Source organism: Bubalus bubalis, chromosome 14 (assembly GCF_019923935.1).
Source record: "Bubalus bubalis isolate 160015118507 breed Murrah chromosome 14, NDDB_SH_1, whole genome shotgun sequence".
NCBI classification, from domain to species: Eukaryota; Metazoa; Chordata; class Mammalia; order Artiodactyla; family Bovidae; genus Bubalus; species Bubalus bubalis.
Window position 1 is genome coordinate 83,068,953 of NC_059170.1, and position 72,089 is coordinate 83,141,041.

A 72,089-nucleotide genomic window follows, 5' to 3' on the forward strand; every position below is an offset into this window, starting at 1 on the left:
TTTCTTTCTTTCTTTTAAAAAAACTTTTAATTTGGGGGACATGCCACATGGCATGAGAGATCTTAGTTCCCTAATCAGGGATGAACCTGTGTCCCCTACAGTAGAAGCTCAGAGTCTTAGCCACTGGACCACCAGCATATTCAGGAGGCATCTGGTGTGAGCCCACCACCATGACAAAAGAGAGCTGGTTCCTTTCCAGGTTACCTTCAAATAAATTTGGAGCTTGCTTTTGGCTAAGAACTAAGTGTCTGTTCACGATCATGGATGTGTACAAAACAGCAGGCTCAGGGCTCTCAAATCCAGTGTCACTGACTGAATTTGCATTGATCCATAAAAGAAATATAGTAAATAGTTTGAAGAAATTTTAGTCTGAATCTTATGGTAATTTTGATTTTGAAAACATGTGCCTGCCTAGTGAAAAAGTAAAACTTTGGTTAAAAGGTAAAGGTTAAACTCTGGCAAAAATTTAAAATGTCATGTGAATAACCATAAAAGCAACTAAGTATTGGCAAAAATTTAAACATCATTTCTCTAATATAATTCCTTTGCTTAAAGTTTTTTTTTTAATAAGAAAAGAGAAAAGCTACCTGTAACGTGGGTGTCCCTGCTGAATTTAAGACATAGAATGAACATATAAGAGTCAACATCAGGTCAGCAATTCATAGTCATAAACAGGATTCTAAGAAACTCTTCTGTACTAAGACTTTTAGCTGATTTAGAAAATAAACTATTGGGTTAGCCAAAAAGTTTGAATTTTTCTGTACCATCTTGTGGAAAAATCTGAACAAACTTTTTGACCAACTCAATAAATCCAGGAAATTAAAATTTTGTCAAAGTTAATTTTATATGCTTAATCACAGCATACCCTTTGACAAATTAAATTTGGAGTGTGAATCTGGAGCTTAAAAGATGGTTATATGACTTCTTGATTTTACCACTGAGAGAAATAAGCCTGCAAACATGTCATTTTAATTTATGTAGGATTTGGTTTAAATAGAAGGACTAAATTAAAACAATCACCTAAATTCCTTATGGTTGCCTCATAAGTCATATAGTTTATTATTACTTACAATAATGTTAAGGATTCTAAATGTAAAAATGCTTGTCTAATTAAGTTGGACCATAATTTGGATCACTAGCAGCTTTATAAATTTTGTCCTTTTAAATTTTGGAAAAGATAAAAATTATGTGAGTCTATGGAGTTATGCTAACTAAACTGAATAAAGTCATATTTCTTCATCAGATACTTATTATCAGCAGCTGTATTATTCTTTAGTGGTAATTTAATTATGTCATATAAAGTTGCTAACTGACTTTAGAATCTTGGACTAATCCAATACTGAGATAACAGTAGTCATTTTGTATCTGAAAGTCTCATAGAGGTTAAAATTCAGAGAGAGGGAGAAAATAAATTCTTAATTGCCATACGATCTTCAGATGATTTTTTCACAGTACAAAACAGTTTTATTTGCAGGAATGCATAATGATTGCTTGCCATGAGCATTTTGAACTTATGGCATGTCTCATTTTCTTGTTAAATTTGCATTTCCTGGAGAAACGGGTGTATAAAACCTTAGTTAAGTATAAGTTCAAATGAATTTTTAACACATATATATATATATTATATATATATTGCCATATATTTCTTCTTCACAGGACTCAAAATAAGATGGAAAGTCATTCCAAGTCTTAAAGTCCTTGTTCTAAAATAGTGCATCTTTTCATTAGCTTTAGCATTTCTAAGAATCACCTGGAAAAGACCACAAATTACGTTAGTGAGGATGTGGAGAAAGGGGAATCCGTGTACACTGTTGGTGGGAATGTAAATTGGTGCAGCTGTTACCGAAAGTTGGGTCTGGCTGCTTGCTCCTCAACAACCAGTAAAAAGGAAAAGTTGGGACTTTCCCTTGTGGCTCAATGGTTAAGACTCCCAATGCAGGGGGCCTGGGTCGGATCTCTGGTCAGGAAACTTGATCCCACTAAGAGTCTGCATGCTGTAATTAAAGATCCCACATACCACCACTGAAAGATTCCGCATGGCACAAGAATGGCAACCCATAGAGAGGTAAGAGCTTTTAGGTGAAGGGAGGAGTCTATATGGAGAAACAGAATAATCAGCTCTGACAGTCTTCTTGAAATTGGTCCAGTGGTAGTCTTCTGGGAATTGTGGCAGTTTACATCATGGCCACAGTATGGTCATCATGTGGTTAACTTCTTTCACCTGGTAGGGCTTTCAGTATCTATAAAGCAGCTCAGAGGATGCAGCTCAGAATAATTATCAATAGCCCATGAAGAGGAGCTAAATGTCTTTGACTTTTCTTAATGACTGAATCCATTATTTACTCTTGTTGGACTGTTTCCCTCTTTGGGACCCCATGGACTGTAGCCCACCAGGCTCCTCTGTCTATGGGATTCTCCAGGCAAGAATATTGCAGGGGAGGTTGCCGTTTCTTTTCTCCACAGGATCATCCTAAGGCAATGCTCCCCACAAGGTGTTTTAGAAAAAACTACTAGGCTTTTAATTCTTCCAGAGTGGTCCAACAGTGCAGTTAAAAACTGCTTTTGTTTGTTATTCCTACAATATGAAAAGCAACTGTCAGGACAAAGAGAAAAACCTCAAGGCTGCCATTAGATTGTTTCTACCCAGGAGTAATAAGTCATGCTCATATCTTATATCCCAATGGACACTTCACCTTTGTGGTATTCTTCCCCAAAGGGCATAATCAGTCCAATCTAGTCAAGAGAAAGCTTCAGAAGATCCTTAATTGAGGAACATTTTATAAAATACCTGACCAGTACTCTTCAAAATTTGGAAGAAATGGGGATGAGGAAAAATAAGGAAATAGATAAAACTACCATAGATGGGAGAACATCAAAGAAACATGTCAATTAATGCAATGTGGAATCCTGGACTGGATTTAAAAAACAAACAAACAAAATCATTCAGTAGTGGGAAAATTGTCAAAATTCAAATATAGTCTTCTTAGTTAATCTAGCTAAAGGTCTGTCCATTTTGTTAAGCTTTTAGAAGAATCAACTTTTGGTTGCATTAATCTCCTCTATTCCATTTTCTATTTCATTTATCTCTGCTTTGTGCATTATGTGTCCTCAGTCACTTCAGTCATATCTGACTGTTTTCAACCCCATGGACTGTAGCTCACCAGGTTCCTCTGTCCATGAGATTTTCCCAGCAAGAATACTGGAGTGGGTTGTCATGCCCTCCTGTGGGGATCTTTTAGACCCATGGATCAAGCCCACATCTCCTGTGTCTCCTGCATTTCAGGCAGATTCTTTACTGCTGAGCCACTGGGGAGGCCCTTATCTCTGCTTTAACCTTTATTATTTTTTCTTCCTACTAGTTTTGGGTTTAGTTTGCTCTTCTTTTCTAATTCCTTAAGGTGTAAATTTAGGTTATTGACTTGATATGTTTCTTCCTTTTTAAAGTTAGCATTCACAGTGCTAATTTCCCTCTTAGCACTGTTTTCATGACATCTCACAAGTTTTCATCTTTTCGTTGTATATTTTCATTATTATGCAAATGAAAACAGTGTTTTTCACTTGCATTCGTCTCTAAGTATTTTCTTATTTCTGTTTTAATTTCTCATTTGACCTGTTGTTTGGTTAAAATGGTTAAAAATGTGTTGTTTAATTCCCACAATTTTGTGAGCATTCTAGTTTTCCTTTAGTTGTTGATTTTAACTTCATTCTGCTGTAATCAGAGAAAATACTTCGTGTCCTTATCATCTTTAAAAAATCTATTCGAGAATTAATTTGTGGTCTAACATATGGTCTGTATTAGAGAGGGTCCTACATGTAGGTGAGAAGAATGTTTATTCTGTTGTTGGGTAGAACACTTTCCTTGTTAAAACTATTTGTTTTTTTTGTGTGTGTTGTTCAAATACTTTTATTTATCTTCTGTCTGGTTCTATCCATTTTGGACATACTGAAATCTCCAACTATAATTATAGGACTGTTTCTTCCTTCTTTTCCTTCAGTTTTTGCTTCATATATTTGGAGGTTTGTTATTATGTCCATAAATATGTGTAATTATGTTATATTCTTGTTGTATTGAAACTTTTATGTAAATATAATTTTTGTACAGGAAGGAAGTGAAGAAATGGAAGCATTGGAAGATGGTGGAGGAATAAGAGGGGGAGACCACTTTCTCCCCCACAAATTCATTGAAAGATTATTTGAATGCTGAGCAAATTCCACAAAATAACTTCTGAATGCTGGCAGAGGATACCAGGCACCCAGAAAGGTAGCCCATTGTCTTTGAAAGGAGGTAGGGCAAAATATAAAAGATAAAAAGAGAGACATAAGAGTTAGGGACACAGACCCATCCTGGGGAGGGAGTTGTAAAAGAGGAGAAGTTTCCAAACACCAGGAAACCCTCTCACCAGCAGGTCTGTGGGGAGTTTTGGAATTTCAGAGGGCGACATAACCAGGAGGAAAAAATAAATAAAACACATAGATTATGCACATAACTGCAATTCTCAGTGCTTGCATACACCACCAGCAAGTGGGGGTGGAACAGGGAAGCGTAGGCTGCATTGCTTAGGGTAAGGACCGGGCCTGAAAGCCCTGAGGACATTCTGAGGGAGCTAATGGGAGATAGCAGCCCAAACTGTGGGATAGCCAGAGAAAGAGGAAAAAAGAGAAGGGGAGAGAGAGAGAACATTCCCACAAAAAGCTCTAACCTAAGGGGCTGCTTAACTCAGATAACCATTATATCTACTACTGTGGGCAGGAATCCCTTAGAAGAAATGGAGTAGCCATCATAGTCAACAAGAGTCTGGAATGCACTATTTGGATGCAATTACAAAAATGACAGAATGATCTCTGTTCGTTTCCAAGGCAAACCATTCAATATCATGGTAATTCAAGTCTACGCCCCAACCACGTCAAGGCTGTATATTGTCACCCTGCTTATTTATCTTATATGCAGAGTACATCACGAGAAATGCTGGGCTGGAAGAAGCACAAGATGGAATCAAGATTGCCAGGAGAAGTATCAATAACCTCAGATATGCAGATGACACCACCCTTATGGCAGAAAGTGAAGAAGAACTAAAGAGTCTCTTGATGAAAGTGAAAGTGGAGAGTGAAAAAGTTGGCTTAAGGCTCAACATTCAGATAACTAAGATCATGGCATCTGGTCCAATCACTTCATGGCAGATAGATGGGAAAACAGTGGAAACAGTGGTTGACTTTATTTCTATGGGCTCCAAAATCACTGCAGATGGTGATTGCAGCCATGAAATTAAAAGATGCTTACTCCTTGGAAGGAAAGTTATGACCAACCTAGACAGCATATTAAAAAGCAGAGACATTACCTTGCCAGCAAAAGTCCATATAGTCAAGGCTATGATTTTCCAGTGGTCATGTATGGATGTGAGAGTAGGACTATAAAGAAAGCTGAGCACTGAAGAATTGATGCTTTTGAAGTGTGGTGTTTGAGAAGACTCTTGAGAGTCCCAGGGACTACAAGGAGACCCAACCAGTCCCTCCTAAAGATCAGTCCTGGGTGTTTATTGGAAGGACTGATGTTCAAGCTGAAGCTCCAATACTTTGGCCACCTGATGCAAAGAGCTGACTCATTTGAAAAGACCCTGATGCTTGGAAAGAATGAGGGCTGGAGGAGAAGGGGATGACAGAGGATGAAATGGTTGGATGGCATCATCGACTCGATGGACATGGGTTTTAATGGACTCCTAGAGTTGATGATGGACAGGGAGGCCTGGCGTGCCGCAGTTCATGGAGTTGCAAAGAGTCAGACACGACTGAGCGACTGAAGTGAATTGAACTGAAATGAAGGCACTGCTGGGCCCACTCACAGAACAAAGGAATGACCGAATACTAGAGGAGAGCTAGCTGGCAGTGGACTGGCCTATCCCCCACCAGAGGCAGAGAGGCAGGCGGGAGACAGCCAGGGTTGGAAGGTGGGTGGGGGGGAAGAGAGGGGGAGGGCAAACTCACCCCCAGAGACAGCATCCTCTACCAAACTGCAAGCAGGCTCCTGGTTGCTAAACAAGTCTTCCTGGGATCCTGGACAGTTGACATCTGCCAGGAGGGTCGCATCCAGAGATCAGCTCCCCAGAGGAGACACACAGCACACCTGAGACGGCACTCCTGTGGCTCACCCAGGAAACCGAGCGGCTGGGATGGTGGCGCCCATCTAGGGAGTGTGTGCTTGCCAACCACCTGGTCACCTGAGATGCTCGGACCTGGGAAGGGCACAAAACATAGGCCCAACCGAGTCTGTGCCTTTGTGGAGTACCCAAGAACCTGAACCTGAGCAGCTTAGACCTGGGAAGTGCATGCAACCCAGGGCCCACTTTAGACAGATCCCCTGCAGAACAACCTGGAGCCTGAGCAGAGTAGACCCAGAAAGCACACACGCCGTGAGCAGGGACAAACCTAGTGTGGCCCAGGCGCTGTGAGCACTCCCCACATACACCAGTGATATTTGTTTGCAGTGTTCCTCCCTCCCCACAGCACAATTGAACAAGTGAGCTTAAATAAACGACCACCTTCGCCCCACTTGTGTCAGGGCGGAAATTAGACACTGAAGAGACTTGCAAACAGAGGAAGTAAAAATAAAGAAAGAAGAGGGAACCACTTTGGAAGTGACCAGTACAACAGATTAAAACCTTGTAGTTAGCATTTACTACATTGGAAGGGGCCTATAGACCTTGAGAAGAAGTATAAGCTGGAACAAGGAACTATCTGAAACTGAACTGACACCACACGGCCCTCAAAAGCTCCAGAGAAATTCCTAGATATATTTAACTATTATCATTTTTCAAATTTAATTGTTTTTAATTTTTAAGTTCTTTATTACTCCTTTAATTTTCATTTTTAAAACCTACTATTACCTTGCAAAAAAATACCCTATTTTTAAAGCAAATTCATATATATATATAATAATTTTTGCAATTTTCTTTTGTTTTTTCAATATTGTATTTTTGAGAGTCTAATCTCTATTCTAGATTTTTAATCTTTGCTTCTTGGTATTTGTTATCAATTTTGTACCTTTAAGAATCCAATCTTTAGTACACATTTTTACTCAGGAGTGTGATTACTGGCTTGATTGCTCTTTCCCTTTTTGACTCTCCTTTTTCTCCTCCAGGTCACCTCTATCTCCTCCCTCCCCCTTCTCTTATCTACTTAACTCTGTGAATCTCTTTGGGAGTTCCAGGCTGTGGAGAAAACTTCCAGAACTTATTACTGGCTAGATTGATCTCTCCCCTCTTGACTCCCACTCCTTTCCTCCTAGTCACCTCTATCTCCTTCCTCCCTCTTCTCTTCTCTATATAACTCTGTGAACCTCTCTGAGTGTTCCAGACTGTGGAGAGCAAATAGGAAATTGATTACTGGCTAGATTGCACTCTCCCTTTTTTATTTCCCCTCTTCTCCTCCTGTTCACCTCTGTCTCCCTCCTCCCTCTTCACTTCTACATGTAACTCTGTGAACCTCTCTGGGTGTTCCTCACTTTGGAGAATCTTTTCACCATTCAGTTCAATTCAGTCGCTCAGTCATGTCTGACTCTTTGCAACCCCATGAATTGCAGCATGCCAGGCCTCCCTGTCCATCACCAACTCCCAGAGTTTACTCAAACTCATGTCCATCGATTCAATGATGCCATCCAGCCATCTCATCCTCTGTTGTCCCCTTCTCCTCCTGTGACCAATCCCTCCCAGCATCAGGGTCTTTTCCAATGAGTCAGCTCTTCGCATGAGGGGGCCAAGTATTGGAGTTTCAGCTTTAGCATCATTCCTTCCAATGAACACCCAGGGCTGATCTCCTTTAGAATTGACTTGTTGGATCTCCTTGCAGTCCAAGGGATTCTCAAGAGTCTTCTCCAACACCACAGTTCAAAAGCATCAATTTTTTGGTGCTCAGCTTTCTTCACAGTCCAACTCTCACATTCATACATGACCACTGGAAAAACCATAGCCTTGATTAGACGGACCTTTGTTGGCAAAGTAATGTCTCTGCTGTTGTATCATTGGTGTTGTCCAGACAGAGAAATCTTGAGGCTACTGTAAGAATAAGACTGAAAGCCAGAGGCAGGAGGCTTAAATCCAAAACTTTAGAGCACCAGAAAACTCCTGACTCCAGGGACCACTAATCAACCAGATCTCATCCAAAAGCCTCCATACCTACACTGAAACCAAGCTCCATCCAAGAGCCAACAAGTTTCAGAGCAAGACATACCAAGTTAATTCTCCAACAACACAGGAACATAACCCTGAGCATTAAAATATTGGCAGCCAAAAGTCACACCAAACCCATAGACACCTCAAAACTCACTACTGGACACTTCATTGCACTCCAGAGAGAAGACATTCAGCTCCACCCACCAAAACATCAACACAAGATTCCCTAACCAGGAACCCTTGACAAGCCACTTGTCCAACTCCACTCACAGGGAGGAACCTCCACAATAAAGAGGAACCACAAACTTCCAGCATACAGTAAGGCCACCCCAAACACAGCAACCTAAACAAGATGAAAAGGCAGAGAAATATTCAACAGGTAAAGGAACATGATAAAAGCCCACCAAACCAAACAAAAGAGGAAGAGGTAGGGAGTTTACCTGAAAAGGAATTCAGAATAATGATAGTAAACATGATCCAAAATCTTGAAAACAAAATGGAGTTACAGATAAATAGTCTAGAGACAAAGATTGAGAAGATGCAAGAAAAGTTTAACAAGGACCTAGAAGAAATAAAAAAGAGTCAATCAAAAATAAATAATGCAATAACTGAGATCAAAAGCACCCTGGAGGGAACCAACAGTAGAATAACTGAGACAGAAGATAGGATAAGTGAGGTGGAAGATAGAATGTTGGAAATAAATGAAGCAGAGAGGAAAAAAGAATTAAAAGAAATGAGGATGTCAGAGACCTCTGGGACAATGTTAAACGCCCCAACATTCGAATCATAGGAGTCCCAGAAGAAGAAAACCAAAAGAAAGGCCATGAGAAAACATTTGAGGAGATAATAGTTGAAAACTTCCCTAAAATGGGAAAGGAAATAGCCACCCAAGTCCAAGAAACCCAGAGAGTCCCAAACAGGATAAACCTAAGGCAAAACACACCAAGACACATATTAAATCAAATTAACAAAGATCAAACACAAAGAGCAAATATTACAAGCAGCAAGGGAAAAACAACAAATAACACACAAGGGGATTCCCATAAGGATTACGGCTAATCTTACAATAGAAACTCTTCAACCCAGAAAGGAATGGCAGGACATACTTAAAGTGATGAAAGAGAAAAACCTACAACCTAGATTACTGTACCCAGCAAGGATCTCATTCAAATATGAAGGAGAAATCAAAAGCTTTACAGACAAACAAAAACTGAGGGAATCCAGCACCAACAAACCAGCTCTTCAACAAATGCTAGACGATCTCCTCTAGACAGGAAACACAGAAAAGGTTTATAAACTCGAACCTAAAACAACAAAGCAAATGGCAATGGGATCATACTTATCAATAATTACCATAAATGTAAATGGGTTGAATGCCCCAACCAAAAGACAAAGACTGGATGAATGGATACAAAAACAAGACCCCTATATATGCTGTCTACAAGAGACCCACCTCAAAACAAGGGACATATACAGACTGAAAGTGAAGGGATGGAAAAAGATATTTCATGCAAATGGAAACCAAAAGAAAGCAGGAGTATCAATACTTATATCAGATAAAAATAGACTTTGAAATAAAGGCCGTGAAAAGAGACAAAGAAGGACAGTGCATAATGAGCAAAGGATCAATCCAAGAAGAAGATATAACAATTATAAATATATATGTATAGAATCCCAGGGACGGGAGAGCCTGGTGGGCTGCTGTCTATGGGGTTGCATGGAGTCGGACACAACTGAAGTGACTTAGCAGCAGCAGTAGCAGTATACTATTGGAGAAGGCCATGGCACCCCACTGCAGTACTCTTGCCTGGAAAATCCCATGGATGGAAGGGCCTGGTGAGCTGCAGTCCATGGGGTCGCTAGGAGTCGGACACGACTGAGCGACTTCACTTTATTTTTTCACTTTCATGCATTGGAGAAGGAAATGGCAACCCACTCCAGCGTTCTTGCCTGGAGAATCCCAGGGACTGGGAAGCCTGGTGGGCTGCCGTCTATGGGGTCGCACAGAGTTGGACATGACTGAAGCGATTTAGCAGCAGCAGCAACATAGGAGCACCACAATATGTAAGGCAAATGCTAACAAGTATGAAAGGGGAAATTAACTGTAACACGATAATAGTGGGAGAATTTAATACCCCACTCACACCTATGGATAGATCAACTAAACAGAAAATAAGCAAGGAATATAAACTTTAAATGATACAATGGACCAGTTAAACCTAATTGATATCTATAGGACATTTCACCCTAAAACAATGAATTTCACCTTTTTCTAAAGTGCTCATGGAAACTTCTTCAGGATAGATTACATTCTGGGCCAAAATCTAACCTTGGTAAATTAAAAAAAACAAAACAAAACAAAACAAAAAAAAACAAACAAATCATCTCAAGGATCTTTTCTGATCACAATATGGTAAGATTAGATGTCAACTACAGGAAAAAGATCACTGCAGATGGTGACTGAGTGACTGAACTGAACTGAACAGGAAAACACACACACACACACACACACAACAAACTATTAAAAATACAAAACATATGGAGGTTAAAAAACATGCTTCTGAATAGCCAATAAATCACAGAAGAAATAAAAAAAGAAATCAAAATATACATAGAAACAAATGAAAATAAAAATACAACAACACAAAACCTATGGGATTCAGTAACAGCAGTGCTAAGGGGAAGACTCATAGCAATACAAGCCTACCTCAAGAAACAGAAGAGAAATCAAATAAATAACCTAACTCTACACCTAAAGCAACTAGAAAAAAGAAGAAATTAAGCACCCCAGAATTAGTAGAAGGAAAGAAATCATAAAAATCAGGGCAGAAATAAATGCAAAAGAAACAAAGGAGACCATAGCAAAAATCAACAAAGCTAAAAGCTGGTTCTTTGAGAAGACAAATAAAATAGACAAACCATTAGCCAGACTCATCAAGAAACAAAGGGAGAAGAATCAGATCAACAAAACTGGAAATGAAAATGGAGAAATCACAACAGACAACACAGAAATACAAAGGATCATAAGAGACCACTATCAGCAACTATATGCTAATAAAATGGACAACTTGGAAGAAATGGACAAATTCTTAGAAAAGTATAAGTTTCCAAAATTGAACCAGGATGAAATAGAAAATCTTAACAGACCCATTACAAGCACAGAGATAGAAACTGTAAGCAGAAATCTTCCAAACAAATAAAAGCCCAGGACCAGATGGCTTCACAGCTGAATTCTACCAAAATTTAGAGAGGCCATGGCACCCCACTGCAGTACTCTTGCCTGGAAAATCCCATGGATGGAGGAGCCTGGTAGGCTACAGTCTATGGGGTCACTAAGAGTCGGACACGACTGAGTGATTTCACTTTCACTTTTCACTTGCATGCATTGGAGAAAGAAATGGCAGCCCACTCCAGTATTCTTGCCTGGAGAATCCCAGGGATGGGGGAGCCTGTTGGGCTGCCGTCTAGGGGGTTGCACAGAGTCGGACACGACTGACATGACTTAGCAGCAGCAACAGCAACACCTATCCTACTCAAACTCTTCCAGAAAATTGCAGAGGAAGGTAAACTTCCAAACTCTTTCTATGACTCCACCATCACCCTAATACCAAAACCAGACAGAGATGCCACAAAAAAAGAAAACTACAGGCCAATATCACTGATGAACATAGATGCAAAAATCCTTAACAAAATTCTAGCAAACAGAATCCAACAACATATGAAAAAGATCATACATCATGACCAAGTGGGCTTTATCCCAGAGATGCAAGGATTCTTCAATATTTGCAAATCGATCAATATGATACACCATATTAACAAATTGAAGGATAAAAACCATATGATTTTCTCAATAGACACAGAGAAAGCCCTTGACAAAATTTAACACCAATTTATGATAAAAAGGAGAAGGCAATGGCATCCCACTCCAGTACTCTTGCCTGGAAAATCCCATGGACAGAGGAGCCTGGAAGACTACAGTCCATGGGGTCGCTGAAGGTCGGACACGACTGAGCGACTTCACTTTCACTTTTCACTTTCATGCATTGGAGAAGGAAATAGAAACCCACTCCAGTATTCTTGCCTGGAGAATCCCAGGGATGGGGGAGCCTGGTGGGCTGCTGTCTATGGGGTCACACAGAGTCGGACATGATTGAAGTGACTTAGCAGTATGATAAAAACCCTCCAAAAAGCAGGAATAGAAGGAACATACCTCAACATAATAAAACTTATATATGACAAACCCACAACCAACATTTTTCTCAATGGTGAAAAATTGAAAGCATTTCCCCTAAAGTCAGGAAGAAGACAAGGGGGCCCACTCTCACCACTACTATTCAACATAGTTTTCGAAGTTTTAGCCACAGCAATCAGAGCAGAAAAAGAAATAAAAGGAACCCAGATTGGAAGAGAAGAAGTAAAACTCTCACTGTTTTCAGATGACATGATCCTCTACATAGAAAACCCTAAAGACTCCACCAGAAAATTACAAGAACTAATCAATGAATACATTAAAGTTGCAGGATATAAAATTAACACAGAGAAACCCCTTGCATTCCTATACATTAATAATGAGAAAACAGAAAGAGAAATTAAGGAAACAATTCCATTCACCATTGCAATGAAAAGAATAAAATACTTAGGAATAAATCTACATAAAGAAACAAAAGATCAATATATAGAAAACTTTAAAACGCTGATGAAAGAAACCAAAGATGATGCAAATAGATGGAGAAATATACCATGTTCATGGATCAGAAGAATCAATATAGTGAAAATGAGTATACTCCCCATGCAATCTATAGATTCAATGCAATCCCTATCAAGCTACCAATGGTATTTTTCAGAGAACTAGAACAAATAATTTCACAATTTGTATGGAAATACAAAAAACCTCGAATAGTCAAAGCAATCTAGAGAAAGAAGAATGAAACTGGAGGAATCAACCGGCCTGACTTCAGGCTATACTACAAAGCAACATTCATCAAGACAGTATGGTACTGGCACAAAGACAGAAACATAGATTAACAGAACAAAATAGAATGCCCAGAGATAAATTCATGCATCTATGGACACCTTATCTTTGACAAAGGAGGCAAGAATATACAATGGATTAAAGACAATCTCTTTAACAACTGGTGCTGGGAAAACTGGTCAACCACTTGTGAAAGAGTGAAGCTAGAACACTTTCTAACATCATACACAAAAATAAACTGAAAATGGACTGGAGATCTAAATGTAAGACCAGAAACTATACAACTCCTTGAGGAAAACATAGGCAAAACAATCTCGGATGTAAATCAAAGCAGGATCCTCTATGACCCACCTCCCACAGAGTAATGGAAATAAAAGCAAACAAATGGGACCCAATTAAAATTAAAAGCTTCTGCACAACAAAGGAAACTATAAGTAAGATGAAAAGACAGCTTTCAGAATGGGAGAAAATAATAAACAAAGCAACTGACAAAGAATTAATCTCAAAAATATACAAGCAACTCCTGTAGCTCAATTCCAGAAAAATAAACGACCCAATCAAAAAATGGGCCAAAGAACTAAACAGACATTTCTCCAAGGAAGACATACAGATGGCTAACAAACACATGAAAAGATGCTCAACATCACTCATTATTGGAGAAATGCAAATCAAAACCACAATGAGGTACCATCTCACGTCAGAGAGAAATGTTGCTATCAAAAAGTCTACAAACAATAAATGCTGAAGAGGGTGCAGAGAAAAAGGTACCCTCTTACACTGTTGGTGGGAATGCAAACTAGTACAGCCACTATGGAGAACAGTGTGGAGATTCCTTAAAAAACTGGAAATAGAACTGCCATACGACCCAGCAATCCCACTGCCAGGCATATACACCTAGGAATCCAGAATTGAAAGAGACACGTGTACCCCAATGTTCATCGCAGTACTGTTTACAATAGCCAGGACATGGAAGCAACCTAGATGTCCATTGGCAAATGAATGGACAAGAAAGCTGTGGTACATATACATAATGGAATATTACCCAGCTATTAAAGAGGATGCATTTGAATCAGTTCTAATGAGGTGGATGAAACTGGAGCCTATTATACAGAGTGAAGTAAGTCAGAAAGAAAAACACCAATATAGTATATTAAGGAATATATATGAAATTTAGAAAGATGGTAACAATGACCCTATATGCGAGACAGCAAAAGAGACACAGATGTAAAAAATAGACTTTTGGACTTTGTGGGAGAAGGTGAGGGTGGGATGATTTGAGAGAATAGCATTGAAACATGTATATTACCATATGTGAAATAGATCGCCAGTGCAGGTTTGATGCATGAGACAGGGTGCCCAGGGCTGGTGCACTGGGAAGACCCAGAGGCATGGGATAGGAAGGGAGGTGGGACAGGGGTTCATGATGGGGAACACATGTACACCCATGGCTGATTCATGTGAATGTATGTCAAAAACCACCACAATATTGTAAAGTAATTAGCCTCCAATTAAAATAAATATTTTTTTAATAAAAAGAAATGGAAGCATTGATCCAATCTATTACAAAAGCCAAATAAGGAAGTGGATAAAAGCTTATGTAACAGAAAAAGGGCATTTTTATCTATGGATATTATCTCCTGTGCTAAGCTTAAGCTAATCTCTCAACCCAGTTGGACAATGGAAGCAGCTTATGTATTAAAATAAGAATAAATATTCTCCAATAATAAAATCCTCACATGGGGGTTTCTTCACTTAAAAACTCGGTGCCTTGACTGAGATACTCACCAGCACTTGGCTTTGGGGAAAGAGAACCTGTTACATTAGAGGAATATTTTATTAAAGTCTCTACATTGTGAGTTTAGCAAGATCTTCAACTCTTTGAGTGCATGAAATCTTTGTTTTTTTTTTTCCTTCTGAAAGAATGAGTTGGTTGAGAGATGGAGAGTGGAGATTTTAGGAAAATTCTGGAACCCCAAAATTATTTTTTGAAAAAAAAATTTATTTTTAAATCATTTCAAACTTACAGAAAAGTTGCAGGACGAGTACACAGGACTCCTATATATCCAACCAGATTCCTCAAGTTTTAGTATTTTGCCACATCCATCTTATCATCCTTATTGTAATTCTTTCTCTCTGTATATATGTAGACATATTTGTTTTTTCCTGAGCCATTTAAAAGTTAGGTTGCACACAATGCTCCATTAATACATCAGTACTACACTTTAATGCTTTACTGTGGATTTGCTCCACCGTACAACCAACCAACAAATCAGGAAATTAACATTGGAGCAATTTGACTATGTAATTTATATGCCCCACTCACATCACTATTATTCTGATATCTTCTATAGGTCCAAGAACCAATCCAGAATCATGCATTTAGTTGTTACATCTCTTTATTCTCTTTCAATATGCAACAACTCTTTGGTCTTTCCTTGCTTTTTATCATCTTGACATTTTTTTTAAGAGTGCAGACGCACACTCTAGAGCCCATTCTCTGCAACAAGAGAAGCCACCGCAATGAGAAACCTGAGCACAGCAATGGAGAGTAGACCCTGCTCACCACAACTAGAGAAAGCCCATGAGCATCAATGAAGACCCAACACAGCCAAAATAAATAATTTAAAAAATAAAGAAAATTGAAATAATGGAATAAGACAAAAAAATTACAAAGGAAAGCATAGGACTTATTTTTACCAAAGATTTTGAGTGGAAACGTTTATATTTTTGCAGGCAGAAATTTCTGGAAAAAAAAAAAAAAGTACCCATACTGACTTCAGTTCAGTTCAGTCACTAAATTGTGTCCGACTCTCTGCGACCCCATGAATCACAGCACACCAGGCCTCCCTGTCCATCACCAACTTCCGGAGTTCACTCAGATTCACATCCATCGAGTCAGTGATGCCATACAGCCATCTCATGCTCTGTCGTCCCCTTCTCCTCCTGTCCCCAATCCTTCCCAACATCACAGTCCTTTCCAATGAGTCAACTCTTCGCATGGGGTGGCCAAAGTACTGGAGTTTCAGCCTTACATTCTTCCTTCCAAAGAAATCCCATGGCTGATCTTCAGAATGGACTGGTTGGATCTCCTTGCAGTCCAAGGGACTCTCAAGAGTCTTCTCCAAAACCACAGGTCAAAAGCATCAATTCTTCAGTGCTCAGCCTTCTTCACAGTCCAACTCTCACATCCATATATGACCACTGGAAAAACCATAGCCTTGACTAGACAGACCTTTGTTGGCAAAGTAATGTCTCTGCTTTTCAATATGCTATCTAGGTTTGTCATAACTTTCCTTCCAAGGAGTAAGTGGCTTTTAATTTCATGGCTGCAGTCACCATCTGCAGTGATTTTGGAGCCCAAAAAATAAAGTCTGACACTGTTTCCACTGTTTCCCCACCTATTTCCCATGAAGTGGTGGGACCAGATGCCATGATCTTAGTTTTCTGAATGTTGAGCTTCAAGCCAACTTTTTAACTCTCCACTTTCACTTTCATCAAGAGGCTTTTGAGTTCCTCGTCACTTTCTGCCATAAGGGTGGTGTCATCTGTATATCTGAGGTTATTGATATTTCTCCCAGCAATCTTAATGCCAGCTTGTGTTTCTTCCAGCCCAGTGTTTCTCATGAGGTACTCTGCATATAAGTTAAATAAGCAGGGTGACAATATACAGTCTTGATGTACTCCTTTCCCTATTTGGAACTAGTCTGTTGTTCCATGTCCAGTTCTAACTGTTGCTTCCTGACCTGCATACAGGTTTCTCAAGAGGCAGGTCAGGTGATCTGGTATTCCCATCTCTTTCAGAATTTTCCAGTTTATTGTGATCCACACAGTCAAAGGCTTTGGCATAGTCAATAAAGCAGCAATAGATGTTTTCTATTTGTTAGAAATATGGTATATATATCACTATATGTATATGGTATATATATCACTATAATCTACATATATATATATATATATATATATATATATATATATATATATAACTGGCAGGAATCCACCAAATATTACCAGTGGTTTTCTTTTAATGGAAGATTACATAGGATTTTTATTTTCTTCTTCATAGTCTAGATTCCAGTCATTCTACAAAGAATATGATTTTCATAATAAAAATGCAATGACTTTTTAAAGTATATCAGTGTTCTATTAAGATGTCAAGGTGACTGGAAAATAAAAAAAAAAAATAATGTAGACATCAGAAGGCGGCAGAAAGTGTGCCCCCTGCTAGTCTTTAGTGGGATGTTATATAACTACTATAAGTGAAGTCCCTCAGTCGAGTCCAACTCTTTGCGACCCCATGGACTGTAGCCCACCAGGCTCCTCGGTCCATGGAATTCTCCAGACAAGAATACTGGACTGGGTTGCCATTTCCTTCTCCAGGGGATCGTCCCGACTCAGGGTCAAACCCAGGTCTCCTGCATTGTAGGCAGAGGCTCTACCATCTGAGCTACCAGGGAAGCTAGGCTGCTAATTAGAGAAAGGGAATGTCTCAAAATAGAGACTGGCACCAGGCCTTTCACCCACAACATGCATTTTGAGATAACATTGACACAAGGTGAGTCTTCCTGGGCCATAAAATGATTGACATGACTCTTGAAAGGCAGGTTTCCAAGTAAACATACAGTTTCATTAACATAGATTAGGAGAACAATGTGTGAGTAAAACAAACTGTTTTGTTGAGCTCTTATCGGTTCTGAGTCTTAAGCAGAACCCACTTGAAGAAAGACAGTTCAGTTCAGTCGCTCAGTCGTGTCAACTCTTTATGACCCCATGAATCCCAGCACGCCAGGCCTCCATGTCCATCACCAACTCCTGGAGTTCACTCAAAATTATGTCCATTGAGTCGGTGATGCCATCCAGCCATCTCATCCTCTGTCGTCCCCTTTTCCTCCTGCCCCTAATCCCTCCCAGCATCAGAGTCTTTTCCAATAAGTCAACTCTTCACATGAGGTGGCCAAAGTACTGAAGTTTCAGCTTTAACATCATTCCTTCCAAAGAACACCCAGGGCTGATCTCTTTTATTTATTTATTTCTGTTTTTTTTTTTTTTTTTTTTTCCTCGTCTCCTTCAGAACGGACTGGTTGGATCTCCTTGCAGTCCAAGGGACTCTCAAGAGTCTTCTCCAACACCACAGGTCAAAAGCACCAATTCTTTGGCACTGAGCTTTCTTCACAGTTCAACGCTCACATCCATACATGGCCACTGGAAAAACCATAGCCTTGACTAGACGGACCTTTGTTGGCAAAGTAATATCTCTGCTTTTGAATATGCTATCTAGGTTGGTCATAACTTTCCTTCCAAGAAGTAAGCGTTTTTTAATTTCATGGCTGCAGTCACCATATGCAGTGATTTTGGCGCCTCCCAAAATATGTCTGACACTGTTTCCCCTGTTTCCTCATCTATTTGCCATGATGTGATGGGACCAGATGCCATGATTTCATTTTCTGAATGTTGAGATTTAAGCCAACCTTTTCACTCTCCTCTTTCACTTTCATCAAGAGGCTTTTGAGTTCCTCTTCACTTTTTACCATAAGGGTGGTGTCATCTGAATATCTGAGGTTATTGATATTTCTCCCTGCAATCTTGATGCCAGCTTGTGCTTCTTCCAGCCCAGCGTTTCTCACGATGTACTCTGCATATAAGTAAAATAAGGAGGGTGACAATATACAGCCTTGATGTACTTCTTTTCCTATTTGAAACCAGTCTGTTGTTCCATGTCCAGTTCTAACTGTTGCTTCCTGACCTGCATACAGGTTTCTCAAGAGGCAGATCAGGTGGTCTGGTATTCCCATCTCTTTCAGAATTTTCCACAGTTTATTGTGATCCACACAGTCAAAGGTTTTGGCCTAGTCAATAAAGCAGAAATAGATGTTTTTCTGGAAATCTCTTGCTTTTTCCATGACCTAGCGGATGTTGGCAATTTGATCTCTGGTTCCTCTGCCTTTTCTAAAACCAGCTTGAACATCTGGAAGTTCACAGTTATGTATTGCTGAAGCCTGGCTTGGAGAATTTTGAGCATTACCTTACTAGCGTGTGACATAAGTTCAATTGTGCGGTAGTTTGAGCATTCTTTGACATTGCCTTTCTTTCGGATGGGAATGAAAACTGACTTTTTCCAGCCCTGTGGCCACTGCTGAGTTTTCCAAATTTGCTGACATATTGAGTGCAGCACTTTCACAGCATCATCTTTCAGGATTTGATGTAGCTTAACTGGAATCATATCACCTCCACTAGCTTTGTTCATAGTGATGCTTTCTAAGGCCCACTTGACTTCACATTCCAGTATGTCTGGCTCTAGGTGGTCGTGAAGCTCTCTTTTGCACAGTTCTTCTGTGTATTCTTGCCACCTCTTCTTAATATCTTCTGCTTCTGTTAGGTCCATACCATTTCTGTCCTTTATCGAGCCAATCTTTTCATGAAATGTTCCCTTTGTATCTCTAATTTTCTTTAAGAGATCTCTAGTCTTTCCCATTCTGTTGTTTTCCTCTATTTCTTTGAATTGATCGCTGAGTAAGGCAGAGTCTAGGGTAAATACATAGTTCATGAACATAGTTTAAGAAAAACATTTCCATAAGAAAAACACATTGGCTAACTCAAGTTTTGAGAAACGTTAAGTTCAGGTGGAACCATGTGTCCTCTTGGCAACACAAAATTTTAATAGAAACCTCCTTTTAATTTTGTATAGAGAAGGGAAAAAAATTTGACACTTGTAGTTTGTTTCCTCCTGCCGCTTAAAGAGAGAGATAAAAAATGTGTGACGCTTGCAGCCTATTTCCTCCATTTGGAAACCCCTAGGCTTCCTACCTGTTACTCTCTCAAAAGCAAACCACAAAAACCATATGAACTTTTAAGAAACTTGGGGTCTATGAAAGGCTGCTTTAGGCTATGCTCTTAATGTCACTGCCTTTACCAATAGGTTAGAGCAAAGACTCAGCCTCCACACTACTGACACTTAGTCCAGCGCATTCTTAGCTGTGGCTGGTAGGGGAAGGGGGCAGAGGGCTGAGGGCTGTCCTCTGCATTAAAAGTTCAGCATCCTTGGCCTCCACCCACTAGATGCTAGTTCAGTTCAGTTCAGTCGCTCAGTCGTGTCTGACTCTTTGCAACTCAATGAATTGCAGCAAACTAGGCCTCCCTGTCCATCACCAACCCCCGGAGTTCACTCAAACTCACATCTATCGAGTCAGTGATGCCATCAACCCATCTCATCCTCTGTCGTCCCCTTCTCATCCTGCCCCCAATCCCTCCCAGCATCAGAGTCTTTTTCAATAAGTCAGCTCTTCACATGAGGTGGCCAAAGTATTGGAGTTTCAGCTTTAGCATCGTTCCTTCCAAAGAAATCCTAGGGCTGATTTCTTCAGGCTGGTTGGAACTCCTTGCAGTCCAAGGGACTCTCAAGAGTCTTCTCCAACACCACAGGTCAAAAGCATCAATTCTTTGGTGCTCAGCCTTTTTCACAGTCCAACTCTCACATCCATACATGACCACTGGAAAAACCATAGCCTTTACTAGATGGACCTTTGTTGGCAAAGTAATGTCTCTGCTTTTGAATATGCTATCTAGGTTGGTCATAACTTTCCTTCCAAGGAGTAAGCGTCTTTTAATTTCATGGCTGCAGTTACCATCTGCAGTGATTTTGGAGCCCAAAAAATAAAGTCTGACACTGTTTCCACTGTTTTCCCATCTATTTCCCATGAAGTGATGGGACTGCATGCCATGATCTTCATTTTCTGAACATTGAGCTTTAAGCCAACTTTTTAACTCTCCACTTTCACTTCCATCAAGAGGCTTTTTGGTTCCTCTTCACTTTCTGCCATAAGGGTGGTGTCATCTGCATATCTGAAGTTATTGATATTTCTCCCTGCAATCTGGATGCCAGCTTGTGTTTCTTCCAGCCCAGCATATTTCATGATGTACTCTGCATATAAGTTAAATAAGCAGGGTGACAATATACAGCCTTGACGAACTCCTTCTCCTATTTGAAACCAGTCTGTTGTTCCATGTCCAGTTCTAACTGTTGCTTCCTGACCTGCATACAGGTTTCTCAAGAGGCAGATCAGGTGGTCTGGTATTCCCATCTCTTTAAGAATTTTCCAGTTTATTGTGATCCACACAGTCAAAGGCTTTGTCATAGTCAATAAAGCAGAAATAGATGTTTTTCTGGAACACTCTTGCTTTTTCAATGATCCAGCAGATGTTGGCAATTTGATCTCTGGTTCCTCTGCCTTTTCTAAAACCAGCTTGAACATCTGGAAGTTCACAGTTCACCTATTGCTGAAGCCAGGCTTGGAGAATTTTGAGCATTACCTTACTAGCGTGTGAGATGAGTGCAATTGTGTGGTAGTTTTAGCATTCTTTGGCATTGCCTTTCTTTGGGATTGGAATGAAAACTGACCTTTTCCAGTCCTGTTGCCACTGCTGAGTTTTCCAAATTTGCTGGTATATTGAGTGCAGCACTTTCACAGCATCATCTTTCAGGATTTGAAATAGCTCACATGGAATTCCATCACCTCCATTAGCTTTGTTCATAGTGATGCTTTCTAAGGACCACTTGACTTCACATTCCAGAATGTCTGGCTCTAGGTCAGTGACCACACCATCATGATTATCTGGGTCGTGAAGATCTTTTTTTGTACAGTTCTTCTGTGTATTCTTGCCACCTCTTAATATCTTCTACTTCTGTTAGGTCCATAACATTTCTGTCCTTTATCGAGCCCATCTTTGCATGAAATGTTCCCTTGGTATCTCTAATTTTCTTGAAGAGATCTCTAGTCTTTCCCATTCTGTTGTTTTCCTCTATTTCTTTGCATTGATCACTGAGGAAGGCTTTCCTATCTCTTCTTGCTATTCTTTGGAACTCTGCATTCAGATGCTTATATCTTTCCTTTTCTCCTTTGCTTTTCACTTCTCTTCTTTTCACAGCTATTTGTAAGGCCTCCCCAGATAGCCATTTTGCTTTTTTGCATTTTTTTTTCCATGGGGATAGTCTTGATCCTTGTCTCCTGTACAATGTCATGAATCTCAGTCCATAGTTCATCGGGCACATTATCTATCAGATCTAGTCCCTTAAATCTATTTCTCACTTCCACTTTATAATCATAAGGGATTTGATTTAGGTCATACCTGAATGATCTAGTGGTTTTCCCTACTTTCTTCAATTTCAGTCTGAATTTGTAATAAGGAGCTCATGATCTGAGCCACAGTCAGCTCCTGGTCTTGTTTTTGCTGACTGTATAGAGCTTCTCCATCTTTGGCTGCAAAGAATATAATCAATCTGATTTTGGTGTTGACCATCTGGTGATGTCCATGTGTAGAGTCTTCTCTTCTGTTGTTGAAAAAGGGTGTTTGCTAGGAGCACTGCATTTTCTTGGCAAAACTCTATTAGTCTTTGCCCTGCTTCATTCCGTATTCCAAGGCCAAATTTGCCTATTACTCCAGGTGTTTCTTGACTTCCTACTTTTGCTTTCCAGTCCCCTATAATGAAAAAGACCTCTTTTTTTGGGTGTTAGTTCTAAAAGGTCTTGTAGGTCTTCATAGAATCATTCAACTTCAGCTTCTTTAGCGTTACTGGTTGGGGCATAGACTTGGATTACTGTGATATTGAATGATTTGCCTTGGAAACGAACAGAGATCATTCTGTCATTTTTGAGATTGCATCCAAGTACTGCATTTCAGACTCTTTTGTTGACCATGAAGGCTACTCCATTTCTTCTGAGGGATTCCTGCCCACAGTAGTAGATATAATGGTCATCTAAGTTAAATTCACCCATTTCAGTCCATTTTAGTTCGCTGATTCCTAGAATGTCAACATTTATACTTGCCATCTCTTGTTTGACCACTTTCAATTTACCTTGATTCATGGACCTGACATTCCAGGTATCTATGCAATATTGCTTTTTACAGCATTGGACCTTTCTTCTATCACCAGTCATATCCACAGCTGGGTCTTCTTTTTGCTTTGGCTCCATCCCTTCATTCTTTCTGGAGTTATTTCTCCACTCATCTCCAGTAGCGTATTGGGCTCCTACTGACCTGGGGTGTTCCTCTTTCAGTATCCTATCATTTTGCCTTTTCATACTGTTCATGGGGTTCTCAAGGCGAGAATACTGAAGTAGTTTGCCATTCCCTTCTCCAGTGGACCACATTCTGTCAGATCTCTCCTCCATGACCTTCCCATCTTGGGTGTTATCTTAGTATAGTGTATTTTGTTTTTAAATATTTGAAGCCATGAGATAGTTCAGAGGAAACATTACTTTAAAGTGTAAACATTTAATGTAGGTAGGAGCCCAGCCACTGTGTTCGAAAGGAAGAGTCTCTATGCTGTCTCCTTCAAACCCCAGTTTGCTAATAAAGTGCCATAGCTACCTCATTCTCTAGATGAGAAAACTGAGGCCCAGAATACTGAACAATGTAGCAACATAATCTAGGAGTGAGAGGGACAACCTGGAATAAAACCCAGCTTTCCTGATTTCCAAGAACAGGTCCTTTCTACTTCATTTGTGCTATTAAAATATTTGAAATTCTTAGACTGGAGATGAGAGTGATTGAAGCTAAGTTACATTGTAACAAAGAAAGTTGTAGAATTTTGTTTAGTAAGAGGGATAATCGTAAGAGTGGGTCTTAGATGTTTACAGGAGTCTTAGAGACTGTGTAGTTTGCACACCCATTTAAAGCAATCATCTCTAACAGAGGTCCACCAAGACAGGCTTTTCTTAAATATCCCTTGCCAAGAGACCTTGGCTAATGAAGCACTTGTGTTACCATTTCATCATCCAACTGTGGTAACAATTGCATTTAGTCAATGGAGGCCACTATTCACTTCTTCAGTGGTATAAGGCAAAGACTAAGAATTTGTATTTTAAAATGAGATGGCATGGATTTGTAATTTCCACTCTTTTTAACTGAGATGCTCAATGGGCCTAAATCTGTTTCCTCATCCTCAAGATGAGATGTGCGACAGTACCCTGTCCCAAGTGATATGAAAATAAATGTAATAATGCAAATAGCAGACAAAACATGTTGCTGTCACACAGTGAGTGCAAAATAGATTAGTTTCTTTGTTAATATTTTTCTTATACTTTAGAATCTTTGGCTTTATCTGGATGCACCCCTTTACAAAGAAAAAAAAAATGGAAGAAAGGATTTATGTTGACTCAGGCTCGTCTGCTGGGATGAGGCTGACCAAGTTGAATCTGGGTCTTCCTGAAGCAAAGAAAGAGATTTAAGCTTTTGTATTCTTTAATCAGCATTTTTGGAAACTAGAATCTTCAGAGGTTAGTTAAAGGTTATAAATCATGGTTTCGGGATTATATTTATAATAAAAACATATTCTTCATTGTAGTCTCATCATTGAATTAATCATTGAATTTTATTGTAGAATTATTGAATAAGATAAGCACAGGAAGCATAAATTTGCCTCTCTGCATTGTCATAGTATAGAAATTATTGAATTTTCAATATCTCTTTCATATTGAGTACTCAGCATTATACTAAAATGAGCAATATAGATTGTTGTTGGTATTGATTTTGATTCAGGAAAACCTGGACTTGTACTTTGCTTCAGTGTTTATTATCTTTGGGAACTTGCTGTCATTTTTTTCACCCATTTTTGCCTTAGTATCTTATCTCTAAAATGAAGAAAATGCTTTGTGGGATAGTCTAGTGCCTGATACACAAGAGAGATTTATTGAGTAGTCACAGTGCAATAATAATCCAATTTGATAGGAAGAAATGCAGATGAAAAGAGTATAGTTCTTAATAAGTGGAGAGGGCTTGGGTTGTGACCTACCTGCTTTACTGACTCTTCAACTAGAATATTCTAGCGACCAACAAGAATATGAAGCAAAAGAGCTGAAATAAAATGTTCTGAAGTTACTAGGTATGTCCAGTGACACATTAAGGTCAGCTTCCTAGCTTGAGGTTCCTAAAAGGCAGCAGCTGAGAGGACTTGTGTGTAGGTAGTTCATTCTGGAAAAGAAAATGAAGGCAGTGAATGGGGGAGAGTGAAACAGGGGAGGAGCAAAACTGAATCTTAGTTGTGCTAGTCTGGTTACCATTTATCCACTGGCTCCTATTGATTGGTGATCTAGGATTTCCAAACTGTATGTTAATTCTCCATATCATCAAATGGTTGACGTCCTAGGGTGATGAAGCAGGGTCTTCTAAGTGTCTTAAGCAGCAAGTGTCAGAAAGGCAAGAGATACACTGGTGAAAGGTGTTGTATGGGGAATGATAAAGATCAAGGTGTTATCAGGATACGATTGTTTGCAGCAAGTTGCTGCACTGATGGCTGAAGGAAAAGGTAAGTCAAGAGGGTGTGAGAGAGAGTCCAAAAAATAAAAATCCCAAATTAGTAATAATTATTAATTTAGAACAATATTCTTTTGTAGATTTTCCAGCTCAGAGAGATAAGTTTACATCAGCCCATACTAAATGGGGAATCCCAACAATGTGACAGAATTCATTCTTTTAGGCATTGCAAAGAATCCAGAGCTGCAGAAAATACTCTCTGCTGTGTTTCTAGTCATGTCTGTGTCCACCATTTTGGGAAACCTCCTCATTGTGGTAACTGTGGTCACAAGTCAAGAGTCTGAGATCACCCGTGCATTTTTTCCTTATGTCCTCCCTCACGGATGTTACCTACTCTTCCATCATTGCCCCCAAGTTGATTGTGGACTCCCTCTCTGAGAGCACTGCCATCTCCCTCAAAGGCTGCATGGCCCAGCTCTTCATGGACCACTTCTTTGGTAGAGTGGGGATCATTCTTCTCACTGTGATGGCCTATGACCGCTACGTGGTCATCTGTAAGCCCCTTCACTACATGACCATCATGAGGCCTTGGATGTGCTGCTGAGAGGGTCATGGTTAGCGGCATTTACCCATGCAACAGTACAGCTTCTATTCATGTATCAAATTCCCTTCTGTGGCCTTAACATTATTAATCATTTTATATGTGATTTGTTTTCGTTGCTGAAACTGGCCTGCATGGACACCCACACCCTGGGCCTCTTAGTCATCCTCAACAGTGGGGTGATATGTGTGGCCATCTTCCTCATCATCATCACTTCCTATGTGGTCATTCTCTGCTCCCTGAAGTCCTGCAGCTCCGAAGGGCAGCGTCTCCATCTGTGGCTCCCACCTCATGGTGGTCTTCATGTTCTTTGTGCCTTGTATTTTCTTTTAGGCGAGGCCTGTGGCCACCTACCCCATAGACAAGGTGATGGCTGTGCCCTTTACCATCATTGCTCCCATGTTAAATCCCCTGATTTACACTTTGAGAAACATGGAGGTGAAAAATGCCACGAAGAAACTGTGGGTGAAACAAGGAACCTTGTGTGGTCATTAGCTTACATGCTAAGAGCAATTCTTTCTTACAAGGACAATGCGCTTTTACCCTCCCATTCATTCCGATCTGCTGAGGATACAGTAGTCACTGGCATCATTTAATCATGAAAATCAGGCTAAGACTCTGTAACCCTGTTACTCCCCACCTCTCCAGTGCAGTTTGTGCTCCATTCCTTTTCTCACAAGGCTCTGCCCACTTTCTCTTTCTCTCTCTACATTTTTCTCCTGCCTTTTGAATAATTCAAGCCTTTTATAGCTTGTGGCTTTTGCTTTTCTTACTCTGCCCACTCCTGAAATTCTCTTTCCCAGAGTTCTTCTTCTTTGGCTCTATTTTTTTTCTTCTTCTTTCAAATGAACTGTCATCTCCTTAAACATTTTCCCTGATGATTTTCTTCTAGGTAACTCTTAAACTCTTCATCTGATTATATCTTTAGTATCAATGTCAGAAACTAAACTTTACCAATTATTTCTTGGCTTTTATTTTCTCTTTTCCCTCCAACAAATTTGTAATCCCTGTAAGGTCAGATATTGTGTTTATTGCTTCATACTGTGCTTAACAAATATTGTTGAATGAATATAAGTCTAAAAGTAACTTGCTTTTTCTTAATACAAATTAATGCCAAAAAGTAGGGGTGTGTGTGTGTGTGTGTGTATAAGAGTTGGAATTATCTGATTTCATGTTTCCAAGTGTCTTTTCTGGAAACGTTTGGAGGCAAGTACAATCTCAAATTAGTACTTTACTTAGTAGTTTACTATTTAGAAAGGACTACAGCACTGCCAAAATTCTCTGCTGCTGTTATTTCTCCTTTAAAAAGGCAGAATAAGAATCACTCACACTGGGAGTCAACATACTTTAGAATCTAGTTTCTGTAGTTATGCCCATTATGAGAAAAAGGTAACTCTATAGAGACCTAAATTTTTCTTTAACTGTGGGAAATTTTTTTCTTGATGTTACACCATAGAGTTGAATTTGAAAATCCAAACGGCATTTCTTTTCCTCCAGATTTTGCTTTGTCTGTCACTAGAGAGGTACTGATCCCTTTTAAACTGCCTCCCTCACCTACCATAAGGGAAATCTAATGTCTTAGACTAAATTAGCATTCTGTTATAGTTTACTTAATTTAAAAAATACATAGTATAAATGATAGAAATAATTACAATATCAGTCATAGTATTTGAAGTAAGGACAATATTTAAGCCAGTATTTATTTGTATACACAAAAACATGTGTATACAGTACATATTTCATGTTAATTATCCTCAGCTATTTTTGAAAACTATGAGGTCCATTTATTTACTGAAGAATATTTGCTTACTTTGTTAGAAGTGTCAGATACTCTTTAAGATCAGGGTACACAGCCATGAATAAGGTGATGCTTCTCTTTTACCTTGGGGTTTACATTCTAGTGCAGGAGACAATACATTGATATGAAAATAAAGTCATGAAGTGTTAACTGATTGTCAGAAACTATAGTGGAATGGTTCCTATGTGACCAGACAACTTTGGTTAGGTGGACAAGGAAGATTTTCTGAGAAGTTACTTCTAAACTGAGACCCAAATGATGAGATAGAATCATCCTTAACACATCAGTGAGAAGAGCATTTCAAGGGACTACTGAAAAGCTTGTGAAAAACTTATAAGTTAGAAGCCAGCTTGAATAGAAGAAGGTCAAGATAATAAAAAATGATTATCTGGCCGGTTCTGGCCAAGAAAAATGCAAAAAAGCAAAATGGCTGTCTAAGGAGGCCTTACAAATAGCTGGGAAAAGAAAAGAAGTGAAACACAAAGGAGAAAAGGAAAGATATGCCCATTTGAATGCAGAGCTCCAAAGAATAGGAAGGAGAGATAAGAAAGCCTTCTTCAGTGATCAATGCAAAGAAATATAGGAAAATAATAGAGTGGGAAAGACTAGAGATTTATTCAAGAAAATTAGAGATACCAAGGGAATATTTCATGCAAAGATGGGCTCAATAAAGGACAGAAATGGTATGGACCTAACAGAAACAGAAGATATTAAGAAGAGGTGGCAAGAATAAAATGAAGTACTGTACCAAAAATATCTGCATGACCCAGATGATCACAATGGTGTGATCACTCACCTAGAGCCAGACATGCTGGAATGTGAAGTCAAGTGGGCCTTAGGAAGCCATCACTACAAACAAAGCTAGTGGAGGTGATGGAATTCCAGTTGAGCTATTTCAAATCTTGAAAGATGATGCTGTGAAAGTGCCGCACTCAATATGCCAGCAAATTTGGAAGACTCAGCTGTACCCACGGGACTGGAAAAGGACAGTTTTCATTCCAACCCTGAAGAAAGGCAATGCCAAAGAATGGTTAAACTACCACACAATTGCACTCATCTCACATGCTACCCAAGGAATGCTCAAAATTCTCCAAACCAGGCTTCAACAATACATGAATTGTGAACTTACAGATGTTCAAGCTGGTTTTAGAAAAGGAAAAGGAACCAGAGATCAAACTGCCAACATCCACTGGATCTTCAAAAAAGCGAAAGATTTCCAGAAAAAAAAAAAAAAAAGCACAAACATCTATTTCTGCTTTATTGACTATGCTGAAGCCTTTGACTGTGTAGATCACAATAAACTGTGGAAAATTCAGAAAGAGATGGGAATATCAGACCAACTGACCTGCCTCTTGAGGAACCTGTATGTAGGTCAGGAAGCAACAGTTAGAACTGGACATGGAACAACAGACTGGTTCCAAATAGGAAAAGGAGTACATCAAGGCTGTATATTGTCACCCTGCTTATTTAACTTATATGCAGAGACGCTGGGCTGGAGGAACACAAGCTGGAATCAAGATTGCTGGGAGAAATATCAATAACCTCAGATAAGCAGATGACACCACCCTTATGGCACAAAGTGAAGAAGAACTAAAGAGCCTCTTGATGAAAGTGAAAGAGGAGAGTGAAAATGTTGGCTTAAAGCTCAACATTCAGATAACTAAGATCATGGCATCCAGTCCCATCACTTCATGGCAAATAGATGGGGAAACAGTGGCTGACTGTATTTTTTGGGGGCTCCAAAATCACTGCAGATGGTGACTGCAGTCATGAAATTAAAAGATGCTTACTCCTTGGAAGAAAAGTTATGGCCAATTTAGACAGCATATTAAAATGTAGAGACATTACTTTGCCAACAAAGATCCTCTAGTCAAAGCTATGGGTTTTCCAGTAGTCATGTATGGATGTCAGAGTTGGAATATAAGGAAAGCTGAGCACAAAAGAATTGATGCTTTTGAACTGTGGTGTTGGGGAAGACTCTTGAGAGTCTCTTGGACTGCAAGGAGATCCAACCAGTCCATACTAAAGGAGATCAGTCCTGGGTGTTCATTGGAAGGACTGATGTTAAAGCTAAAACTCCAATACTTTGGCCACCTCACTCAAAGAGCTGACTCAGTTGAAAAGACCCTGATGCTGGGAAAGATTCAGGGCAGGAGGAGAAGAGGAAAACTGAGGATAAGATGGTTTGATGGCATCACCAACTCAATGAACTTGAGTTTGGGTGAACTCCAGGAGTTGATGATGGACAGGGAGGCCTGGCCTGCTGCTGTTCATGGGGTTGCAAAGAGTTGGGCACAACTCAGTGACTGAACTGAACTGAAGATAATCAGTAGAGAGGAGGGAATATGATGCAAGGCAAGAAGTAAAAATTTAACAGATTTCTTCTTCTTTTTTTTTTTTTTTTTAGTTAAAAGGAAGTTTTTATTAACAGGAAGTTTTTTCTTAATTCATATAAGATCCACCTTTAATATTAAAAAATATGCTACACAGTCTTAGAGCCTTAATTCTAACCCATGAAAACCAGTATTCCAGTCCTCTCAAATGCTTAACAGGTAAAAGCCATTAACTACCAGCTACTTTACTAAAAGTAACTACACTGGAAAATGAAAATTTATAGATTAGAATAAAAAAGTCAGGATAACATTTTGTTTAGAAATCTTTTTATCATTAGGCTATTCTGACACTTTCCAGAACAAGTATAATTTTCAGAAATTATACAAGGTAATTATTAAATATCAATATTCAGCAATGTTTTGTTTAGTTGAAATGCTATTCTAATTGTAAAAAATGTTATAAAAATAAAAAAACCTTATTGGCTTTAATGTGCTTTTACAAATGGCCTAAGAAGCCTCAAGCTAAACAGTATTTTAAGTAGAAAAACACTAATTTTTAAATTGGTATATGATTTTTGTGGTTTATGTACCTATATTAACTGGTTTCTTTTGTAGGAAAACTGACTAGAAGTTTATAGCATTAAGTACTGGGAAATAAATGCAAGAGCTCATCATCTTTTAATAACAGTACTCTGTATGCAACAATTCCAAGGATCATAGATATTCTTACTTAGTGGTTGATAATTAATTGCCTGCTACAAAATACACATATTGGACTGTTCATCCAAAGCAAGGATTTCCTATAAATAAAAGCTGCAAAACAGTTCACAGGGTGCTTTAGGCCAATGCCTTTTTTTTTCACCCTATTATTTTTTTCTTCTCCACCACCCCCATCCCCCGCAGTGACACAGTGTTATTAAAAACATTAAGTCCCTGGGATTTATGCTTCAGATCAAGACATCATTTGAGTAATTTCAAATGATGTACAGCTCTTCATGTAACAAAGATGTTTTGTGGTCATAATTACTTCACAAAGTAATTATATTCAAATAACCTGACATATCATGCTTTAGCAATTACAGAACCGTGATTTTGACACATGGCAATTTATAAGTTAGGCAAATGTGAAATGCTAAAAGATGTGAGCAGCTGTTCTTCTGTTTTAAGTTTAGAGTGCTGCAAAACTCTGGTAATGACTTTATTTCTTCAGTTAACATAACCAGCCCACGATACAGCATACTAAATCATAAAGTACAAATCCAAGGAAGGTAATATCTTTACTAAGTTACAAAACTTTGGCAAATCAGTACAGTACTCTTTATAACACAATAAAATGTACTTTTGTTGGAGTCATTTATTACTTTTGTGATAATTTTTACTCCAAAAAATGCTGAGTATGAAATTAAAGCATTGTGATTTTTAATGGTGGTTTATAGCAAATTATTTCATACAATTTGTCTTTTTAAAATGATAGTTTCTCCTTTAACAGTGAGTTCCCTCATGGAAGCTCTCCAAGTTTACCGCAGCAGGGCAGTCTTGCGTATGCAGAAAGGGCTCTGCTTGGTTCTGGGGTTGGTCCAAAGCCAGGTAGAGTTCCAGTGCATGAAAAGCTTTAAAATTCTACCTTAAGGAGGTTTCATCAGCCAATACCAATTTCCAAGCATACTTTTCAAAAAGCTTAAAATTTTGCATAAATACTGGAATCCTCAAAATCAGTCATTTCAGACAATACTAATTTCAGCTGATCCCTTTTATTTAGAAACCCTGCACCTCTGTTTGATCAAGTCACATAGCTTTTCTTCAGCTTATTTAAAAAAAAAAAATTCTACCTAAAATAGAGTTGTATTTTTTAAATAACAAATAAATATACTGCCAGCTTGTAGAGACCTGGGGAACTGGGTGCCATCTATCAACCTCCATTATCATTTCTCCACAAATGCTGCTGCTGCCATGGGTGTCCGTATGCTTCCTCTTGCTGAAGCTGTCAGTTCCTCAAGTTCAGCATTTAATTTATGTATTACCCACTCCATTGCTTCTCGGCCTTTATTAGCATTTGATGATATCGTACTTGCCATCAGCCCTTCAAGGTAACTGCCGAGACTGACTCCTTTCACAGTAATTATGGCTTCTTGAGTCAAAATAGTTTTTTCTGGGTCTTGAGGATGTGGTTTGTATATAAGTCTCTCATCTACCGAAACCATATTTGTAAATGAAATATTTGTAGATTTAAGTTCCATTGTTTTCTCTACAGGATCCACTACAGAATGTTCTTGCACATATGTTTTGGTTCTTGCCGCACCAATAATAGACTTCACAATGGAAGGCAGTCCCCACTCTGTGCTGAGAAGTCTATGGCTGTGCAACTTTCCAGAGGGATCTATGTGTCTGTCCAGTACATCAACTCCAACCACACTTGGATTCATAGGATTTGGGTATTTCTGCATTGCAGCTGTTGTAACGGTTTCCCATGGATGGTCAAAGACGTGCTCCGAAGTCCAGATCTTCATGGTGTCGGCGGCCAGCACGGTGTCCGGGCGGCGCTAGGGCACAAATGAGGCAAAGAGGCCACTCTTGCCCCCGCCCCGCCTAACAGATTTCTTCTAATCAAGAATTCTGTTATTTTTTGACTTTTAAATTCAAAATGAATTATCAGCATCAGAATAATTTTGATTAGAATAATAATTAAAAATCAAATCCTTCATGTGTTTATGAATAACTCAGCAATTTGACATCAAACATCTTTGAAAATGGGTTTCCCAGATTGTGGTAGTTGTAAAGAACACGCCTGCCAATGCAGAAGACATAAGAGACGCTAGTTCAATCCTTGAGTCAGGAAGATCCCCTGGTGGAAGGCATGGCAACCTACTCCAGTATTCTTGCCTGGAGAATCCCATGAATAGAGGAGCCTGGTGGGCTCTAGGGGTCATAAATAGTACAACATGAGTGAAGCAACTTGGTATGCATGCATGCATCTTTGCACAGAGTGTCCATTTGATTTTTGCTATGTCATAACAGAGCATAATGTTTACTGGCTCCCTACAATACCTTAAAATTGAACATCTGGATTCACCTAATAATTATTTTTCTTGCCTCATGTCAAAGAAAAAGCTGATGACAATTTGTAAATGTTGATCTCTGTAAGAACTTTCTGATGATCATTTTTACTATTTTAATTATGAGAATTGGAAGGTTCATAATGAGATCCCTAAAGCTAAATAATGTTTTTGATAATTCTCCAGCATCAATGTAGGTCCAGAATTTAAATTTTATATTACATAGTTAAGGCCATTCTGACCATTCTTGCTGAAGTTATTACCTGCAATTATATTCCACAAATCTCTTCTCTCTTCTGTAGGTCTCCCTAATTTCTTCACATGAAATAGCTTTATTCATTAAACATATCACTTCTCAGCTCACGATCACCTTTTTTGTTTGGTTCTTTAATGCTCTTATTTTGAAACAAATCTTGGTCTTGCTGCAGTTTTAAAAGAAACTCACTGTGGATAATTGATTGTAAATAATCTAACCTGTGTATCAGAATAGAAAATTTCACTACTATTTATGATACAAAGACATTACAAAGTAGGAATAAGGTAGCATTTTAATTTGAAGGAGAGTACCCTGTTTATTCAACTTATATGCAGAGTACATCATGAGAAATGCTGGACTGGAAGAAACACAAGCTGGAATCAAGATTGCCAGGAGAAATATCAATAACCTCAGATATGCAGATGACACCAACCTTATGGCAGAAAGTGGAGAAGAACTCAAAAGCCTCTTGATTAAAATAGAAGTGGAGAGTGAAAAAGTTGGCTTAAAGCTCAACATTCAGAAAACGAAGATCATGGCATTCGGTCCCATCACTTCATGGGAAATAGATGGGGAAACAGTGGAAACAGTGTCAGACTTTATTTTTCTGGGCTCCAAAATCACTACAAATGGTGACTGCAGCCATGAAATTAAAAGACGCTTACTCCTTGGAAGGAAAGTTATGACCAACCTAGATAGCATATGCAAAAGCAGAGGCATTACTTTGCCAACAAAGGTTCGTCTAGTCAAGGCTATGGTTTTTCCTGTGGTCATGTATGGATGTGATAGTTGGACTGTGAAGAAGGCTGAGCGCCGAAGAATTGATGCTTTTGAATTGTAGTGTTGGAGAAGACTCTTGAGAGTCCTTTGGACTGCAAGGAGATCCAACCAGTCCATTCTGAAGGAGATCAGCCCTGGGATTTCTTTGGAAGGAATGATGCTAAAGCTGAAACTCCAGTACTTTGGCCACCTCATGCAAAGAGTTGATTCATTGGAAAAGACGATGATGCTGGGAGGGATTGTGGGCCGGAGGAGAAGGGGACAACAGAGGATGAGATGGCTGTATGGCATCACTGACTCGATGGACATGAGTCTGGGTGAGCTCCGCCAGTTGGTGATGGACAGGGAAGCCTGGCGTGCTGTGATTCATGGGGTTGCAAAGAGTCAGACACGACTGAGCGACTGATCTGATCTGATTGGTATAAAAAAAACAGTTGCAAACATTCAACTTATTTGGAGACATTAAATAAGCTTACTTCCTATTTCACTCTGAAAATGTAAGCAATCTGAGGGGAACTTCCTTAGACTATTACAACTATATCTACCAATTTTCAGAACCCATTCAGATATTTGCTACCTCTCAACTACTCTTAAAAATGAATTCATTTGATATTTGGCAAATCTAATACAGTTATGTAAAGTTTAAAAATAAAATAAAATTAAAAAAAAAAAAAAAAAAAAAAAAAATGAATTCATTAGCTATGCTCCTATGCAAAGCAATCAGGGCCTAGAGGAGCTACCCACATTGAAGATCAGGAAGGGCGGTGGTGAAGAGATACCCCTCGTCCAAGGTAAGGAGCAATGGCTGCGCTTTGCTGGAGCAGCCGTGAAGAGATACCCCACGTCCAAGGTAAGAGAAACCCAAGTAAGATGGTAGATGTTGAAAGAGGGCATCAGAAGGCAAACACACTGAAACCATACTCACAGAAAACTAGTCAATCTAATCACACTAGGACCACAGCCTTGTCTAACTCAATGAAACTAAGCCATGCCCGTGGGGCAACCCAAGATGGGCGGGTAACAGTGGAGAGATTTGACAGAATGTGGTCCACTGGAGAAGGGAATGGAAAACCACTTCAGTATTCTTGCCTTGAGAACCCATGAACAGTATGAAAAGGCAAAACGATATGATACTGAAAAAGAAACTCCCCAGGTCAGTAGGAGCCCAATATGCTACTGGAGATGAGTAGAGAAATAACTCCAGAAAAAATGAAGGGATGGAGCCAAAGCAAAAAGAATACCCAGGTGTGGATGTGACTGGTAATAGAAGCAAGGTCTGATGTTGTAAAGAGCAATATTGCATAGGAAACTGGAATGTCAGGTCCATGAATCGAGGCAAATTGGAAGTGGTCAAACAAGAGATGGCAAGAGTGAATGTCGACATTCTAGGAATCAGCGAACTGAAATGGACTGGAATGGGTGAATTTAACTCAGATGACCACTATATCTACTACTGCGGGCAGGAATCCCTCAGAAGAAATGCAGTGGTCATCATGGTCAACAAAAGAGTCTGAAATGCAGTACTTGGATGCAATCTCAAAAACAACAGAATGATCTCTGTTCATTTCCAAGGCAAACCATTCAATATCACAGTAATCCAAGTCTATGCCCCAACCAGTAACGCTGAAGAAGCTGAAGTTGAATGGTTCTATGAAGACCTACAAGGCCTTTTAGAACTAACACCCCCCAAAGATGTCCCTTTCATTATAGGGGACTGGAAAGCAAAATTAGGAAGCCAAGAAACACCTGGAGTAGCAGGCAAATTTGGCCTTGGAATACGGAATGAGGCAGGACAAAGACTAATAGAGTTTTGCCAAGAAAATGCTCTGGTCATAACAAATACCCTCTTCCAACAACACAAGAAAAGACTCTATATATGGACATCACCAGATGGTCAAAACTGAAATCAGATTGATTATATTCTTTGCAGCCAAAGATGGAGAAGCTCTATACAGTTGGCAAAAACAAGACCAGGAGCTGGCTGTGGCTCAGACCATGAACTCCTTATTGCCAAATTCAGACTTAAATTGAAGAAAGTAGGGAAAACGACTAGACCATTCAGGTATGACCTAAATCAAATCCCTTATGATTATAGAGTGGAAGTGAGAAATAGATTTAAGGGACTAGATCTGATAGATAGAGAGCCTGATGAACTATGGAATGAGGTTCGTGACATTGTACAGGAGAGAGGGATCAAGACCATTCCCATAGAAAAGAAATGCAAAAAAGCAAAATGGCTATCTGGGGAGGCCTTACAAATAGCTGCAAAAAGAAGAGAAGTGAAAAGCAAAGGAGAAAAGTAAAGATATAAGCATCTGAATGCAGAGTTCCAAAGAAGAGCAAGGAGAGATAAGAAAGACTTCTTCAGCAATCAATGCAAAGAAATAGAGGAAAACAACAGAATGGGAAAGACTAGGGATCTCTTCAAGAAAATCAGTGAAACCAAAGGAACATTTTATGCAAAGACGGGCTCGATAAAGGACAGAAATGGTATGGACCTAACAGAAGCAGAAGATATAAAGAAGAGATGTCAAGAATACACAGAAAAACTGTACAAAAAAGATCTTCACGACCAAGATAATCATGATTGTGTGATCACTGCCCTAGAGCCAGACATCCTGGAATGTGAAGTCAAGTGGGCCTTAGAAACCATCACTACCAACAAAGCTAGTGGAGGTGATGGAATTCCAGTTGAGCTATTCCAAATCCTGAAACATGATGCTGTGAAAGCGTGGCACTCAATATGCCAGCAAATTTGGAAAACTCGGCAGTGGCCACAGGACTGGAAAAGGTCAATGTTCATTCCAATCCCAAAGTAAGGCAATGCCAAAGAATGCTCAAACTACCGCACAATGCACCCATCTCACACGCTAGTAAAGTAATGCTCAAAATTCTCCAAGCCAGGCTTCAGCAATATGTGAACCATGAACTTCCTGATGTTCAAGCTAGTTTTAGAAAAGGCAGAGGAACCAGAGATCAAATTGCCAACATCTGCTGGATCATCAAAAAAGCAAGAGAGTTCCAGAAAAACATCTATTTCTGCTTTATTGACTATGCCAAGGCCTTTGACTGTGTGGATCACAATAAACTGTGGAAAACTCTGAAAGAGATGAGAATACCAGACCACCTGATCTGCCTCTTGAGAAATTTGTATGCAGGTCAGGAAGCAACAGTTAGAACTGGACATGGAACAACAGACTGGCTCCAAATAGGAAAAGGAATTCGTCAAGGCTGTATACTGTCACCCTGTTTATTTAACTTATATGCAGAGTACATCATGAAAAACGCTGGGCTGGAAGAAGCACAAGCTGGAATCAAGATTTCCGGGAGAAATATCAATAACCTCAGATATGCAGATGACACCACCCTTATGGCAGAAAGTGAAGAGGAACTCAAAAGCCTCTTGATGAAAGTGAAAGTGGAAAGTGAAAAAGCTGGCTTAAAGCTCAACATTCAGAAAACGAAGATGATGGCATCTGGTCCCACCACTTCATGGGAAATAGATGGGGAAACAGTGGAAACCGTGTCAGACTTTATTTTTCTGGGCTCCAAAATCACTACAGATGGTGACTGCAGTCATGAAATTAAAAGACACTTACCCCTTGGAAGGAAAGTTATGACTAACCTAGATAGCATATTCAAAAGCAGACATTACTTTGCCAACAAAGGTTCTTCTAGTCAAGGCTATGGTTTTTCCTGTGGTCATGTATGGATGTGAGAGTTGGACTGTGAAGAAGGCTGAGCGCCGAAGAATTGATGCTTTTGAACTCTTGTGTTGGAAAAGACTCTTGAGAGTCCTTTGGACTGCAAGGAGATCCAACCAGACCATTCTGAAGGAGATCAGCCTCAGGATTTCTTTGGAAGGAATGATGCTAAAGCTGAAACTCCAGTACTTTGGCCACCTAATGCGAAGAGTTGACTCATTGGTAAAGACCCTGATGCTGGGAGGGATTGGGGGCAGGAGGAGAAGGGGACGACAGAGGATGAGATGGCTGTATGGCATCACTGACTCGATGGACATGAGTCTGGGTGAACTCCGGGAGTTGGTGATGGACAGAGAGTCCTGGCGTGCTGCGATTCATGGGGTCGCAAAGAGTCGGACACGACTGAGCGACTGATCTGATCTGAGACCTTATTTCCTTGTTTGCATGAGGTCTAAAAATAGCTTCTATATGTATTTTATCTACATTTCACTTTTTATTTGATAATTGTATATCAGCAAAGAAGCAGATCTGTTACACCCTTCATCTTTCAAGTAAAATCTTCCATTGATTCCTTTTCCTTCATCAGTTATTCCTTCATTTCATTCTCTCCTCTTTCTTACAAATCACAAGAGATTCTCTAACACTTGTATCCCATTTCTCTTCTTCTGTTCTGTTTAAACCCTTTCAGCCACACTTCAGTTAAATTTCTCTTTTCTGGGTCACCAGTGACCTCTATGTTATTCAACATAAGTGTCATTACTCACTTCTCATCTTACAGAATCCACCAGCAGTGTTTCATCCCATCTTTCTTGGCACACTGTCTTTGAGCGAAGATTCTTTGCGTTTGAGACCTGGAAATCCAAATTCTTCCATGGTATTTCCATTTGAATGACCAATAGCTTTCTTACACTGGTCCCAATGACAAAGCATATTTTCATGGAAATTGATATAAAAATTCTAAAATTATATGAATGTGTGCCTGTCTTTAAATAAGTTTGGTGACAGAAGAAAAGAAGAATAGGAAACTAGATTTGCAAATTGTAAGAACATGTCACAAAGCTTTAGTTTGTATACTTTTTGCTATATTCCCATGAATAGAGAATCCTAAAAAACAGGATAAATGGTCCAGACTTGAGTCCTCTATATTTGTAGATTTAATATAAATGCTATAATGTAATTAGTTAATGATCAGGATAGAATTTTAATCCCTCAGGAAGCAGGGACTACTGGATAAATTCTGAAAGAGCCATGTGGTCACTTAACTCCCCTCCACATCATCCTCTCTTTTCACACAATCTTTGTGCTTTTTGCTTCTTGTGTCCTTCTCCCTTTTCTGATTTGTAAGGTCTTTCTGAATTTACCCTCTTTCTATAACATGCTGTTACATTATCTGCCCCACCCCATCATCACAATATTATTTCTTATCCCACTCACTTCCTCTAGCTGAAGCAAATAATAAAGGATTCAATAAATCAGGACTTGTAATAAAGTAGAAGATGCTATGTGCATTTTGAAGTAGGAACCAGGGTTCCAGGATTAATTGCTGGAGTCCTGTTGTTGAGTCATAATTTTAAAATATCCCCTCTAGGAGAGTGGTCTATGTCAGATGGCTATTCCATGTCAGGAAAAACATCTAAAATTTCATTGAAAATATAATAACACTTGTCCCTTAATACCATGTGCAAATGAAGTGTAGGCAATAATTAATATTTACCTTTCTGATGAATCACTTCAATACTGCTTCTTTCTGGGGTGTGTGACTAAGCATTAAAAATAGGTAGAATACAAGAGTGTATAGAGGGGCACACTCATTGATATAGACTTTCTGCAGGGACCTCATGAGCAATTTTCCCTCCAGCTTCAATTGCAATGCTACATTCCATCAAAGTAAACAAACTGTCAATATTTCTCTAAAAAAAAAAAATTGAAAAGAGAAAAATTTTTTAAGGTCTGGAAATTGTACTTTTAATTTTAAAATTATGGCATATCAAGATCAAATACTGAGAGAAGAAAAGCAGGTTCTGGATTAATGTATAGATTTTTGCATGAAAACATTCACACCTAAAAGTTGTTACTGTTTAGGAAGCATGACTGTTGCTCTAGTCCCCACACGGTACATGCCTTTATGGATTGATGCTGTGTCTTATCCCAGAACTCATCTTTTGCATTTAGTAAATAAACAGACATTTCACCGCAGTCTGCAAAGGGACTATGTTCTGTCCTAATTTATACAGTTTCTCTTTCTGAATATGAAGGGAATTGAAAGCACCTACAAATAGAAGCCCAGAAGAAGCCAAACAAACAAACAAACAAACCCTAACTGATTGGGGTCATAAAATTTTTACAAACACTTGAGTAAGTCAAACCATAAATAACTGTCTTGGAAAATTGTAATGATGGGAAATTTCCATACCCTGAAGGAAACCGAGATTCAATCCTAAGGTTCATGACCTCTCAGGGAAACCTCTTTAAATTCCACTTAAAGGTCAAGGAGGAAACGTTTGCTCCTTTATGTTTTCATTGAGACCATGGTGAAGACAATGTTTGAGAATCAGTAGGGAAAATCCTTTACCAATCTCCCACAATTGTAACATCTCTCTTAGATGTAGAAGTAAGACTTAGAAATTTTATATTTCACGTTTTGACCAGCTGTTGAATGGGTGTTTCTCCATAGAGAGAAGGATATTACCATGACCAGAATTTTCAAGAGACTGACACATAGTGAGATTTATAATTCACATTTTTGCATAGTCACAGGTGATTTTAAATTGTGTTGTAGTATGTAAAATTATGGGCATTTTGATGCAGGCTACCAAGTTTAAGGCAGGCTGTGGTCTATCACTTGGTTATGTACATTTGGGCGAGTTCTATAAACCTTTTTGCCCTTAGAATGTTTATTTTTAATGGAAATTATATGTTCCAATGGCCATAGGATTTGGAAACAAGTAAAATAATACATGTGAAATTAATTAGATAGGACTTGAAATAATTTAAGTGTTGAATATATAGCAGCTGTTTGAATACAAATATTTTTGGAGGGTTATGTGTTCCTATTCAAGTCTAATGAGATTATAGCTATCATCAGTTTTTTATCTTCAAGTTAAATCCAAATAACTATAAAATGCAACATCTGAGTATTTTTGTTAGAGCTAGTCGATAGCATTTTATTTACTGTTTCTTGATATGTTATCATTTATCATTGTTGTTTCTTAATTTGTTATCATTTAATTATTGTTTCTTTATATGTTATATTTATCATTAATTTACCCCTCAACCTAGTGTTTCAGATTAAAAAAAGTGGACTACATAATGCCTATGTAGAACGAAGGTGATTTACTTAGAGAACTATTGATATGTAATACAGTAATTCAGTCCAGTCCAGTTAAGTTCAGTCGCTCAGTTATGTCCGACTCTTTGTGACCCCATGAACCGCAGCACACCAGGCCTCCCTGTCCATCACCAACTCCCGGAGTTCACCTAAACTCATGTCCATGGAGTCAGTGATGCCATCCAGCCATCTCATCCTCTGTCGTCCCCTTCTCCTCCTGCCCCCTATTCCCTCCCAGCATCAGGGTCTTTTCCAATGGGTCAACTCTTCGAATGAGGTGGCCAAAGCCTCAGCATCAGTCCTTCCAATGAACACCCAGGACTGGTCTCCTTTAAAATGGACTGGTTGGATCTCCTTGCAGTCCAAGGAACTCGCAAAAATCTTCTCCAGCACCACAGTTCAAAAGCATCAATTCTTCCGCTCTCAGCTTTCTTCACAGTCTAACTCTCACATCCATATATGACCACTGGACAAACCTAGTTAATTTCCCACAAAAAGCACTAAAGAATGGTCCAGGAAAGGACATGAAGGGTAACAGTGTCTTACTCAACTGACAGAGTAGAATCTTCTGATTTTAAATTTGCTCATTTAATTTTCTCTATGTACACTTGATGTCATAAATAGCATTAAATTTCTGCTGCATAGTTGTTCAAGAATATTGTATTTAAATGGCTGAAGTCTCTAACTGCCTTAGTGCTAGTTGTTGTGGATTTTTCTCTCTCTTTATATGAACTAAATCACTAAGACAACAGAAGGAAAAAGGGCTCAGGTGTCCATCAGGAAGGACACAGGTAGGAACATCGAAAGGCTATTTTTCTAAATTCCCAAGATAGTAAGAGTATATAAGTTGAGACTTTTAGGGGAATCAGCAGAGCAATTTTGAGGGGAGAGTAAAAGATCTGAAATCTGAAGAGAACACATTTCTCAGGCCATAAAGGAAAATAATATACTTAAATAGATGAAAAATTAAACTATTATTGTTAGAGTAAATAACAATGCTGGATAAAAATGCAGTGAATTCAAGGAATTTAACTTGGAAGGTAATTAGAATGGGTTTTTAATCTATTAATTTAATATTAAAATATAATTAGAAAACTGCATATAGTGACATCCTTATTACTAATTTCTCATATAATTTTGAATATTATATTTATTTTATAATGCTATTATATAAACTATTATATAATAGTTACATCAGCTTTAAATTAGGTACAGAAATTTCTATATTATTTTCAGAATGATCAATGCTAGAATAATGTTGCTGCCAAAATGAATGGGAAGGAAACAGTGAGTAATGGTAAGAGCTAGGAGGCAAAATTTCCAGAGTCCCAGGTCCAAAAGATGGTTCAGAGCCCTCAGTTCATGGTGTGAAGGGCCCTCAGCAATCTTCTGTGAATCTCCAGCATCTGAAGAATATGGTTGTCAAGGAAGGGAAGTCCGTGAGATATTTTCTCATAAATATGAACAGAACAAGCTGTTTCCAAAAAGAACGTATGAAAGGAAAACTGATAGGGAGGGCTAGGCCTATGATTTGGCTATCTGTGGATTCTTTACAGCAAGAAAATACTTACAGTGCAAGATTCCATGTTATGTTAGCATGTTGGTTCCACCAGTACAAATTAATTACATTGGATAAGTAATAAAATTATCTTCAAACATCATATTTTCCTGAACAAATATTTAGGTGATAAATAGCACAATGTTGTGGGTTTCAAAATTGATTTTTAATGTTTTCTTATTATTATTTCAAAATGCATGTTGAAAATAAAAATTTCTACTATCTTCATACATTATTAATGAATAGGGATGCTACAATTTTTCATGCTGTAAAAATTCACCAAGTATGTCCTTATGTTATTAATTAGTTTTTTATTCATAGCACATCTTGTTATTAATTTATAGTAGATTGAGTTGCATAAAAGTCTTATTAACATTTTAGATATTTATAATTTTTTAATAAATGAAATATCATCTTCCATAAAACTTACATCACTTTATTTCACTCTTAGAATAATTTTTAGGGTTGGGGTTACTTGTATAAAAAAAATAGTCATTTTTATTACTCTAAAAATTTTTGCTAAAACATTTCCCAATTAGATAATATGAATGAAGCTGTTTCATTGCAATTTAGAAGACATTGTTTTTTAAAAACCAGACTTAGAAATCTATTTTATTCTTATAATAGATTCTTCAGTGCACTTTGTATGTGAAAACACTATTTTAAAAAATAAAGCTTATATAAATATTCCACATCTTCCTGTTGAATTATACATTACAAAGCAGTTCATAGTAACTGTCTTATTTGACTCTAATAGGTCAACAGCTTGAACAAGCTGTTGTTTGTACTCTAATTTATCAGAGAGGATTCAAAAGCTTTGTGGTTTCTTCAGTGACACATGACTATAAATCTGTAGCTTCTAGATATTTTATATTGGAAACTGAACAATTATTATATTATATTAATTAACTTTTCATTTTGGAATAATTTTAGATTAATAGAAAAATTGCCAAGATAATGCAGAGTTTCTGTCTACTCCTCAATTATTTTCCCCAGTAGCTATCCCACGTTGAAGGTCTGGAAGGGCAGCGATGAGAAGATACCCCTCGTCCAAGGTAAGGAGCAGTGGCTGCGTTTTGCTGGAGCAGCTGTGAAGAGATACCCCATGCCCAAGGTAAGAGAAACCCAAGTAAGACAGTAGGTGTTGCAAGAAAGCATCAGAGGGCAGACACACTGAAACCATACTCACAGAAAACTAGTCAATCTAATCACACTAGGACCACAGCCTTGTCTAACTCAATGAAACTAAGCCATGCCCATGGGGCAACCCAAGATGGGCGGGTCACGGTGGAGAGATCTGACAGAATGTGGTCCACTGGAGAAGGGAATGGAAAACCACTTCAGTATTCTTGCCTTGAGAACGCCATGAACAGTATGAAAAGGCAAAATGATAGGATACTGAAAGAGGAACTCCCCAGGTCAGTAGGTGCCCAATATGCGACCAGAGATCAGTGGAGAAATAACTCCAGAAAGAATGAAGGGATGGAGGCAAAGCAAAAAGAATACCCAGCTGTGGATGTGACTGGTGATAGAAGCAAGGTCCGATGCTGTAAAGAGCAATATTGCATAGGGACCTGGAATGTCAGGTCCATGAATCAAGGCAAATTGGAAGTGGTCAAACAAGAGATGACAAGAGTGAATGGCGACATTCTAGGAGTCAGTGAACTAAAATGGACTGGAATGGGTGAATTTAACTCAGATGACCACTATATCTACTACTGGAGGCAGGAATCCCTCAAAAGAAATGGAGTAGCCATCATGGTCAACAAAAGAGTCTGAAATGCAGTACTTGGATGCAATCTCAAAAACAACAGAATGATCTCTGTTCATTTCCAAGGCAAACCATTCAATATCACAGTAATCCAAGTCTATGCCCCAACCAGTAACGCTGAAGAAGCTGAAGTTGAATGGTTCTATGAAGACCTACAAGGCCTTTTAGAACTAACTCCCCCCAAAGATGTCCCTTTCATTATAGGGGACTGGAAAGCAAAATTAGGAAGTCAAGAAACACCTGGAGTAGCAGGCAAATTTGGCCTTGGAATACGGAATGAAGCAGGGCAAAGACTAATAGAGTTTTGCCAAGAAAATGCACTGGTCCTAGCAAACACCCTCTTCCAACAACACAAGAGAAGACTCTACACATGGACATCACCAGATGGTCAACACCAAAATCAGATTGATTATATTCTTTGCAGCCAAAGATGGAGAAGCTCTATACAGTCAACAAAAACAAGACCAGGACCTGATTGTGGCTCAGATCATGATCTCCTTATTGCCAAATTCAGACTGAAATTGAAGAAAGTAGGGAAAACGACTAGACCATTCAGGTATGACCTAAATCAAATCCCTTATGATTATACAGTGGAAGTGAGAAATAGATTTAAGGGACTAGATCTGATAGATAGAGTGCCTGATGAACTATGGACTGAGGTTCATGACATTGTATAGGAGACAGGATCAAGACCATCCCCTTGGAACAGAAATGCAAAAAGCAAAATGGCAGTCTGTGAAGGCCTTACAAATAGCTGTGAAAAGAAGAGAAGCAAAAAGCAAAGGAGAAAAATAAAGATAAAAGCATCTGAATGCAGAGTTCCAAAGAATAGCAAGAAGAGATAAGAAAGCCTTCCTCAGCGATCAATGCAAAGAAATAGAGGCAAACAACAGAATGGGAAAGACTAGAGATCACTTCAAGAAAATTAGAGATACCAAGGGAACATTTCATGCAAAGATGGGCTCGATAAAGGACAGAAATGGTATGGACCTAACAGAAGCAGACGATATCAAGAAGAGGTGGCAAGAATACACAGATCAGATCATATCAGTTCAGTTGCTCAGTCGTATTTGACTCTTTGCGACCCCACAAATCGCAGCACGCCAGGCCTCCCTGTCCATCACCAACTCCCAGAGTTCACTCAGATTCACGTCCATCAAGTCAGTGATGCTATCCAGCCATCTCATCCTCTGTCGTCCCTTTCTCCTGTTGCCCCCAATCCCTCCCAGCATCAGAGTCTTTTCCAGTGAGTCAACTCTTCCCATGAGGTGGCCAAAGTACTGGAGTTTCAGCTTTAGCATCCTTCCTTCCAAAGAAATCCCATGGCTGATCTCCTTCAGAATGGACTGGTTGGATCTCCTTGCAGGCCAAGGGACTCTCAAAAGTCTTCTCCAACACCACAATTCAAAAGCATCAATTCTTCGGCGCTCAGCCTTCTTCACAGTCCAACTCTCACATCCATACATGACCACAGGAAAAACCATAGCCTTGACTAGATGAACATTTGTTGGCAAAGTAATGTCTCTGCTTTTGAATATGCTATCTAGGTTGGTCATAACCTTCCTTCCAAGGAGTAAGCGTCTTTTAATTTCATGGTTGCAGTCACCATCTGTAGTGATTTTGGAGCCCACAAAAATAAAGTCTGACACAGTTTCCACTGTTTCCCAATCTATTTCCCATGAAGTGATGGGACCGGATGCCATGATCTTCGTTTTCTGAATGTTGAGACTTAAGCCAACTTTTTCACTCTCCACTTTCACTTTCATCAAGAGGCTTTTTAGTTCCTCTTCACTTTCTGCCATAAGGGTGGTGCCATCTGCATATCTGAGGTGATTGATATTTCTCCTGGCAATCTTGATTCCAGCTTGTGTTTCTTCCAGTCCAGCATTTCTCATGATGTACTCTGCATATAAGTTAAATAAACAGGGTGACAATATACAGCCTTGATGTACTCCCTTTCTTATTTGGAACCAGTCTGTTGTTCCATGTCCAGTTCTAACTGTGGCTTCCTGACCTGCATACAAATTTCTCAAGAAGCAGATCGGGTGGTCTGGTATTCCTATCTCTTTCAGAATTTTCCACAGTTTATTGTGATCCACACAGTCAAAGGCTTTGGCATAGTCAAAAAAGCAGAAATAGATTTTTTTCTGGAACTCTCTTGCTTTTTCGATGATCCAGCAGATGTTGGCAATTTGATCTCTGGTTCCTCTGCCTTTTCTAAAACCAGCTTGAACATCAGGAAGTTCACGGTTCACATATTGCTGAAGCCTGGCTTGGAGAATTTTGAGCCTTACTTTACTAGAAGAACTGTACAAAAAAGATCTTCATGACGGAGATAATCATGATGGTGTGAGCACTCATCTAGAGCTAGACATCCTGGAATGTGAAGTCAAGTGGGCCTTAGAAAGCATCACTATGAACAAAGCTAGTGGAGGTGATGGAATTCCAGTTGAGCTACTTCAAATCCTGAAAGATGATGCTTTGAAAGTGCTGCACTCAGATCAGATCAGATCAGATCAGTCACTCAGTCGTGTCTGACTATTTGCGATCCCGTGAATCACAGCATGCCAGGCCTCCCTGTCCATCATCATCTATGGAGTTCACTCAGACTCACGTCCATTGAGTCAGTGATGCATTCTGGCCATCTCATCCTCTGTCGTCCCCTTCTCCTCTTGCCCCCAATCCCTCCCAGCATGAGTCTTTTCCAAATAGTCAACTCTTCGCATGAGGTGGCCAAAGTACTTGAGTTATATGCCAGCAAATTTGGAAAACTCAGCAGTGGCAACAGCACTGGAAAAGGTCAGTTTTCATTCCAATCCAAAGGAAAGGTAATGGCAAACAATTGCACCCATCTCATATGCTAGTAAAGTAATGCTCAAAATTCTCCAAGCCAGGCTTCAGCAATGCGTGAACTGTGAACTTCCTGATGTTCAAGATAGTTTTAGAAAAGGCAGAGTAACCAGAGATCAAACTGCCAACATCTGCTGGATCATCGAAAAAGCAAGAGAGTCCAGAAAAAAACATCTATTTCTGCTTTATTGACTATGACAAAACCTTTGACTGTGTGGATCACAATAAACTGTGGAAAATTCTGAAAGAGATGGGAATACCAGACCACCTGATCTGCCTCTTGAGAAACCTGTATGCACGTCAGGAAGCCACAGTTAGAACTGGACATGGAACAACAGACTGGTTCCAAATAGGAAAAGGAGTATGTCAAGGCTGTATATTGTCACCCTGCTTATTTAACTTCTATGCAGAGTACATCATGAGAAACGCTGGGCTGGAAGAAGCACAAGCTGGAATCAAGATTGCTTGGAGAAATATCAATAACCTCAGATATGCAGATGACACCACCCTTATGACAGAAAGTTAAGAGGAACTCAAAAGCCCCTTGATGAAAGTGAAAGTGGAGCATGAAAAATTTGGTTTAAAGTTCAACATCCAGAAAACGAAGATCATGGCATCCGGTCCCATCACTTCATGGGAAATAGATGGGGAAATAGTGGAAACAGTGTCAGATTTTACTTTTTTGGGCTCCAAAATCACTGCAGATGGTGATTGCAGCCATGAAATTAAAAGATGCTTACTCCTTGGAAGGAAAGTTATGACCAACCTAGATAGCATATTCAAAAGCAGAAACATAACTTTGGGAACAAAGTCCCATCTAATCAAGGCTATGGTTTTTCCAGTGGTCATGTATGGATGTGAGAGTTGGACAGTGAAGAAAGCTGAACGCTGAAGAATTGATGCTTTTGAACTGTGGTGTTGGAGAAGGCTCTTGAGAGTCCCTTGGCCTGCAAGGAGATCCAACCAGTCCATTCTAAGGGAGATTAGTCCTGGGTGTTCTTAGGAAGGAAGGATGTTAAAGCTGAAACTCCAGTACTTTGGCCACCTCATGCGAAGAGTTGACTCACTGGAAAAGACTCTGATGCTGGGAGGGATTGGGGGCAGGAGGAGAAGGGGACAATAGCGGGTGAGATGGCTGGATGGCATCACCGACTCGATGCACATGAGTTGAGTGAACTCTGGGAGTTGGTGATGAACAGGAAGGCCTGACGTGCTGCAATTCATGGGGTCACAAAGAGTTGGACACAGCTAAGTGAATGAACTGGAGTACTCTGGAAAGAATTTGTTTTAAAGTAAGTAAATACGTTTTGTATATACATCTGTATATTTGCTAGTTTTATTCATATTTTCAATCATTTTCGTTAGCAGTCAGTGTCCTTTATAAAAGTCAACTCATTTTTAATTATTTCAGAAAGCCCAATTATTCTTTTATGTCCCTATTTAATAAGCATAGATAGTATGTATATGTGCACACGCACACACACACACACACACATTTGCTACTTGACTGATACATTTCTCATATGTACAATGAAGGACACAGTCATATTTCCCTGGTTGTTTAGCAGTAAAGGGTCCATCTGCCAATGCAGATTCAATCCCTGCATTGGGAAGATCCCCTGAAGAAGGAAATGACAACCCAGTCCAGGGTTCTTGTCTGAGAAATCCTATGAGCAGAGGAGCCTGACAGGCTACAGTCCATGGGGTCACAAAGAGTCAGACATGACTGAGCGACTTAACAACAAAAAAGGACAGTCATTCTTCAAAGCTGTGTCTTGCTATAAGAAATGAAGTCAAAAGTTGGAGTAATATTTGGATGATGAATGGAAAAGCTTTCTGTGCATAAGCTGTTTGGCTTTTTAAGTGAGAGAAGAGTCACTAAAATCAGTAAGGGCATTTTATCATAAGCAGCAATTTCACATTTTCCAATTTGACCCTCATTATAATTATATGAAATAGGTAGGAACGTTATATGTGAATCTCCATACATTACAGTAAGTCATATACATTTGAAACAGACACACACTCATGAGTACTGCTTGATCTGATTGGGCCACTTTGAATAAATACTTAGCAATGAATAAAGCCTCAGGGTCTGGCTATAGTCAGCATTCTGTTTCTATTCCTTACCTATGTGGTTACTGTCAGTTTGTATCTAAATAATCCAGCCATTACCTTCTGATTCTACATCATTGGCTCTGTGTCCTTCATCAAGAAGCATCAGTCTAACATGAACACAGGAATCAGGTTATAACCTCTACAGTGAATGGCAACTCTAGAGAAGCCCCTCCTGCTCTGAAGCTCTTGCTAGAAAAATTTTTGCTTCTTTCCCTGTAGAGTCAGTCACTTCCATGCTGGAGTCAGAGGTTCTGGGTTAAAACTCCAGAGCCAGCATCTGTTATTTCTTTAATTTTATTTCTTTAAGCATGGACTTCCTACGAGTAAAACTGGGTAATAAGATCTAACGTGGACTGTTTCCTAGCCACTTAACTCTGAACAACTGCTTCCTTGCATTATTTAACTTAGTCATCATAACAGTACATATTAGTAGGTATTACTTATTTTTGTCAGCTTCTCATTTTTAAATAATGAGTGAAAAGAAAGCCGACTTAACACATGGATATTTATTATGTATTAGTCTACAGCAAGGTGTGTTCCCAATGATCTTTCTTTCTTTCTTTTTTTTAAAGAATGAATTAGTTGATTTTAAAGTCTCAGTTTTTTTCTAGATTTTAAAGAAATAAATAGGAGTATAGCCAAGATCCAAGAACTTCTTCAGGTTTGTCTTATTTCTCCTTCTATCTGTAGATAAGGAAGTCACCTGATCATGGATGGCATGCAACTCCCCCTTCTCCCACCCATGCACATGGCAGGCATACCCAATAAACTGCTCTTTTCCTTTCCTCAGAACATGGATTGGGCTTCAGAATTCTTTTCACAATTCACTCCAGGAAACCACTACTATTAACTTATGACCAGAGTTGGCAGTTGAGATATAACTATTTCTTACCCCCACCCCAGGTGGATCCCTACCCTTCTCTTACATTGAAGCTGCATCTTAAAACATTTAACAATTTATCTAAACTTCAATTCTTCCTGGTATCCCCCTACCACCTTCAACAAATTTCTAGCTTTGTGTTCTTAATGAAAAAGCAAGCCCAAGAACATAAGTCAATTTTTCACATGGATGCACCAATTTGTTGATGACTATGATGACTCTCAAATCTGGTCTGAGGCACATTTGTCTTTCTCCTAACTGTAGATTCTATATGCTCACTGTGGTACCTTTCACCTTTTCCTTGGAAATTATGCAAAACCAAAGCTTTGTAACTGAGTTTGTCTTCCTGGGGCTTTCACAGAATCCAACCATGCAGAAAATAATATTTGTTGTATTTTTGTTCATTTACATTGAACTGTTGGGGGCAACTTGTTAATTGTGGTGACCATCAGTAGCAGCCCAGCACTCTGGGGCTCCACCATGTACTTCTTCCTGGCTTTTCTGTCCTTCCTGGATGCATGCTTCACCTTCGTCATTGTCCCAAAGATAATTGTGGACTCTCTCCTTTGGAGGAAAACTATTTCCTTCGAAGGCTGCATGACCCAGCTCTTTGCTGAACACTTCTTTGCTGGGGTGGAGGTGATTGTCCTCAGTGCCATGGCCTATGACCACTATGTGGCCATCTGCAAGCCCTTGCACTATTCTATCATGAACCATAGACTCTGTGCCTTTCTGATAGTGGTAGCCTGGACAGGGGGCTTTGTTCATTACATGATACAGATTATCTTCACTTTCCAGCTGCCCTTCTGTGGCCCCAATCTCATCGATCACTTCATGTGTTACTTGTACCCATTGCTGGAGCTTGCCTGCACTGACACTCACATCTTTGGCCTTTAGATAGTCACCAACAGTGGGTTTATCTGCATCCTAATCTTCTACTTGTTGCTTGTCTCCTATGGGGTTATCCTGCTGTCTCTGAGAACCTGTAGCTCTGAAGGGCAGCAGAAAGCCCTCTCCACAGGAGGATCTCACATTGCTATTGTGGTTTTGTTCTTTATCCCATGCATATTTATGTATGTACGACCTCCATATTCTTTCTCCTTTGACAAAATGGTAGCCATATTTTATACCATCCTAACTCCCTTGTTCAATCCTTTGATTTACACTTTCAGGAACAAAGAAGTGAACAGTGCCATGAGGAAAGTGTGGAATAGGATAATGATGGTTTCTAATGAAAAATAAAATATTTAAAGTTGAATAAAAAATTCAAAATTTCATATCAGACAAAAATTTTAAATGGATGAGGATTATTTGACAGGGGTTGACTGTGTGGATCGCAATAAACTGTGGAAAATTATGAAAGAGATGGGAATGCCAGACCACCTGACCTGCCTCTTGAAAAACCTGTATGGAGGTCAGGAAGCAACAGTATTTGGGAGAATGGCATTGAAATATGTAAAATATCATATATGAAACGAGTCGCCAGTCCTGATTCAATGCACGATACTGGATGCTTGGGGCTGGTGCACTGGGACGACCCAGAGGGATGGTATGGGGAGGGAGGAGGGAGGAGGGTTCAGGATGGGGAACACATATATACCTGTGGCAGATTCATTTTGATATATGGCAAAACCAATACAATATTGTACAGTTAAATAAAATAAAATTAAAAAAAAAAAAAAAGAACTGGACATGGAACAACAGACTGGTTCCAAATAGGAAAAGGAGTGTGCCAAGGCTGTATACTGTCATCCTGCTTATTTAACTTATATGCAGAGTACATCATGAGAAACGCTGGACTGGAAGAAACACAAGCTGGAATCAAGATTGCCAGGAGAAATATCAATAACCTCAGATATGCATATGACACCATCCTTATGGCAGAAAGTGAAGAGGAACTAAAAAGCCTCTTGATGAAAGTGAAAGTGGAGAGTGAAAAAGTTGGCTTAAAGCTCAACATTCGGAAAACTAAAATCATGGCATCTGGCCCCATCACTTCATTGCAAATAGATGGGGAAACAGTGGAAACAGTGTCAGACTTTATTTTTCCGGGTTCCAAAATCACTACAGATGGCGATTGCAGCCATGAAATTAAAAAATGCTTACTCCTTGGAAGGAAAGTTATGGCCAAGCTAGACAGCATATTAAAAAGCAGAGACATCACTTTGTCAGCAAAGGTCCATCTAGTCAAGGCTATGGTTTTTCCAGTGATGTATGGATATGAGAGTTGGACTAGCTGAGTGCAGAATTGATGCCTTTGAACTGTGGTGTTGGAGAAGATCTTGAAAGTCCCTTGGACTGCAAGGAGATCCAACCAGTCCATCCTAAAGGCAATCAGTCCTGGGTGTTCATTAGAGGGACTGATATTGAAGCTTAAACTCCAATACTTTGGCCACCTGATGCGAAGAGCTGACTCATTTGAAAAGACTTTGATGCTGGGAAAGATTGAGGGCAGGAGGAGAAGGGGACAACAGAGGATGAGATGGTTGGATGGCATCACCGACTCGATGGACATGGGTTTGGGTGGACTCCGGGAGTTGGTGATGGACAGGGAGGCCTGGCGTGCTGCGGTTCATGGGGTTGCAAAGAGTCAGACACGACTGAGCAATTGAACTGAACTGAACAGTAAGTAATGTAATATAAAAAATAGCATAAATTGTAGGAAATAATTTAGTTTTAATTTCATTCTTAGGCCACTTAATGAACTCTGATTTGGCAATTCAATATCCTCAAATGAAAATTAAGAAGACTTGAATTTTATGCTTACTTACAATATAAAAGTAAAAAAAGAATGAAAAAAATTACTAAAAGGATCACTTCTTGCTATTCATTTGATATTTTGGGAAATATTTCTGGAGGAAATACAAAATTGTCTTAGAGATTAGGTTTTACTAATTTCTTTAGTAAACTTTTTGCCCAACCTAATGTATCTGCTGTACAACTGAAATTAACAAAACATTGTAAATCAACTCTATTTAAAAAATAAATTAATAAACACTAGAAAGAAAAACATTAACATATTAATGTTTCAGATTTGCCAAAGAACTGTAATTATTGCTGACATTAGCCCTTTGATATAGATGATAACTGTAATTCACACATTGAAAGTGAAAGTGCTGTCGCTCAGTCATATCCAACTCTTTTGTGACCCCATGGACTGTTGCCTACCAGGCTCCTCTGTCCATGGGCTTTTCCAGGCAAGGGTACTGGGGTCGCTTGCCATTTCCTTCTCCAGGGGATCTTCCCGACCCAGGGATTGAACCCTGCTCTCCCACATTGCAGGCAATGCTTTACCATGTGAGCCACTAGGGAAATCAGTTCACAAGTTGATATAATACAAACAAGAGTAGTTAACTACACATATTTCATCTACAGGCTTTCAACTGCCTTCAAAGACTTCCAAGCCTCTAGAAGAGATGGACTTAAGCAAAGTTTATGCAGAAGCGAACAAAATTACCTCAAATCAAGTCATATGAGTTGAAGTTTAACCAATTGTCCCCAAGGCTTGATTTTGCCCTTGGACTTTGAGCTAGGTAGCTCATTGCATATCACTTGGGACTGGTTTGGAAGAAATAGTTTCCTTGGAGCTCCTGAGGCTTAAAGTCTACCTTAAGCATTTGCAAACTCTTGTGTGAATTTCTATAAATATCCAGTACAGTAAAAATAAAACACTTAGCCTCATGATTTTTCACACACACACACACACACACACACACACACACACACACACACAGATACAGTGGGAAGGAAGCTGGCTGCAGAGGCATTTATGTCTCAGAGTGTAGGAATAATTAAGTTTCCAAGAACCGAATTAAGAAATTCACTCCATTTTCAGAGCATTCTCTCTTCTCCAATACAGACCTTGCTGTTCTATCTGACCCAGTGTTTCCAGGAAGGAGCTGTGTGAATTATGGCTACATGAAGAGTTTCCTTTCTCCATAAACTCTTTACATCCCATCATCACTTGTGATAGAAGGCAATGATAAATCTCAATGAAGTATAGTTTGTGTGTTTTATTCAAGCTTCACATAATTCACCTTCTAAGTAAATGAAAGTTGAAGATATGAAAAATACACTCTATTGGAAGTCATGTGTTTGGTTGTAAGAAAAGAAGTAAGTTTCTCAATCTGTCTTAAATATTTTCTTCTGTGCTGTTCTTAGTCTCTCAGTCATATCTGACTCTTTGTGACTCCATGGACTATAGCCTGCCAGGCTCCTCTGTCAATGAGATTCTCCAGGTGACAATACTGGAGGGTGTTGCACTCTTCCAAGGGATCTTCCCAACCCAGAGATTGAGCCCAGGTCTCCTGTATTGCAGGCAGATTCTTTACCATCTGAGCCCTAAACACTCATCTCTTGGAATCTATACTCAGTGTGTCTTCTAATAAATGGCAGAGCTCCTGGGGAGTGTTTGTACCAATGAAGAATTATGGTGGTTCAGGCTTCCTAGGCCTTCCCTGGACTCAGCACACGGCTGAACTACCTCTCAAAGGCACCTCTGCTCACAGAGGATGAAAACCATGGAATGAAGGTCAGCTTGGCAGAAATTTCTCTCTTGGTGAGCTCCTGGTCCAAAGTCTATGGTCAGTGCTGATGCTTCTGAGACAGAGTATGAAATTGGGCTCCACTTTCTACACACCTGGGTTTTCTGGATCCTTGACAATCCTTGTGATGACACACAACAACAATCTCTCTTTAATTGGGGTAAGTGATGGTGTGGTTGTTCAGGAAGAAAGAAGCTGAACTGTGGGATGAAATCTCAGATAAAATGACTTTCTCTAAGATGTTTTCTCTCCTTCCCACTCTATGTCTTTCTATATCCCATCTCCGACTCTTCTTCCCTGTACCTGCTCACTCCTCCCTCCTGTTCTGACTGCATTAGTCTGCTTCCTTCCTCCTCTTCACGACTATCCAGTTAGATCTTTATTTTTATTTATTTTTTTGCTTTAATATTAGCCTCAGCATGCAGTTTAATGCACTTGGTTTTGGAGTCTGGACAGAAATTTAAGATATCAATTGCTATCCTTCTCTCATGACTCATGATTTTTCTTTTCTAAGATGAAATCATTGTGATGATTAGAATTTGATATTTTATATGAGATGTAGGGTGAATGCTGACAGAGAGGTTATGTAGTAACATCCCTTTCTAGTTCTAGCCTAAGTGTCTTAATTAAAACACGCTGTACCACAGATCATGCTTTGTAACTAGAAATGGGTGAATCACATGGCCAATCCAGTTACCTTGCAAAAACACATGTATGTCAAATGAAATAGCACAAGCAAAAACTTGTTTGAATGATAAGATTATGGAAAAAGAATAATATTTAATCCTAAATTGCCTTATTCAATCATATATATATATATATATATACACACACACACACACACACACACACACATATATATATATGGAACATAGGAGATAGAGGCAGATGGTTATTTAATTTAGGAAGAATGGAAAAAATTTGGCACCAAATGTTTTTGAATTGGTTAACAGTTCAGTAGGTAAAAGTAAAATGTAAGGATTAAGGAAGGGAAAAGACCTTCTACTACCATGATGCCCTCCCAAATCAAAGAGGCAGGGTGGTCCAGAAAAGTTTGGAGATAATGGCTGAATTCAATAATGGAATTCTCAGGTAGAATTGATTTAAACTACTGCATACATCCTTCAATGATGCTTACCTGTTTTTATGTCCCCAAACCTTCTCTTTGCTTACTTAAAATAAAATAGAATTAGTTGAACTGGAGTCATGGTTGTCTGTTACCTACCCAAATTTGTCTCTTAAAACGTTTGGATTTAATGAGAGTGCAGTTTTTAATGATGGGAGCATCTATTTTTCCTAAAGCAATGTTCCCTTTCCAAAAATATTTAATCACTCTTCTATCCTAACTCCTCCTCTTCTTACAGCAAAGGGCTCCCTCTCTTTTGTTTTATCCCCTACTGGAAACCTAATGTATTAAAATTAAATAATCACTGATTTCTTTTCTTTTTTTAATAATCAGCAGAGAAAATTTCAACTTCCAATCCGAGTTTGTAATTACTGTGATATTTCTAATTTCTCATAGTGAACTAATATTATTTTAGCTCAACTGCAAGGAAAACCTAATTGTATTTAGATGTGTAACTTTATTAGAGTTAAATAGTTTGATTTACTGATACTGATATATTTATCTCACTTAGAGAAACCCTTTATAAACTTTTTGAATATTTAGTTTTCAGAAAACTTTGTTGGAAATTGCAGTTTAACTCAATTAAAGCCATAATTTCACTTATTTCCCATGTTTAAACCTTTAACGACCAATCAACTTATTTTCTAGGATCTTTCTGATATGGAGTTAAAATTCATTTGGTATTATTGCAGAGTTGTGTGTAGTTTTTCAATGATTAAGAATCTTACATAGAGAAATGGTATCCCTCCAATGTCGATGTGAGGAGGTTGAAGACGTCTTTTCATGCTCTAGAAGTTGACTCCAGATATGAGTAGGTTCTCAGTACACATTTGATGACTGAGTTGATGGTGTTATTGATCACTAAATAACTGATGATTAATCAGAAAGAGGAAGTGTACGTTAAAATTCACATTAAAATGTGTTTCATTTGACATTAAATTTTAAAGGCATGCTTGACTAAAACAGAAACAGGAGTTTAAAATTGATAGAGTTTATTGCATAATGTTGAAAAAAAAAAGAGCTCAAAACTTAAAGATATCAAAAATTAAACAGACTTAACATACAAAATTCAAAGCAAATGAAATATAAGAAATTAAAATATACAAAAATGTTATACTCTATTGCTAATCAAAATATATATTTCATAATTTTAATTGTTAACTAAGCAAATATAATAATGCATCAAGTTAATTTTTTATTTGTAGTTTGTGCCATACTGTTTTAGTTTTAGAAACAATGGAAAATGACCTAATTTGTACATAAAAATATTTCACATGTGTGTGTATACATACATATATATAGATATAGATATAGATAGATATATGTCTGAAAACCCAGCAGAAAGTGTAAGGAACTGACTTTTACTTCCAGTTTATGGGCTTTCCTGGTGTCTCAGATGGTAAAGAATCTGCCTGTATTGCAGGAGACCTGGGTTTGATCCTTGTGTCAGAAAGATACCCTGGAGAAGGGAATGGCAGACCACTTGCCTGGAGAATCCCATGTATAGAGGAGCCTGGTTGGATTCATGGAGTCACAAAGAGTCTGGTAGGACTGAGTGACTAAAACAACCATGGGATTGGTTAAGTATGAATTTTTGAAGCGCACTTTTCTCACCCTGTAATACATTGCAAGCTTTAGAAATTTTATTATGCAGATATACCCATACAGTAATTAATTTTCTAATAAATAGTGAAGCAACCAAATTGAAAGATTATTTGAGAATAATGTCAATAATTATGGGCTTCCCTGGTGGCTCAGTGGTAGAATATGCTTGCAATGCAGGAGATGTGGGCTCGATTCCTGGGTCAGAAAGATCCCCCAGAGAAGGAAATGACCACCCATTCTAGTATTCTTGCTTGGAGAATCCCATGGACAGAGGTGCCTGGTGGGCTACAGTCCATGTGACTTAAAATAGTGATATTTATATTAGCAATTCCCTGGGCAGATGTTTGATTAAACTATTAAAATAAGCACAAGCTATATGAGAAGAGTTCATTAAAAATATTTTAATTAAGGTGAAAATTTGGATAAACAAAAAATAAATGGTAGAATTTATATTTTAAGATTTTGATATGTTAATTTTGGGCTCCCCTGGTGGCTCAGCTGGTAAAGAATCTGTCTGCAATGAAGGAGACCTGGATTTGATATGTGGGTTGAGAAGATCCCCTGGAGGAAGGAATGGCAACACACTCCAGTATTCTTGCCTGGAGAATACTATGGACAGAGGAGCCTGGTGGAGTCCATGGTGTCACAGAGAGTCAAGCATGACTGAGTGACTAACATCATGTTTATTTATAATTGCTAAGTAGATAATTACACTACAAATACTGTTTAGCTAACATAGAAAAGGCTTTTAAATTAAAAAAGGAAAATCAGAAAATATAATAAGATGATTGAAATTATATAGATATATGTATATAAGGAAAAAGGAAAGGAGAGCAAGGAGATGTATTTTTATGTTGAATTTCTGAAATACATTTTTAAGCTTACATTTTAAAGAGATAAAAATTGAAAGAATGCAATCTTCTAGATGACAGTGGTAGGAGAATCAGATATGAAGGAGGATAGTACATAGGTTATAGAAATATAGAAAGTGAAATAACAGGTTGAGTCCACAGAATGTGAAATTTACTAGCATGCATCTAATGTATGTAAGGGTTTATATCAAATATATAGCAATTTTCCAAAATGTTGCTAGCCTCAATGATTTGCTCAAATATCTCACGTGCCCTAACTGGCAATAAAGGTAAAGTTATAGCTTCAATGAACCTAAAGATGGAAAACTAAGCTTTTTTCTTAAGTATAACCCAACAAAGATACTGAAGAGATCAAGAATAATGGCTACAAACTGTTGTTCAAATTAAGAAATGTATTCACTCAGGAGAGAATCTCCAAATATATTATTTCTAAATTATATAAGGATATTATTATCAGTAGTTGATGTGCATACACATTATATACACATATATGTATCATATACATATGCATATGCTTAATAAGGTATATGTTAGATTCTCTGTCATATAAAGAAAGAGTATCAAGATATTAAAATGATCTGATCAAGATCATAAAGCAAATTCACTAGTTTTCAGATCATGGCAGAATGCACAATCACTTGAAAGCTCCTCCCCCATCAAAAAAAAAAAAATTGGCAACCCATAAGAAGACCTTGAATCAATGCCAATGTTTAAAGCATGTCAACATTAAAAAAAAAAAAAAATTCTTGAGTGAGTATAGTGTGTGAAAACTTTATGAAACACCAAGTTATATGTTTGATGAAATTAGAACTCTAAAATTGCAATTCTGCATCCATATACATTGCAATTGCTAAGTCACCATTTCTCCAACCTTTTTTTTTGCAGATGAACCACTTCTCAGCTGTGCCTGTTCTACATTCACCATAACCATGGAGATGAACACTAGTGTTAACGAGTTCATCCTGCTTGGGTTAACACAGAATCTACTAAAAGAGAAATTAGTATCTGTTATCTTCTTATTTCTATACCTTGGGACTCTGTTGGCAAACTTCATAATTGTGATGACCATACGATATAGCCAGACACTTCAGAGCCCCATGTACTTCTTCCTTTTCTACTTATCCTTTGCTGATGCCTGTTTTTCAACAACCACTGCCCCTAGGTTGATTGTAGATTCTGTATCTGAGAAGAAAGCCATTTCCTTCAATGAGTGCATGACCCAGATCTTTGCATTTCACTTCTTTGGGTGTATGGAGATCTTGGTACTTGTCCTCATGTCCTTTGATCGCTATGTGGCCATTTGCAAGCCCCTGCAGTACACAGCCATCATGAGCCAGTGTGTCTGTGACACACTGGTGAAACTGGCCTGGGTGGGGGCCTGTATGCATTCTTCAGCACAGATTCTCTTGGCTTTGAAATTACCCTTCTGCGGCCCCAATGTTATTGATCACTATTTCTGTGATATGCAACCTTTGTTGAAACTTGCCTGTGTGGATGCTTATGTCATCAACCTACTCATAGTGTTTAACAGTGGGACCATATGCATGGTGAGTTTCCTGTTGCTGCTTATCTCCTATGTTTTAATCTTACGTTCTCTGAGTAACTGTAGCAGAGAAGGAAGAAGGAAAGCCCTTTCCACATGTACCTCCCACATTATTGTTATTGTCTTATTCTTTATACTGTGTATATACACATATGCTCGCCCTTTAACTGTATTTCCAGTGGACAAGATGGTGGCTGTGTTTTACACTATTGTGACTCCCTTGCTCAATCCTCTGATTTACACTCTGAGGAATGCAGAAATCAAACAGGCCATGAGAAAGTTATGGTGCAACAAAGTCTGACTCGAGATGGCAAAGCAGAAGATGCCAACTGCTAATTCTGTCAGAGTTTAAGTATAATTGGACTGATGGAAAAGAGAAAGTGTTCTCATTCTATTGTGTACAGTATAGATATGTTCCAGTGGGGCATTTAGGGGAATAGGCAGAATGAGCACCCAGTAAAATCTGTATTGTTTTAACCAATGTCTCAGAGAAAGAACTTGAAGTTCCATCATCTTTGTGGGGGCACAAGCCCATTCCTCACATCTGCTGTCTTCTTTGATGTTTCTGCTTGTGAGTCACATCCTGTTCTTTCTATAGGTTTAACTTCTGGTTTTGTACATTATTGTTTTTCTGTTGTTGTTGTTGTTGTCATATTTCTTATCCAAGTTTAATAGTTTGTCCCTGATTTCTATCATCCATTTTGTTGGTAAACCAGCTCTGGAACTACTGGGTCTGTATCATATACTTTCTGGCTCAAGAGTCAATAGCATAATGTCACACCCAGAAACCTATGATCCCCAAGGAACATAAATATCAACTAGTCAAGCCTCTATTTGGTGCTTGTCTCCCCTCTATAATACTCATAAAAATAAGCTTTTCCTTTGCCTACCTATGTACAGGGAAATAACGTCTCACTTCCTTTTCAAATCAGATAATTCTAGTTATAACAAAGATATTCACTGTACTGATACATAATTTCTCTGTATATACATTAATACATTTTGGTCATCATGTTGATTATTATTTTCATATTTCTTAGTTTCTTATACATACCTGTTTTTGTATTTTAAGTTCATGTGCACTTCCCTAATCTTTGCTTACTTCTGAATGGATGACCATTTAATAAAGCTGTTCACTTCAGTTCAGTCACTCAGTCGTGTCCGACTCTTAGTGACCCAATGAATTGCAGCACACCAGACTTCTGAGTCCATCGCCAACTCCTGGAGTTCACCCAAACTCATGTGCATCGAGTCGGTGATGCCATCCAGCCATCTCGTCCTCTGTCGTCCCCTTCTCCTCCTGCCCCCAAAACCTCCAAGCATCAGGATATTTTCCAATGAGTCAACTTTTGCATGAGATGGCCAAAGTATTGGAGTTTCAGCCTCAGCATCAGTCCTTCCAAAGAACACCCAGGACTGGTCTTCTTTAGGATGGACTGGTTGGATCTCCTTTCAATCCAAGGGACTCGCAAGAGTCTTCTCCAGCACCACAGTTCAAAAGCATCAATTCTTCGGCTCTCAGCTTGCTTCAAAGTCCAACTCTCACATCCATACATGACCACTGGAAAAACCATAGCCTTGACTAGACGGACCTTGGTTGGCAAAGTAATATCTCTGCTTTTGAATATGCTATCTAGGTTGGTCATAACTTTCCTTCCAAGGAGTAAGCGTCTTTTAATTTAATGGCTGCAATCACCATCTGCAGTGATTTGGGAGCTCCAAAAAATAAGGTCAGCCACTGTTTCCACTGTTTCCCCATCTATTTGCCATGAAGTGTTGGACCAGATGCCATGATCTTCGTTTTCTGAATGTTAAGCTTTAAGCCAACTTTTTCACTCTCCACTTTCACTTTCATCAAGAGGCCCTTTAGTTCTTCTTCGCTTTCTGCCATAAGAGTGGTGTCATCTGCATATCTGAGGTTATTGATATTTCTTTCGGCCATCTTGATTCCAGCTTGTGCTTCTTCCAGCCCAGTGTTTCTCATGATGTACTCTGCATATAAGTTAAATAAGCAGGGTGACAATATACAGCCTTGATGTACTCCTTTTCCTATTTGGAACCAGTCTGTTGTTCCATGTCCAGTTCTAACTGTTGCTTCCTGACCTGCATACAGATTTCTCAAGAGGCAGGTCAGGTGGTCTGGTATTCCCATCTCTTTCAGAATTTTCCAGAGTTTATTGTGATCCACACAGTCAAAGGCTTCAGCATAGTCAATAAAGCAGAAGTAGATGTTTTTCTGCAGCTTTCTTGCTTTTTCCATGATCCAGCAGATGTTGGCAATTTGATCTCTGGTTCCTCTGCCTTTTCTAAAACTAGCTTGAACATTTGGAAGTTCATGGTTCACGTATTACTGAAGCCTGACTTGGAGAGTTTTCAGCAGTACTTTACTAGCATGTGAGATGAGTGCAATTGTGCGGTAGTTTGAGCATTCTTTGGCATTGCCTTTCTTTGGGATTGGAGTGAAAACTGACCTTTTCCAGTCCTGTGGCCACAGCTGAGTTTTCCAAATTTGCTGGCATATTGAGTGCAGCACTTTCACAGCATCATCTTTCAAGATTTGAAATAGCTTAACTGGATTTCCATCACCTCCACTAGCTTTGGTCATAATGATGCTTTCTAAGGCTGGCTTTACTTCACACTCCAAAATGTCTGGCTCTAGGAGAGTGATCACACCATCGTGATTACCTTGGTCGTGAAGATCTTTTTTGTACAGTCTTTTGTGTATTCTTGCCACCTCTTCTTAATATCTTCTGCTTCTGTTAGGTCCATACCATTTCTGTCCTTTACCAAGCCCATCTTTGCATGAAATGTTCCCTTGGCATCTCTAATTTTCTTGAAGAGATCTCTAGTCTTTCCCATTCTGTTGTTTTCCTCTATTTCTTTACATTGATCCCTGAGGAAAGACTTCTTATCTCTTCTTGCTATTCTTTGCAACTCTACATTAAGATGCTTATATCTTTCCTTTTCTCCTTTGCTTTTCCTAACATTAGGGTCTTTTCAAATGAGTCAGCTCTTCGCATCAGGTGGCCAAACTAACAGAGTTTCAGCTTCAACATCAGTCCTTCCAATGAACACCCAGGACTGATCTCTCTTAGAATGGACTGGTTGGATCTCCTTGTAGTCCAAAGGACTCTCAAGAGTCTTCTCCAACAGCACAGTTCAAAAGCGTCAATTCTGCATTCAGCTTTCCTTATAGTCAAACTCTCACATCCATACATGACCACTGGAAAAACCATAGCCTTGACTAGACGGACCTTTGTTGTCAAAGTAATATCTCTGCTTTTTAACATGCTTCTAGATTGGTCATAACTTTCCTTCTGAGGAATAAGTGTCTTTTAATTTCATGGCTGCAATCACCATCTGCAGTGATTTTGGGGCCCAAGAAAATAAAGTCAGCCACTGTTTTCACTGTTTCTCCATCTATTTGCCATAAAGTGATGGGACTAGATGCCATGATCTTAGTTTTCTGAATGTTGAGCTTTAAGCCAAATTTTTTTACTCTCCTCTTTCACTCTCATCAAGAAATGTGTTTTATGACCTGGTGTAAATTTGCTTTATGCCCTGGTGTAAATGATATTTCTTCAATACTTCTCCAGTGCTGATCCTGACTTAGCCATGGTTATATCCTCGGCTCCCAGGTAGGAAATGACTATCAGATGATTTCCCAGGAATTTTACATTTTCACAGAAAGACATGATTGCTAAAATATACAAATGATTAAGTGCTTTTGTAATTTTGTGATGCTTTTCTAGCTAGTTAGTCAAATTATTTTTAATGGCTGAAGCTGTAATTGAAGTCAGTTAACCAAATATTATCTACAGAAACTTATACACTGAAAAAGCTACATTTTAGCACTCTGGACATTGAATTGAAGTTTAAAGATATGAACTGAAATACTTTAATACCACTCCTGAGCAGCTGTGGAACTTTGGGCATAAAGAAAATTACTTATCTCTTGTGAGTCTTTTTTGTGTATAAATTGCCAATAGTTGATTGTAGATGGACTCTGCGGTATCACCTTACAAGTCTCTCAACAGTGCATATAAAGGGAAGAATCTAATTTACAGAGGTCAAGATTTAGGGAGTGGAAGGAACAGGACTTATAGCATTCCAAAGATTTCCAAAGTGAAGGTAGGTGGAATAGAGGTCTAGAGAACCAATGCAAAGTGTTAAGTACATGTTTAAAATACAGACTAGAATTATTCACAAGAATCAGTTTTTCATACAAGGAGTTATTTAAAGGCTTTAAAAAAAAGTAGTAAAGGGGACAAAAAAAGAAGGCAGAATAGGATTTTCTTGGTAACTGGAATTGTTTACATCCTTAGTGTCTAGTTTTGAATTCTAAGACATTTGGCTAAAAATACAGCAACAATGTGATCATTTTATCTAACACTCAATATTTCAAATTTATTAAGTAACTATTATTTTTAAAATACATATGGTTTACAGCTATTTATAATGGACTGTTTTGAAAATATTTTGAAAAGTTTTGCAAATGTTTTTGTGACTCTTTGAAGTCTAGTAGATTCATTCAGTTTATTTTCACTATGTATGACTAAAGATCTACATCTACCAAATTTTTTAATTTTCTGGTTCTATACATTTTAGAAAAAATTTAATTCTTCTCACAAATATTTATTGATTAGCTACTGTGTGCCAGACATATTTTAGGTGCTTGAGCTAAAACAGTGAACAGAACAAGTAAAGATTCCTTCCCCTTCGTAAATTCAGATTCTAGAGAAGGAGAGAGAAATTGCTAATTACAATTACAATCATGAAAGTGGATATTGGCAAATCCCCTGTAGAAGGGAATGGCAGCCCACTCCTGTATTCTTGCCTGAAAAAAAACAACCCATGGACAGTCCATAGGGTTGCAAAGAGTCAGACACGACTGAGTGACTAAATACACACACAAACAAGTGGCCATCATGTTTCATTATGCTTATATGTATTATAAAAAATTAAAAAGTAGCATATTGTAAGGAAGATCATTAGTGCTAGGGTGCAGTCTGCAATTTTAAATGCATGATCAAGATAGTCTTCATGAAGCATATATTAATTGAATAAATATTGCAAGAGGATAAGAGAGTCAGCCATGAGGACAGCCACAGGAAGTCATGTGTCCAGTGGGTTCAGGAAACAGTAAATTGGCCAGTGAGGTGGGAGCTCAGGAATAGCAAAAGATACAGTCCCTTCACATGGTGCCTGACAGGTTGCATTAATGACTCGTTGCTGATGAGAGTGAAAATGAGAAATATTAGAGAGCTCTGATCAGAGAAAAGAGCAAGACTTGACTTTTATCTGTGACAGGGTCACTCTGACTGCTCAAAAAGGGCTGACTGTGGTGAAGTTGGGGCAGCAATTATAGAATTAGGGAGATGGGTTAGGGAGTGAATTTCAGTGATCTAAGTGATAACTAAATGTGACTTGCTCTGAAATGTTGAGTTATGGATATATTGTGAAAGTAGAACCAGCATAATTTTGTGTCAAACTGGATGTGGGTAGGAAGAGAAAACTGAGGAGTTACTTAAAGTTTTTGGCCTCAGATATTAAATTCATAAGAAGGGGCTTCCCTGGTGGTTCAGATAATGAAGAATCTGCCTGCAATGGGAGAGACCCAGGTTTGATTTCTGGGTCTGGAAGATCCCCTGGAGGAGGGAATGGCTACCTATTCCAGTATTCTTGCCTGGAGAATTCCATGGACAGAGGAGCCTGGTGAGCTACAGTCCATAGGGTCACAAAGAGTCAGGCATGACTGAGAAACTAATACTTTCATTATCACATTGATAGGATGGAGTTACCATCAACTGAGAAGAGGAATCCTTCTCTAAGAGAATAGCATGGTGGTGAGGATGGGGTGATGGTGAGTGGAACTGGAATCAGGAGTTCATTTTTTACATTTAAAATGTGAGATGATTATTAAACAACAAAGTAGAGATTTGGACAGACAGGTACATATATGAGACTCAAATTAGGGACCATGATCTCGGATGCTGTTATACATTTGTGAACATTCAGCAGTTCAGTTCAATTCAGTTCAATCTCTCAGTCGTGTTTGATTCTTTGCAACCCCATGAACCGCAGCAAGCCAGGCCTCCCCGTCCATCACCAACTCCCGGAGTCCACCCAAACACATGTCCATTGAGTCGGTGATGCCATTCATCCATCTCGTACTCTGTCATCCCCTTCTCCTCTCGCCCTCAATCTTTCCCAGCATCAGGGTCTTTTCGAATGAGTTAGCCCTTCTCATCAGGTGGCCAAAGAATTGGAGTTTCAGCTTCAATATCAGTCCTTCCAATGAACACCCAGGACTGATCTCCTTTAGATAACTTTTAAAGCTATAGGCCTGAATGTATTTATTGAGGTAGTAAACATTGACAGAAGGAAAAAAGGGACTTGGACAAAGCCCTAGGGTACTGAAAACTTACATAGAGAAGAAAGACAGAATCAACAAAGGAGAATGAAGAGTGACCTGTCAAGTAGGAGGAACATCAAGAAAGCCAAGTCATCCACCTCATTAGAACTGATTCAAATGTATTCTTTTTAATGGCTGAATAATACTCCATTGTGTATATGTACCACAGCTTTCTTATCCATTCATCTGCTGATGGACATCTAGGTTGCTTCCATGTCCTGGCTATTATAAACCAATAACCCTGTGTACGAGACAGCAAAAGAGACACTGATGTATAGAACAGTCTTATGGACTCTGTGGGAGAGGGAGAGGGTGGGAAGATTTGGGAGAATGGCATTGAAACATGTAAAATATCATGTATGAAATGAGATGCCAGTCCAGGTTCGATGCACGATACTGGATGCTTGGGGCTGGTGCACTGGGACGACCCAGAGGGATGGAATGGGGAGGGAGGAGGGAGGAGGGTTCAGGATGGGGAACACATGTATACCTGTGGCGGATTCATTTTGATATTTGGCAAATCTAATACAGTTATGTAAAGTTTAAAATAAAATAAAATTAAAAAAAAAAAAAAAGAAAGCCAAGTCAATTGAAACCCAATGAAATAAGTGTACCAAGAAAATAGCAATTAATTTAGCAAGGTAAAAGTCATTTGCAATATTGCCAAAGAAAGTTTGTTAAGGTAGAGTGTTGGGGAAGCCTGCCTCATTTTGGCTTGAGATGGAGTGAGAGAAAATGAATAATATAGAGGAAGTGTAAAAACTCTCCTGACACATTTTGCAAGGAAGGGAAAGAAATTAATGGGAAAAAAAAGTATTTGGAAAGAGAGTAGAGTTTTAAATAATGACATTTTGAGATTAAAGAAAAACCACACAAGATGTTTCATGCCTTTGGAAATGATATTACAAAGAACAAATGTTGCTAAGGTGGAGTGTTAGTCACTCAGCCATGTCTGACTCTTTGCAGCCCCATGGACTGTAGCCTGCCAGACTCCTCTGTTCATGAATTCTCCAGACAAAAATACTGGAGTGGTTGCAAGAGGATAATTATCAGACCATTGCTCTTACATGGCAGGAGGAAATGAAATCTGGTACACAATTGGAGGTATTGGCTTGAGATAGTAGAACTGAGAGTTCACAGGGAGCTGAATTCTATATCAGGTAGGGAGGCTGATTATATGGGTGCAGATACAGGAGGTGAGCAGACAGAGTGAAGTGAATTTGCAAAGATTATTTCTAATTGCATCAAACATTCCCTGAACTAAAAGGTAAAGACATTGATTGAGACTCAAGAAAGGGAAAAAGGTTTTTGGATTTTAAAGACAGAGGAAAAGATGGGAATATTGCTCTAGCATATATAGCCCTTTATCACTGAGGGTCCTAATAGTCCTGTAAGCACTTTAGAACAGTAAGAGAAGAGATGGAGACTGAAACTGCAGTGTGACGGTTTACCAGCTTTGACTCACTTGATATCCAGGTCAAGAACTTAAGGACAGATTGGTCAGTGTAGTCTGAAATACTACTCACAGGATGAATCACAATATAGTGAAAAATTCACACAGTCTTCTAGCACTTATCTGAAGACAGGCAAATCTATAAAATTTCTAGGTGAAATATGAAGTTGGATTTAGCTCACTATTTTAGTTGAGCACCACCTTGTGGGAAAGTGTCAAATTAACCAAAGGGTTGTAGAAACTGCAGAAATCATCAGTAAACAGATTATCCTAATCTGTGCAGAGTTTGGATTGTGTGATTTGTCTCCCTATCTGTTTAGGAAATAATCCTGGGAACTGATATTTATCTGAGCATTTATCATACTATTGACTTAGCTTATTTGTCCTCATATGTGACAAATTCTCCACTTTAAGTTGCAGGATATAAAATCAACATACAGAAATCCCTTGCATTCCTATACACTAATAATGAGAAAATAGAAAGAGAAATTAAGGAAATAATTCCTTTCACCATGCAATGGAAAGAATAAAATACTTAGGAATATATCTACCTAAAGAAACTAAAGACCTATATATAGAAAATTATAAAACACTGGTGAAAGAAATCAAAGAGGACACTAATAGATGGAGAAATATACCATGTTCATGGATCAGAAGAATCAATATAGTGAAAATTAGTATACTACCCAAAGCAATCTATAGATTCAATGCAATCCCTATCAAGCTACCAACGGTATTTTTCACAGAGCTAGAACTAATAATTTCATAATTTGTATGGAAATACAAAAAACCTCGAATAGCCAAAGCAATCTTGAGAAAGAATAATGGAACTGGAGGAATCAACCTGCCTGACTTCAGGCTGTACCACAAAGCCACAGTCATCAAGACAGTATGGTACTGGCACAAAGACAGAAATATAGATCAATGGAACAAAATAGAAAGCCCAGAGATAAATCCACGCACCTATGGACATCTTATCTTTGACAAGGGAGTCAAGAATATACAATGAATTAAAGACAATCTCTTTAACAAGTGGTACTGGGAAATCTGGTCAACCACTCGTAGAAGAATGAAACTAGAACACTTTCTAACGCCATACACAAAAATAAACTCAAAATGGATTAAAGATCTAAATGTAGGACCAGAAACTATCAAACTCTTAGAGGAGAACATAGGCAAAACACTCTCCGACATACATCACAGCAGGATTCTCTATGACCCACCTCCCAGAATACTGGAAATAAAAGCAAAAATAAACAAATGGGACCTAATTAAAATTAAAAGCTTCTGCACAACAAAGGAAACTACAAGCAAGGTGAAAAGACAGCCTTCAGAGTGGGAGAAAATAATAGCAAATGAAGCAACTGACAAAGGACTAATCTCAAAAATATACAAGCAACTCCTGCAGCTCAATTCCAGAAAAATAAACGGTGCAATCAAAAAATGGGCCAAAGAACTAAACAGACATTTCTCCAAAGAAGAATACAGATGGCTAACAAACACATGAAAAGATGCTCAACGTCACTCATTATCAGAGAAATATACATCAAAACCACAATGAGGTACCATTCCATGCCAGTCAGAATGGCTGTGATCCAAGTCTACAAGTCTACAAGCAATAAATGCTGGAGAGGGTGTGGAGAAAAGGGAACCCTCTTACACTGTTGGTGGGAATGCAAACTAGTACAGCCACTATGGAGAACAGTGTGGAGATTCCTTAAAAAACTGGAAATAGAACTGCCTTATGACCCAGCAAGCCCACTGCTGGGCATACACACTGAGGAAACCAGAATTGAAAGAGACACATGTACCCCGATGTTCATCACAGCACTGTTTATAATAGCCAGGATATGGAAGCAATCTAGATGTCCATCAGCAGATGAATGAATAAGAAAGCTGTGGTACATATACACAATGGAGTATTACTCAGCCATCAAAAAGAATACATTTGAATCAGTTCTAATGAGTTGGATGAAACTGGAGCCTATTATACAGAGTGAAGTAAGCCAGAAAGAAAAACACCAATACAGTATACTAATGCATACTTATGGGATTTAGAAAGATGGTAGTGATAACCCTGTATGTGAGACAGCAAAAGAGACACTGATGTATAGAACAGTCTTTTGGACTCTGTGGGAGAGGGTGAGGGTGGGATGATTTGGGAAAATGGCATTGAAAAATGTATAATATCATATATGAAACAAATTGCCAGTCCAGGTTCAATGAATGATACAGGATGCTTGGGGCTGGTGCACTGGGATGACCCAGAGGAATGGTATGGAGAGGGATGTGGGAGAGGGGTTCAGGATGGGGAACATGTGTACACCTGTGATGATTTATGTTGATGTATGGCAAAACCAATACAATATTGTAAAGTAATTAACCTCCAATTAAAATAAATAAATTTATATTAAAAAATGTGTAGAGAACTTAGAGAACTCTGTTGTAATAAGCTTTTCCTTTTTCCTCCAGGTTAAAAGTCTTTCTCGCTATTTTTTTTTTTCCCCCTAAAGAGTCTGAACAGAAGTGTTGTACTTCAGTTAAGAATTTTATGAATATACAGAGTGAAGTAAGCCAGAAAGAAAAACACCAATACAGTATACTAACGCATATATATGGAATTTAGAAAGATGGTAACAATAACCCTGTGTACGAGACAGCAAAAGAGACACTGATGTATAGAACAGTCTTATGGACTCTGAGAGAGAGGGAGAGGGTGGGAAGATTTGGGAGAATGGCATTGAAACATGTAAAATATCATGTATGAAACGAGTTGCCAGCCCAGGTTCGATGCACGATACTGGATGCTTGGGGCTGGTGCACTGGGACGACCCAGAGGGATGGAATGGGGAGGGAGGAAGGAGGAGGGTTCAGGATGGGGAACACATGTATACCTGTGGCGGATTCATTTTGATAGTTGGCAAAACTAATACAATTATGTAAAGTTTAAAAATAAAATAAAATAATAAAAAAAAGAATTTTATGAATACTGTATTTGGCAAATTCTCCACATTTCAAAACAACTTAAATCTGGCAGAAAGTTAGTATTACTCCCCTAAGAGCAGTCCCCAGAACACTATTTATTCTTGATTTTATCCCACATATTTGTTGCTAACTATTCTTATAATGGGGGTTGGGGGCTTCCTTGGTGGATCAGATGTTAAAGGATCTACCTGCAATGCAGGAAACCAGGGTTCAATCCCTGGGTCGGCAAGATCCCCTGGAGAAGGGAAAGGCTACCCACACCAGTATTCTGGCCTGAGGAATTCCATGGACTGTATAGTCTAGGGGTTGCAAAGAGTCAGACATGACTGAGTGACTTTCACTTTCACTTCACTTTAATACCCCACTTATATCAATGCACAGATCATCCAGAATTTATGATTAGGTTATGGTGAATTCTTCCTCACTATAGAAACAATGCATTTCTGAATACTATACCTGGTGCCCAGTGACTTAAGCAGTTTTCTATTTTGATGGGTAGGAAACCACAAGTATTACAGGTACTGTGTGAGTTCCTAGGATTACTTCTTCTAGGAACTAATTTTGCCTAATATCCTAAAGATACTCAACATCCTTACGATCTCAGCTCTCCACAGTGTTCAGTTTAGTTCAGTTCAGTCGCTTAGTCATCTCCGACTCTTTGTGACCCCATGAATTGCAGCACGCCAGGCCTCCCTGTCCATCACCAACTCCCGGAGCTCACTCAAACTCACGTCCATTAAGTCGATGATGCTATCCAGCCATCTCATCCTCTGTCGTCCCCTTCTCCTCTTGCCCCCAATCCCTCCCAGCATCAGAGTCTTTTCCAATGAGTCAACTCTTCGCATGAGGTGGCCAAAGTACTGGAGTTTCAGCTTTAGCATCATTCCCTCCAAAGAACACCCAGGACTGATGTCCTTTAGAATGGACTGGTTGGATCTCCTTGCAGTCCAAGGGACTCTCAAGAGTCTTCTCCAACACCACAGTTAAAAGGCATCAATTCTTCGGCGCTCAGCTTTCTTCACAGTCCAACTCTCACATCCATACATGACCACTGGAAAAACCATAGCCTTGACTAGACGGATCTTTGTTGGTAAAATAATGTCTCTGGTTTTGAATATACTATCTAGGTTGGTCAT

The 72,089-nt window shown here is 38.9% G+C and overlaps 2 protein-coding genes and 2 pseudogenes across 2 annotated transcripts; 3 read left to right on the top strand and 1 right to left on the bottom strand.

The window, feature by feature from the left end:
• The first annotated feature begins 25,563 nt into the window (after nucleotides 1-25,563).
• On the top strand, nucleotides 25,564-26,677 carry LOC112578894 (annotated as a pseudogene).
• A 3,739-nt stretch (nucleotides 26,678-30,416) lies between these two features.
• On the bottom strand, nucleotides 30,417-32,693 carry LOC123464912 (PRELI domain containing protein 3B). The gene has a single exon (XM_045162732.1). It carries the CDS (start codon nucleotides 32,617-32,619, stop codon nucleotides 32,035-32,037), a length of 585 nt encoding a protein of 194 aa, XP_045018667.1. The 5' UTR covers nucleotides 32,620-32,693; the 3' UTR covers nucleotides 30,417-32,034.
• An 18,027-nt stretch (nucleotides 32,694-50,720) lies between these two features.
• LOC102411620 lies at nucleotides 50,721-51,652 on the top strand (annotated as a pseudogene).
• A 7,834-nt stretch (nucleotides 51,653-59,486) lies between these two features.
• On the top strand, nucleotides 59,487-60,401 carry LOC102411285 (olfactory receptor 4C11-like). Its single transcript, XM_006059031.4, has one exon. It carries the CDS (start codon nucleotides 59,487-59,489, stop codon nucleotides 60,399-60,401), a length of 915 nt encoding a protein of 304 aa, XP_006059093.3.
• Nucleotides 60,402-72,089: the final 11,688 nt, after the last annotated feature.

Excerpts from the sequence above, each read along its gene's own strand:
- LOC123464912 (XM_045162732.1), bottom strand. The coding sequence starts at position 32,619 with ATGAAGATCTGGACTTCGGAGCACGTCTTTGACCATCCATGGGAAACC.
- LOC102411285 (XM_006059031.4), top strand. The coding sequence starts at position 59,487 with ATGGAGATGAACACTAGTGTTAACGAGTTCATCCTGCTTGGGTTAACA.